Genomic DNA, 58,361 nt, shown 5'->3' on the forward strand with positions numbered 1-58,361 from the left:
AGCAGCAGTATTAAATCTGAGGGTTTGATGACATGGGAGAATCTATTGCCTTGAGTGTAAATCGAGGGGCGCTGTTTTTAACAGCCTTACTAAACACTAATTTCCAGCTCTATATTGTTATATCTGGATTCCATTAGAGAAGTAAAAAAAACAAAAAAAAATCCTGCCCTCCTGTGATTGGCTGCCCCTTCTCTGAATTCCTATAAGCAGGACCCAGTGCTCTAATGTGAGCATCTTCACTTCCAGATTAAGATTTTGAAAACAAGCTAAGCAATAGTTGCTTGTTTTGAAATGGCTCTTTCTCATATCCATCCATACATGTTTGCATCTGAATTACATGTGATGAGAGTGGATGGTTATCGACAACCAAGATTACAGCAGGGTGTCTGCTGAGTAGATCTTTAAATCTTCTAAGACGATAGTGAATTTTAGATAGTCCAACACTCTTCACTGCTCAGAAAATGTAACTCTTACATTTGCCAACCAACAGCTGAAATGTTCAGCAGCAGAAGTTGTAAATCCTCTTTCATTACAAATGATATTTAACTACACCATTGAAGCAATCCATCTGCCTGCCATATTCCTTGCCCTTAGTGTTGTAGTAACAACTGAATACCTCACCATCTGACACACAAACATAAATACAGACGATCTGACAGATGCATTAGCTGTGATAAGGTTTTTTTGTTTTGTTTTTTTGGAATGGTGGCATAATAATGATCATTGTGGGAATAAATAAATACATAACTGATCTGAGATTTGAAGGCAAATATCATGCGATGAATAGTCCCCCATGCTCCCATATTCAACCACATGTATCTATTGATTTCTTCTGAAACAGCCTAACTTCTTGTGGATGCTGAAGATAATATGGGGAATTAGGGCAAAAATTCCAGGTATGTTCTTATTGCTAAATCTATTTTCACAGCACAATATATTGACAGTATTGGTATTATCTGTGGTCTGAAGAAGCTGATCCAACCTTGGTCCAAATACATTTCCACCCAAATCATATGGGGCGGAGAAGCTTCCTTGATATATGATCCAGTGGAATCAGTGTGATGTGAGGTTGCTAGCAGCACATCTGCAAAATGCAAAAATGCTGCTTAAAATCTGCAACAAAACTTTCAAATCAACCTGGTATTTGTCCCTTTGGCTCTCTTACTGCTAGACTAGCCAGACAGGTAAACAAAATACCGTGTTTTGAAATTGCATATATTGCCTGGCACAACCTGGGGCCTCACTAGCTCAGCTGTCTTCTTGTATTCACACATGGTGTGACTGGTGACATGCAGCTGCCATCAGGATCCTGGTATGGCTGACAGACTGCTGCACTGGAGGGAGGAGGTTTTGGTTTGTGTTATTTTACAGACTTTCTCTGGCCTTACATGAGCCAGAGCCAGCCAGCCTTTATTTCTCCCTTAGCAGACAAGATTCAATAAAAAGCACTCAGAGCCTTGATGAAGGACTGGAATCCTGTTATATTCATTTTTGGCTTTATTTGTTATAATTCCAGATTTCCATGTTTTTCTTTCTTTCTTTTTTTTTGACGCGGGTTCTAGTTACACATGATGCATGGAAGTACTTCATTTCATTTCTAGAGCCTGCATAACATAGTAGCGTTAATACATGGTCTTCCATATGACTTTCTCAGTTTTGTGTCACAAGCTGCAACCTGTGTAATAAAGGCCCTTGGGTAGTACCTATATTGTATGGCGTTATGGTAATTTGCTGCCACTTCTACAAAGTCCATTTAATTTGTAAACAAAGTTATTCAAAGTTATTTCGACAATAAACTACAGTGAGTTTGGTTTAAACAATAAATGAAAAGAGGACAGGAATGTTACACTTGGGCAGATGTGAATTGCAGCTGAGCCATTTAACTAATCAAAGGAGCAGTCAACTGATGAGGGTTAGTCATCTCTCTCAAGGGCACTTCCGTTTGACACTTCATGGATATACTATAGTCTTGGCTGTTGAAGAGACTGTACAAATGCACTATTTTGCTTTCAAGACCTTCGATATTGTCCTGCTCCAGGGAGGTGCCTGCAAAGAAAGAGGTGTAATTATAAGTTATTTTTCAAGTGTGTGTGCGTGTGTGTGTGTGTGTGTGTGTGTGTGTGTGTGTGTGGTGGGAAATGCTCCTCTAAGTATAGGTGAATACACTACCGTTATCAGTGCTGGAAAATGCAGTCTGCAGTTATCCTGACTTTTTCATTATATTAACTTATGCTTTCTTTCTCCTTCGTGAACTTGAGAATTATTCCCTCTCCTCCAACACAGAGAATTTTTCAGTGCTTTAATTGCACCTGGAGGAGTGAGGTGCAGGCTTTAGGAGGAGCTAAGGGAGAGCAAACACTGCTGTAAGTCTCAAATCTCATAGCATGTAATTTAAATGCTGCAACTCCACATTACACTGCAAAATAAACAGATGTGACATAATGCACATCTGTTTAGTTTTGTGTACGTGCATATATGGATCAATAAAGTATTACCAAGATTTTAGTAATTAGTAATACTAAAATCAGTGATGATCATATCATTAATATTAGAAGGCACATGGTGCAATATGATGCAATGTAACCCTCCGTCGTGTGTGTGTGTGTGTGTGTGTGTGTGTGTGTGTGTGTGTGTGTGTAAGACAACAAATATCAGGTAATTAACTTATTTTGTTGTTTTTTGTTTTTTGCCCTTTATCCCCATCCCTCTTCCCTGCTGTTTTTCTTTCCCTCTTTCTTTCTCCCCTTTCTTTTCCCCAGTCAAATCGGTCCTGTATTTAGCAAGTGAAAATAAAATAAAATAAACAATAAAAGGTGAATCAAATAGAGCATTACAGCAAGGCTGGGATGGTCCATTTGGTAAAGTAAATCCGTTGGGCATCTTTCTTCGCCTTTAGACAATAATTCTGATGGCAAAAGAGCCAAAACGGGACAGGCAAAAAAACAAAACAAAAAAAACCAGTAGCATTACACAAATCTACAGCTGGTTTTCATTTGTGTGATGGTGTTCTGCTTAACAACAGTCTAGAAAATCCTAACAAATAACTAGGATGAATAATGTGCAAGTATAATCTTACAAGATAGCTTTCCAATCCCTCCAGATTTCACTATATTACAGTGTGCATGCTGTGAACATTCTTTAGCATACCTGTAGTGATCCCTGGGTTCTCTTGTTTGGTCTGTGCTGAATTCTTGTTTTTTGATTGTTAGCTTATATATTACAACCTTAGTTTATTTGTGGTGTTTTGTTGTTCTGGTGTTTGAGGTTCTAACTTTTTGTTTGAATTTTTAGATTTCCTATTAGTTTAGTTTTCTGTCAGTCTTATTCTTGCATTACAAGGTCTTTAGTTTTGTGTTTACTTATTGTGATGAGATTTGCTTTGTGTCTATTTTTATTATAATTTAGTAGAAGTAGCCTCCCCAGCTTTTCTCTTTGGCCTCGCTCTGTCTCATACTGTGTTTATACCTTGGTCCCTTTCATTTCTTTGTCTCATAAATCTTATTTAGTGTTAGTATTATTGTCTCCCTTGGTTATTTTCTGTTGTTTTTCTGTTAGTTTTGCTTCTTTAGTGTTTTCCAATGATCCCCAGATTGTTTTCACCTGTTGCTCACCTGTGTTCCTCTCCATCCTGTTTATCATTAATGAATAGTCCTCTATATGCATATATAATAGTGCAGTGTGTCCTTTTACCCTTGTCAAGTTGTCCTTGGATGTAGGCTGTTCATGTCCTTAGAATTATTCCTCATGCTTTGGTTTTTGGATGACTGCTTTCTTCCCTTTTGTTTCTATTTGCATTAGCCATTAAAGGCTCATTTTCAGTTCGTTCTTTGGTTTCACATTCACATTTAGATCCTCCACATTACAATCCACACTCTACTCATCACATTAACTGTTGGTAGTGTTTTCAGTAGTTTGCAAGCAGACAGAAGTGACAAGGATAGACTTTCTCACAATACAAACAATCAGTGGAACACCATGAATTGCTTTTCCCTTTGGTTTAAGGACTTGCTTAGAGGGTCACATGACATTACGAAACTTAAAGAAGTCCAGTTGTTTTCTTTTTAAGCTCCTTTGTGACCTCCAGAAGTATCTGAAATATCACTGTGGTTAGTAATTTACTACAGAATATCCACTGCTGGCACTACCCATGTGGCAAAATACTAAGGGGAGTATTTCAGGCACTCTTATCTCCAGCAACAATTTGCTGTTTGTTTTTCCTGAGGAATCTCAAGGCCAGATGAGATCCTTCCAGAGAGTTAAAGTAAGGCGCTCTGGAAGCATAAACCAACCAAGTGAGTCATCAGAGACTCAGACTCCAGCTCTTCACTCCATCTCTACAGCCACCTCACACAGATAACAGATTCATAGTGTTTGTATCTGCAGTCTCATTGTTTTGGTCAGAACTCACCATAGGTGAGGGCTGGATTATAGATAAATCAAAAACCTTGCCTCCTGGCTCAGGTCCTTTGTCATCACAACAATCTAGTACAATGCCCAGAATACTGCAGGTGCTTTCAAGACCTGATTTTCCATCTCACATTTTCTTCAAGCTTAATCTTCAATTTGATATCAGCTATGCAACTAATTTTTCAAGATTTTTCAAAAGTTAAATCACTGTCAGCTCTATTTTCTCAAACCTTTGATTTATATTACATATTCTGTATGAAGTTATGGTTCTTCAGATAAATCGCTTGCTATAGTAGCATTTGACCAGCTCTTCCTTTGTTCTCAAAAGAGAGTTTGATGATATGAATATGAGGCTCATTTGGGCACTTGTATTAAAAAAACTGAGCAGCAGAGTTCCATTTCCAAGCTGGGATGAAACAGTTGCAGGCCTGCCAGTTTGATTCAGGCTGGGCTGGTTTCTGTTTGAGGTGTTTTCAGACAAAAGCACTAAAGTCTTTGGTCTGTGAGATTCCAGGAGGATAAGAGCAGTTAAGCTAATTGATCGACAGTATGAAAACATTTGGTGTGCGCGTGTGTGGGTGCGCTTGTACGCCCAAACACAAGAAAATGCTAATCAATTTTTGAATAATAATAATAATAATTCATTCACAAAGCATGATTTATTTCCCAATCTCCCCTAAAGTGGTTGCTTCTGAACTCTATTTTCTGCATGTTTTGCCTCTCTGTTTTTGTCAGGAGGCAGCAACAGCAGAAGCTGGAAGCCACTGAGCTTCTTAGAATTCTCCAAAGACGCTTATGGGAAAACATGTTTTAACTGTGATAGTTAGCCGGATGATCGAGCTGCCTGCAAGCTGACAAACAGCTGAGGGAAAAACATATCAGAGGGTGCTGACAGTTCTTCAAGTGAGTCCCATATGTACACATATATTATATGCATATGCATACACAGAGCTGAAAAGAGCTGAAAGACACGCTCACGAAATAGTCATGCAAGCATAGAATATTGATTTGTTTTTATATTATTATTTTTTCTAATTCTGATGTCATGCTACACTTAGAAGAAAAATTATATTGGCACAGTACTGATATTCAGTTGCTATTAGCCTCTTTTAAGCCTCCAGTTAATGCACCCTTAACCGTCTCATGCTTATTCTTAATGCCCTGCTTAGTCATTTCTTTCCACGGACCACTGGTAGACTCCTGGGGAGAGCAGCTTCAATTCAATTAAAACTTGAAGTTCTGTGACTCTTGATCCAATCAAGGTCTTGGCTCTGGTCCATGAGCATGACGTGAATGATAATGACACTGAAGACAACTACCGAGAAAGACAGAAGCAAGACAGTACAGAATCTGGCATCGTGATGAAAACTTATAGAAATGAATTTTTAAAAACGCAAGCATATGCCTGTAAGTCACTGCTGTGTGATGAACAACTGTCTAAAAAGAGACTGTGTTTTACTTCAGTGCTGGAAGAAAAGTGTTTCATCCAAGGCTGTTTTGTGGTTATGCTGATGTAAGTCCATATTTATTTCCAGTGCTAATGATGTGGAACTATAATCAGAGAAGGAGAAACTCTAGAGTCTGTGAAGCATCTCAGTCATCCAGGTCATCGTAGTCTAAGGAGCTTGGAAAGAAAAGCGTCCAGACGAAAGAAGTCCAGACGCTTTTCTTTCCAAGCTCCTTAGAGAAACTCTTGAGAACATTTGCAGAAAACAATAACTGGTGGTTAATAAATTGAAAGAAAAAATGCTGACTTGCCAGTCACAGCTGGCTGATTGCTACAGTTACCTTAGTTTAAGTAAATCAGCGACAAAACTAAATCCCTAAAATTAGCATTAGGATAAGACTTGTACTAGTATTAGGACAAGTTATTTGTAACACTTACATATAACTTGTCTTTTAGGCTTCCGCTCGGAAAGAGAACGATTGTACACTTTGTGCAGGGGCACTCAGAGGGTAGAGCAGGTCATCTACTGTATTAATCAGCAGGTCGGTGGTTTGATCTTTTTAGTGTGCATTTTGAAGTGTTCTTAACTGATTCATCCTTTGGATTGTGAGTATGATATTAAGTGCTTAGAGGCATGAAGTGAAGTGTTACATGAATATAAGTGCGAATGGGGAATAAAACTGACTTAGTGGATTCCACTAGGAACATACTGTAGATATTCCAGCTATTGTTATATACGCCTGGTTTTTAAGACTTGAGAGAATGCATTCAAATCCTTCTTTTTTGTTTTTGTGATCTTGGGAAAATTCCATTTATATCCTATCTATTTTTGCTCATTAATATATCTAGAAGTTATCTATAGTGATTAGGTTATAGAAGCAATATTACAAGCCAAACAGAATGGATAAAAAAAAATGGAGAGAAAGATTGCTTAGAAAATTTTCAAATCTCGCTAACATAGCTCGATCGCGGGCAGGATTCAACTGCAAACACTAAAAATGTTTCTTGTCAAAAACAAATACACAAGGAAAAAATGAAACCAAACAATGAAGAGTAAAAAGAAATCTTGAATAGGACTAAATGTAGCGATCCAGCATCGGCAGTGAACGCTTCATCTGCTATCAGTGTTGACACTGATGGCATGAAATAGGTCTCCTAGATCCTCACTCACACAAGTAAACTGGCCTGGACCTTGGGGTCGACTTGATTGACATCTCTCCTTGGCAGGAAATGCAGCATTGTTTGATTTCCTGAAAGTCTTCTGATTGCTTTATCTCCTGAGCTGTGAACATGCTGGATGAGGCCGGAGGAGGGAGAAAGTGGCTGGCTTGGATGAAATTACATGTTGTTCCAGTGAAATCTAAGTGGAAGTTGGCTGAAGATGAGCAGCTTTCGTGTTTGTCTGTGTGAAATCCTATTATATAACTTCTTTGTTAATTTTCCGCTGTAGTTATTTTACTAAAAAGACCAGACTTATTTCTTGTGAAGATAATCTCCTTGTGTATCTTTTCTGGCTCCAATAATGTGCCATGCTAAAGTCTTTTTTCTTAATAACAAACAACTGCTGCATTTTGCACTCGACCCCACAGAAGAAGGGTTTCCGACATATTGTTTTCCCCTGTTTTCAACTTTTGTGCATTTAAAAAAATGTATAATATCAAGAAGTAAAATTCATTTACAACATATGTTAAAAAACAAATATTTCAAGCACTTTTTGCTTTAGTTTTGATTATTATGACTAAGAATCATCAAAATTAAAACTTCGTGGAGTATGCTGGCTTGACAGTTGTCCAGATGATGATTAATATTCTCCACAAGGAGGGTAAGCCACAGAAGGTCACTGCTGAAAAGGCTTGCTGTTTTACAGAGTGCTGCGTCGAACCATATTAATGAAAAGTTGATAACAAGGGAAAAGTGTGCTAGAAAATTATGCATGAGCAAAAGGCATGACTGCAGTTCCTACATTCCTAATATCAAGCATCTGAAGCTGACACAACATCAGAGACATCTTATGTGGGCTAAGGGGAAGAAGACCTGGACTGTTGCTCAGTCTTCCAAAGTCTTCTTTTCAAATGAAAGTAAATTCTGCATTTCATTTTGAAATTTTAAATTTATGATGTGATGTGCCATATCATATGCTGGTATTGGTGGTTGCTGGTAGATGACAGTGCAGTCATCCACAGGAGTGCTTCACGCTTCCATCTGCTGACAAGCTTTACAGATATGCCAATTTTCTTTTCCAGCAGGACTTAGCAGCTGCCAGTGGCGCCAAAACTACTGCCAACTGGTTTGCTGACCATGTTATTTCTGTGCTTGATTGCCCAGCTAACTTGTCTGATGTGAACCCCATAGAGAATCTGTGTGATAGTGTGAAGAGGAAGAAGAGAACCATCCAACCCAAAAATAGAGATAAGTTGAAGTCGTCTTTCAAAGCAATAAAACCTCAGCACTGACATAAGCCAATTGCTTGTGTGCCACGTGGCATTACTGAAGTAATTTGTGATAAAGGAGTGCTAATCAAGAATTGAATGAATAAATGAACACAGTTTACATAAGTTTGACATTTCTGTAGTGTAATTTTCTAATCATTTCAAATCATAGACTTTAGATTTTTAATTTGCTAAAAGCCATAATTATCAAAATGAAAACATGTGATGACTATCAACATGGTTATTATAGTTTAATATTTCTAATTAGTTTTTTATTTTATATCATTCTAACATTTTCATTAAATTCAATGTAATTTCACTTAGTTTCCATAATAGGTTTGCATATTTAAGTTTAGTTTTAATTTAGTATTTATTAGCTTCAGTGTGAGTTTTAGTGTTTTATTATATGATTTCAAACACAAAGACAGAAACTTAGACTCAAAAGCAGCTTTATTGCTAGACGCCTAACTAAACTTGAAAGTACAAAATAAACTAGGCAGGCGGGCAGACAGAACACACAGCTTGGTGAGGGTACAACACACCACAGCAAGGAAAACACAGAGCTAAAATACACAACAAGGGAATGGGAGACAGGAGGGAAACACAGCTGGGAGAAATCAGAGCTAACAAGACAAGGGGAAGCAATCCAGACATGCTGACATGAGACATGCACTTTCAAAGTAAAACAGGAAACACGACAGGCACAGACTTGACACTGAACTAAACCTACGCTAAACACAAGTACACAGGAACCAAAACCTAAGAACAAGAAATCACAAACCAAGAAGAACTTGAAAGCAAGAAATACAAAATCGAAACCAAAAACACTAGTAGTCAAAAAACCATGATCAAATCCAAGATCAATAATAATAATAATAATAATAATAATAATAATAATAATAATAATACAAAAAACTAAAACACTGGGTCACCGACCCAAGACCATTGCACCTACTGTCTGTTCAGAGAGGTGTCAGGGAGGACAGCATACTGATTTTATTTTCAATAAATATTTGATCTTGATCTTTGATCTGATTTTATTTTGTCTGTCAGAAAGCCTATTTGTTCCTAGACTTACGGATTTCTCAGACAGTTTTGAAGGAGGCAGGACTGCGGTGAGAGGTTTCGGGTGTGACTCGGTGGCACTGGCAGTTCACATACAAATTAAGAGACACACAACACATTATTTTTCTGTTTTTTAATTTATGTGTGATCAGTGGGGAATTAGGGGATGACTTTAAAATGAGTTCAAACTACTTTTATAGGACTTATAAATAAGCTTGAGCCTAAAGTAAATTGTGTTCTGCACACTGCAAATGTGTATTATAGTTCTGCCTTCTACACCTTTGTTTACTGTTGGCTGGTCTGGATTATTATGACTCAGATGAAGTATTTAATCATTTCTAATTCTGGTCTTACTAAAATATGGAAATAAAAAACCAAAGACTAATGAGCCTATCCAGGGTTTCATCTATGAAGGCTAAACAGGCTCATCAGTAATGGATGAGAAATGTCTCAATTTTTCTGCTGCTGTGAGAACCAGCGCTTTTAATCATTTGCACTCTGTGAGAAATATTGTGGCCTGATGTGACTGCTAATGTCCCTGTTAAAAACAACGTGATCAGATGTTGCAATATGCACTGATATAATTGACAACGCTGCAATTTCGCTGCACCAGTAATCTGTATGCTGTATGGGCAGTCCAGTTTTACAATGACTGGCAAACACTACAGAGAGTCCCCTGACAATGAATTTAGTTGGATAGTTTAAATGTGTTAAGCACAATATTGGGGAATGATAATGACCTGTTGTGTACTAAAGGGAGTAGGGTATTTGGAAGAATTGGCTGAAACAAGAATATCCACTTGAATTTAGTATCAAATTCAAATAAAAAGAGAACAACACTGTTTGACATCGTTTCCAGTGAAATATCAAAACAAACACACACACACAAACAATATGGCTCATAAATAGGGAATGTTCCTGCGGTTTCACTCATAGGAGATCCAGGGAACAATGTCAGTCTCATAAAATACAGGAGGTATGTTACAATGTCAAGAGACTGTCTCTGTAATATGTTGCTGATACTGATATGACACAGTCACCAAGGCAAGAGGTCGAATGTGAAGTGAAGCCATAACTAGAAACATTACATGGCTATTATTAACAAACACTATTTAAATGTGTGTTCCTCCAAACAAACCCTATTTAATAGTTTTGGGTTTTCAATTATCAGTCAATACCAGACTTCACCAGACTGACATGTTTTTATTTTCTTTTAACTGAAACAAGGGCAAAGTTTTTAAGCTTTCACAAGTTTGTGCCTCAGAGCAACAAAGACACTAGTGATATGCAGAACTTCAGTGAAATCCCCTTTTGGACTGATGCAATAAGAGCTTCTTTTTGCACTGCAGTTGAGCGATAATATTACCGTGAGTCACCAATCCCATAGTAAATCTGCGATAACTCTAGCTTTTCTCTTAAAGGGAAAAAAGTTGGGGGGTTTTAAACAACAAAGCTTCTAACTTTAGCACTGCACCTTCAAGTAGAAACTGAGGAGTGACTCTTCTTTTTCAACCATGATTTGTGGGTTCATGTGCAGCTTCATTTTCTGACCTCCACTGATCATTAGGTCACAATAATGGTTTGTTGCTCTTCCATTGGTTTGTACTAAGGACTATTTCTTTTCTGTGTCTCCAAGGTTTTTACGTAGCGCACAGAAAAGATGAATGTCATACCGGTTATTTCCTTTTGATTACCAGTGTTCACCTTGAGGCATTCGGAAACTGATTAATGTTGAGACAAAAGAAATGAAATACTTTCCGATTTCCTCCCCCTCTGGGATTGACAAACCTGTTACTCACTCGGGTAAGGGCTTACGCTGCTATTTGCTATCTAGTCGGGTTGTAAAAAATGTGGACACATTATAAAACAGTATAAACCTTATTAGTGGAAATGTAAGTCCACGATGAAGTGAAAAAGCACATATATTATTTTGTTTAATTGTGTCTGTAGAGATTTTTATATTTATTCCCCTTACCTACACATACATTTCTACATACAGGGGAAAAACATGTATATACAAGGATATTCTATTTCACTACTTATATTGCTGTATTTAATAATGTTGAGTATTTCTCAGTATTATTTAAAGTGGTAAGCTCTGTTACTTTTGTTTATCAATCATGATACTCCTTTCCTGTTCCAGGGGAATATGAGGCCAATGTCTTCACACATTATGTGTCCTTTATGTAATTTCATGAACACAACTGACATTTGAGAGTTTTTCATGCCAAAGACAGAAAAAAAAATCTGAATTTAGGAAACAAAGCCAATACATTGTTATTTAGACATGAGTTTATTTGAGTCTACTGACAAATACATCCAAGAATGGCTCTGCAGACTAGGTAGTTTGTTAAGGAGCCTATGTCTTCACCAACCTGAGCTTACAAATATCACTACAAGTATCACTTGTTTCTTCATAATCTGACAACCATCATACAGCACACAGAGTCATAAATAAAGAAAAAACAGTAGTCCTTCATTGTCATGTATTCCTTTTTATATACTGGGCTCCAGCACACTTTATTTTACAAAGAAAATGTTGGAATGGAGTGTCCATGTTCTTCCCTTATATTAGCAATCCTTCAAAGTATCCTACTCCTTATGCCTGTTGTCTTATTTAATTTAGTGTAGGTCGCTTGGTCAGTTTCAACAACAGACATGGATGTTTTTCCTTTTTTTTTTTAAGGCCATGATTTCAGACTGTTTCAGCTAGCTGCTACTAGCAACGTGGCTAATCTTAAAAGTGTTGCTACTGTACTAAGCAATAAAATATTTAAATTTAAAGAGAGACAAGTGAAAATAAAGCTCATAGCTAAGTCCATATGAAAGAAAGTGCTTGACTTTCCAAGTGTTTGTTAGCTTGCTTCATTTCTAACAGAAATGTTAGCACCAAGCGCCTCTTGAGTGTGTTTTTTTCTACACACTGTTTTTTGCAGTCATGCATTATCATTATAAACCACATAAATAGAGCAGTTTTCGAGAAGTGTGCATTGCTCTGCATATAATTTGCATGCTGCGTACGACTGTTGCAGGTGGTGAGAGCTTTCTGAAAGTTAAAACACATTACAACCTATTTGAGTTCCACAGACTCAGGAAAGAAAGGCATTTTACTTGGATATACTTTGTTTAAAAATTGATATCCACAGAATTAAGTTTTATTTGCCAGTACTTATTATTATAAATAAGTATACCATTTTATAGATGAGAATTTAAATGTACTTTGATTCAAAAAGCTAATGTATATTATATTTGTATTTGGTGTAAGGTAACAATCAGTGTAAAAAAAAAAAGTTCTTCCTCCAGTGAAGCGGCTTTTTTAAAATTTTGGATCTGCCATGCTGAAGATGTCCATCGGTAACTCTGAAACCCTAACTGCGAGCTGCTCCAGGCCAGTTTGCTCAATTCAGTTTATTTATTTTTATATAGTGCCAAATCACAACAACAGACTGCCTGAAGGTGCTTTATATTGTGAGGTAAAGACCCTACAATAATACAGAATTGTAAACATACTTCCCTTTTGCTGGAAATCCAATGCCATTTAGCATAAGAAAATGTCAGCCCTAGTGGCAGCAATGAAAGAAAGTTTTCTTGGCAATCAGTCTTAATGTTGATAGTGTCATTTTTAAACTGCTATCAAAAGCTGAAACAAAAAATACATACTAATGCATTTTAAAATTTTCACCATCCACAGGGTTTTTTGTCTTTTTGCAAAAACATAAACAGTAAGTCATGTGGTATTTGGATAGGTTTTGCATCTCAAGATGTCTTTGGAATTTAGCTACTTTACATTGTTGGCTACCTTACTTTACAGACAATTACTGACGTGTCAAAATGATTCAATTATATGACATACTGCCGTTTTAGTTATTCAAGACAGTCTTAGATAGAATTGTTTTAAGTCATACAGTAATAGTACTGTAAATTCTATTATGTGCATATAAGCCAGCAGGTTATAGTTAGTTACTGTTAGAAATAGTATCCTCTAGACTGCTTTAGATTAGGGCAGCCTGACTATAGCTCTTGGAAATATGAAATAGAAAAGGTCATTTTGTCGGGATAAATGTGACAGATGGGGCCAAAACACTCTAAGCCAAAGGGTGTTTCCAAATAGAATAAAGCAATCCATGGATTCAATACACCACAAAAAATCCATCATTTTCTGTGGATTTTAATCTGAAATGTCAGGATGTCGATCAATACCACTGAAACTGATCCACACCATGTCATAGAGTTATCCCGTGGTCTGTGATTGAGGATTTGACAAATCGAAAATGATTTCAGACACAATATAGACACAGTTGTTATATGGTTTATTCAGGTGAAACACTATTCCACAGACATAGAAGAACATCAGGTGGAGTCAATGAACAGATATCACATGTTCAATAAACATTTTTGCAAGATCCAAAGACAGGTATAAAGTACAGTGCAATGCAGAACATTCAGTAGACTACCAACATGTTTGTACAGTTTTTTTTCACCTGTTAAAAGAAAATAAATATTGGTTTGTACATTTTGCTCTGATAATAAATAATACATCCATGTCTGATGGATTTCTATGTTTGTGTACAATGCCAAAATGTCTGAGAATATGGCAACAAATCAAATTAATAACTTTATTCCCCAATGACAATGTTCCCTCACTGGTAATATAGGAAGTGAATGCGAGCATCTTTTGCCAGTCAGGTAATAATCTATTCATCACATTCTAGTAAAAAAAAAAAAAATAGATACATCTATGGTAAAGTGATTCTTTATGTCTAAATTATTTTTGGAAATGGATGAACAATCATGGCGGTGAGCTGTATTTGTGCGTTGCAGCACATGTTAAAGTGCAAAATGGAAACAAAGGTTTATCTGAATAAATGGACTTTTATTGTTTTTGTCTGTGTTCCCCTAAGAGCTGACACTTTTGACAAATTGCTGAGGTGCATGTGATAGTCCTTACCCTGCCTGGCTCTGTGAGATAGTTGTGTTTTTGATTCCTGTTTGTGGTTTTGGCTCCTTTTAGATCCAAGTTTGAGGAACAGCCAATCTCCTTGTTAAGTCTGATGTAATAGCCATTACTGGGTCCAAATACTCCCTCAGATCCCAAATGCAAGCAAACAGCGAGGTACCATTTCAGTGGTTATTGTAGCTGTTTTCCTGTGTAGTACAGGCACCCATGAAAAAGGAGGATGTATAAGGTTGAGAGGAGTTAGAAGTTGAGTATTTTTAAAACAAAGTTTTAAAAAAATATAGATCAGCACTGCTATAACTTTGGGTATTAACAAAAATCAAACTGGGATTGAAGTTAGGCTTTTGGACATACAATTTCATGAAAGTAGCTGCAACTCATTTGGCTAATTGTTGGTGAAATAATTCCTCTGCAAGTGCCCGAAAGCTTAGAAAACACCATCTATAACACAAGGTTAGTCATGATTTCCAAGTTATTGCAATGACGACGTCTCGTCTGCCAAAATAATTTATATAGACATTGTTGTTGAACAGTATTAGATCTTTTTGTGAACCATTTAAATAGTAGTGCAGGGTACAATGAGTTTATAAAAGCGTAACTTAAATGTATGCTAAAAATGAATTTTGCTAATAAGAAGCTGGCAGTGGCAGAATGATGATTTTTTCCCATTTGACTCAGATCTACTGAATGAGGGACACAGCACTGCAGCACTTAAAACACTCGCATCTCAGACAACACAGTAGAGGCTTGGGCAGAAAACAGTATCATCAAAAGGTCAATACATCACGACTTAAGAAGGGATATTCATAAGATCTGTCTTTATAGAGTCTTTTTTCAGGGTACTGTGGAGGGCTTTTTTTTATATCTTTGGCTGGTGTTAAATACAAGTTTATAAGAGACTGCAGCATTTCTGATTTCTGTTCAATAATTCAAAATGATCAGATTTCAGAAATTGTGCCCTTATGTGGCCCAGTTCTCCAGTCACAGATTCCTCCTTAGCTTTGGTAATGTTGGCTTATATGTACAATACACATTAATAACAAGAGACCGTACCTAATTGCATGCACAACAATCTAAACTACACACTTTGTGTGTTGTTTCACATGTTATTATTTTATTGCAATTCTTTGCCATCCAGCCCCTGTTAAACTTTAACTCAATGGGCAGCTTCAGACATACAGTCTTCTCGTGCTTGAGCTTTCCATCTCAATGAATAAGACAGTAGTTCCATTTTCCCTTGAACATCACCAAATATATCTGCTCTAGAAGTGCTATAGAAAACTAATGCAAAACAATTTCAAGGATTCATGTCTGTACTGAGTTTTGTGTAACGTCTTGTGTCTATTTCACATACAGTTATTGCTCTTTAGCAACATGTCCAGACATAAAAACACTTAAAAAGAACAAAATACATTGCTTCACATTTTTCCCTATTACCAACCAGATGCATATTCTTTAAATACTTGAGTGATGTATTTTTTACTCAGTTACTGCCCCGTGAGTGTGTGATGACTTCAGGCCTGCATGTCCATAGCTTAGCAATTCCAAAAAAAAGACTTTTTCTAGGAGCATACTGTATATTACCACAGCCCTTCTTTGTCATGCAGTTGTATGCTTTATATTTGTTGTGAATGCTGATACCCTGCACCACACACAATTGCTCACAGTTTTCATTAAGGAATCGAAAACAGCTCTAGTACACAGTCATAACAATTAATACATTAAGAAGAACTTTTACAAATGTGTCAAGACGACTGTTTAAATCCATGCATGTCATGCATAGATGATGATCATTGTCTCAAGCCTGCAAAGCAGACAGAGCCGAGTGTTTACTGCATGACCAGTTATTTTCAGCCAGTTGCCTGTCAGTTCAGCATCTTCCCCCCGAGAACAGTTAACCTACTTCACCCTGCACCATCCTGCTAAGACCAAAGCCCCGCAGCCTGTGAATGAATGGGAGCATCCACACAGTCACATCCACCGCCCTGCAAACCTATTAAACCCTATAAACTATTATCTCACTTTCTTACCAAGCTATTGTTATTCCCAAGTGGTTCTGAACAATGTTGCACCCCATACAATTTCTGCAGAGCACCGTGCACTCCAGACCTTGCACACATTGACACTTCCCACAATATTTCACAGATTCTTTCTATTTAATATTAACAAACCCCATAGTACACTGAACAAATACAAAACTGGACAGTCACTAAACTCTCTATAGCTGCCACCATACTGAATGCAACACTGCTCAAATGCACATAGCTAATGAATACTAAATGTTGTGTTACGAAGAGTGATATGTGTAGTTAGTTGTCCATTATAAGAGCGCCACTGTTTCTTGGTACGTAAGGTCCAGGTGTCCTTGGAACTGTAAGTTGTCGGCATGTATTTGCCACCAAGACAAATGTCTGTGTCCTTGGGGACTCCAGTTTTTGTATTCTACAGTCATGTTTTATTTTACACGCATGTGATTGTCTGTATTTGTTTTTGAGTTTCATCTTCACAGTCTTTTATGGTAGCCAGTAAATGCTGGTCAAGGCAGAAAACGCCTCAACTCTTATTTCATGCCACTTCGCAGCACCTGATTAGCTGCGATGAGCATGACGCTGATGATGAAAGCAATGGCAAAGGCGCATATCAGGCTTTTGCGCACACAAGTTTGCTTGACTTGCTGCGTCGGGCTGGAGCCTGGGGAAAAGGAAGTAGGAAGAGACACAAGGAAAAGCAAAATGAGCTGAAGGTCCACTGAATCTGGTATTATTTAATGGTTGAAAGACATTTGATTGTTATTTCCAAATGAAAAGCTCACCACAAAATCATACAACTACAAGAACACAAATGAAGGGGAGTGTGCACAGCCAAGAAAATTTGCTTTCACACCTGTATGCTACATAATTACATCTAGATTGAAATGTTAATTGGAGTTTTGGAACAATAAACCAATGAAAGGGCACCCGACTGGCATATTAAAGGACAAAACATCATCAAAACTATTGTGAATCAAAGGTGTAATTGTTTAGGTCCAACGCAGCTGCAGAATCATCTCCAGTAAAGTTAGAGTTCATATCTGTTGTACTTTTACATCTCCGCTTCCCCAATAAAAAATAAATAAATGAAAATTGATAAAATATTGTTTAAAAACAATTTACATAGGAGAAAACTTTTGAGAGAAAATCATCAGCAAATTTCATGTATCTAATAATAAAGAGGCATAATTTGTTTTTTTGTTTTGTTTTTTCTGTTTTGTTTTTTTCCCCCCACTGAGTGAGAAGAAAGACAGAGGGGAGTAGAAATAATGTCATATTTTTCATATTACAGAACAGCAGCCTATAAGAGCACAGCAGTTCACTTACTGCTGATAAGCACCTAGAGCACATTTTAATCGAGTGAGCTTGCTGATGGGAGAAACTGGTTGATGGGAGGGCTGAGTTTTGGTGTGGTTTTTTTTTTTTTTGTTTGTTTGTTTTTTGTTTTCAAATGCGATTGTGGGGAATTTTGAAGTATGAGAACTTAATCTGAAAGAAATAATAATGTATTCATACTGTTCGACAATGTAAATAGTTGTTACTGTATTATTATTATTATGATTTGGGACAATATAAGTACAAGCAAACTGAATTGGATGCTGGAAGGCGGAAGCTTAATTCAAAACAAGTTGATTAGTCCAAAAATACAAAGTCCAAAATTTCAGGGCCAACTCGGGAAGAAAGCCAGTGATCGAAAAGACAGACTCACAGGGAACCAAGCAAGGAGATACTCAGCAATGCAGAGAAGAGAGCTGAAAGATACAGCTATGAGGACATCACAGCAATGAACGAGACAAGATTACACACAGGTTCACAAGTGGAGAGCTAACAGGTGGGATACACAGCTGGAGACACAATGAGAGGCGGGGGGAAGTTAAGCTCAACACACGACACAGAGACCAACAGTTATAAAATAAAACAGGAAGTGTGACACAACAGAATAGGAGAATTGGATTAACTTGACACGTGAAGAAGACAAGAGGACCAGGTGAACACAGAAAGACAAACAAACATCAGACAAAGTGAAACACAATGGAAACACAAAGTGAACTAAATGAAGTTCACTAAATAAACAAGGCTAGAAAATAAGCAATAAAAACCTATACAAAGCAGGAGATGAACAAGACTTAGGACACAAAAGGGAATAACAACAACGGCATATATAGAAAAATAAACACTGACAACCAAGATACACAAAAAACCAGAGATAACCTAAAAAGTAGACCTTTAATACTAAGCAAAAATTTAGACAGAGGTTGCTGGAAAGATATAATAATTAACAATATATAGTAAAATACAAAAAATGTCAAGAGAAAACAAAAAAAGAAAAGAACTTGAACATACATTTCTTTACACAAAGCCAAAGGAATTAAACATTTAAGAAAAAAAAAGTACTCAAAGACCCAGAGACCATGATAGGTTTAGCAGATGGTATCGCATTACACAATCCTGGCTTACTTATTGTTGACTCCTTAATCATTCTAGAATTTATCTTAAGATTTTCCTCACTGAAGTACATGACAGAAATACTGACCCCATATAAGCCAGTTAGCAGCTTTGGATCCACAGGTGGAGGCCTCTTGGCTTTTTCAAAGTCAAAGTTTAAATCTAAAGGTGGCTGTGCTTTTTTAGCAGGGCCCCTTAGCTTTGGAGTGACCTGCCTGGGGAGGTAGGGCTCTCAGAATCGTGACTTCTTTTAAATCCCTTCTTAAAAGCCCCATTTTTTCCAGACTTGCTTTTATGTGTTGTTGTCTTTTCATCTTCTTTCTATGGTCCTTGTTATTGTTGCTTTTAGTGCTTTTACTATTTATACTGGCCTTTCCCTATAATTCGAAATCTCATACTTTAGACAAGTACATAATCATAGAAAAGGACAGAGCTTGCAAATGTGATGTAATTTACAAGTGAAGATCATTTGTGAAATTAATAACAGATATCATTTACAACAATTAACAACCATTTGTGTGTAGAGAGTGTCTGTGATTATCAGGGCCTGAACAGCCCAGGAAACCTTGTGCTTTGTTTACAAAGACATTGTTATTAGCATAAATAATACATTATTATATGTAAATGTCATATCTTTTAAATACACCATGAAGAGCTACACCATGTTTCATATAGCTTTAGGGACCTATAACCTATAAGCAATGCTAATTTCTACAAAGCAGTTAAAAGTTAAAAAAAAAAAAAAAAAGAAGAAGAAAAAAAACCCAGAATGTTATTTTTTATTCAATATTCATATTTTATTCATTTATTTGTTTATTTTATTTATTTACTTATTTTGTCTCTAGAAAATCTTGATTACGTTCTAGACTTTCGCTTTAACTTCAGGGTACAAAACACACAGCAGTATGCTGAAATATAGGAGGTTCCTTACTGTCTATGTCCACCTGGCAGTCCTCGGGGTTCTCTATGTGATTCTCCTCAGTCATTATGATGTTTTCGATGTCTTTCATGGAAAGATGATCACAGAAGGTGTCATACAGTAGCCTCTTCAGCTCCTCCACTGTAAGCTTCTGCATGTCACACTGGGGATAGACACACCAAACATTAACGTGGACACAGGCTGGAAGGCACAGTAAAAACATTCAAATGCAAAGACAGAAATCTATAAACACACACAGGCATAAAATATAAAGAGAATGTAAGTGCATAAATAGCACTGCTGTCTTGTAATTTAAAGAAAATGTTTTCTGCAGTGTAGGCTTTACCAGAAGATGGAAAATATGAGTGATATCAATGTGCATTTTAGATTTCTAAATGAATGACATTTAGATCAAAGGAAAATTTGAGTGAGAGATTCCCCAGGTGGATCTGTTACTCAACAAATCCTATTTCTGATTTGAGTGCAAGCTCCTCATTTTAGGTGAAACATGTGCCCCAGATCTAAAATTTTAACCTTGGGATTTTGTGTTTTTTTCAGTAAATAATAAATATTAGATTATCTTAAATATTTCATAAAATGGAAAACAAATGCAACATAATCGCTGAAGTCAATCTAATAAAGGTGAATAAGGCAGCAAAAAAAGTATTTACTAGCCTTTACCACATCCCTTACATTCCCCTTTAGTTGGTGTAATCTAAAGTACTTTCCCTGAACACTGTTTTAGATACACTTCTTCAACTGTTTAATACAAATATCTGATCAGCTAATTACATGGCAGTAACTCAATTTCAAACTGAGCATTAGAACAGGGAAGAAAGGTGATTTAAATCACTTTGAATGAGCAATGGTTGTTGGTGCCATATTAGGCTGAGTATTTCAGAAAATGCTGATCTACTGGGATTTTTCCACACCACCATTTTTTATGGTATACAGGGACTGGTCAGAAAAAAAGAAACTATCCAGAGAGGAGCGGATCTCGAAGCAATGTTTCTAGCACCTTGTTGAATCCATGCCACAAAGAATTAAGGCAACCCAGTGCTTGCAAGGTCTACCTAATTAAATGTCTGGTGAGTGTAATTACTTTCTAAACTACTATTAATTTCTCATTTCTCATTTTTATGTGAACAGAATTGTTAAAGAGAAATTTGTTCACAGAACAATAAAACCATTCTGCATTATGTATTCTTAATTTGACTATCAATGTTTTATTTCTTAATTAGTGATCACTGGTCAGTCTCGTCAGCACCCTGGCATCTCAGACACATAAATGACCCTTTGGTGTCAATATTGTGCATCACTGCACAGACACCAGTCTCACTCCCAGCTTGTCACATATGAATTGAGCTCAGCCTAAGCTCATCTCGCTGTTGTGACTGAAGGCACTGTGTGATCAATCCAGCAGCACATGCTTCATACTAGTATTCTGTTATATAATGTTACACGATGCTATGCAACACTCTCTTGGGCTTCTCGACTCCCTCAGCAGGTGTGATTCTTCTTTTGTGCACTGAGCATATGAAAAACTCACATTAATTCCCTTTCTTTCAGACTCAGTTTGGAACCTCATTTTTTTTGACAGGCATTTCAATGCTATTATCACACAGCTACAACAAAAACAACCCTGACATGAGCTACATCCCCACTAATTTCTATCACACTGTCAAAATGAACAGCTGATTGTCTAATGAGGTGTCTGTAAATAAATTAATATCTATTTTGCATGAAAAATTGACTTGACTAAGTGATAAGACTGCCGCCACATGCAAACAAAGATCCAGGATTCCATTAACAAATCAGTGGATGTAACAATTTAAACAGCTATTCCTTTAAAGAACCTAAATGTTTAATAGCTTTGAAGTTTACCACATTAATGATGTCTTTGTCTCCTTTTAATAACAAGAAATAATGTTTTATAATGAGCACCTTCCAAAAAACTGAGTCAAAGTCAGTGCCACTGAATTTGTCTGGTAACCCAGCTGCTGTGAGCTTTGGACCCAGAAGAGTAACAAACTCCTCAAAATCCACCTGGCCGTCACCTGCAGAAAAGAGGAACAGTTAGTGTTCATTATAGCTGATTTTTTCTTTTCTGCAGTAAAGCCTAGTTTTGTGGGCAAAAGCAGAACAAAGCATCTGCGCTTTTGTGATTTAAAATAGTAAAATCCAATCTGTTTGCTGGCCTCACCATCCATGTCCAGTCTCTGGATGATGACTTCCAACTCCACCTCATTTGGCATGTAGCCAAGGGAACGCATGGCCATGCCCAGCTCCTGCTTTGAGATGAACCCATTCCCATCGCGGTCAAAGACTTTGAAGGCCTCACGGATCTCTGCAGAAAAAGACACACACACAAACACACACACAGACACAAGCTGAAGTCTTACGGCAAACGAGGATATGAAAGTGGGAAATTTTCCACACACCAAAGACACATTTGTTATGCTGCATCACTGCTTGAGTCATAGTTATATGGGGGTTGGCAGCTCAGGAGAACACAAGTTAACTGCCAAAAAAAGAGTCAAAAAAAAAAAAAAAACCTTGAACACAACGCAATGAGATCAAGACAAACTGTAAGGGCAGTAGTCTCTGCCTTGTATTTTGATAGGGATGATTTAAACTTATTAAATAACAGAAGGTTGTTGTTTTTTTACTATCTAAAAATAGTGTGTAATTCTGCCACACTGAGAGGGAAAACAGAGACATTCTGGTAAATGCTTTCTGCCAATTCTTTAATAAATGACAGTCAGGTTGAAATGAGATTGGAAACTACCAATGGACCAGCAACTCAAAAATACTGTAAAACTTCTCTGTGTAAGGAATGGCATCATCAGATGAAATAAAATCACTCACTGTAATGTGAAGGAATTGCTACAGTAAAAGTGATGAGCTGATTTTAAACTAGCTCCACAGCACAAACACATACTTATCATTTTGTTAGAAATCTAATTATTGTGGGGTCCAAAGAGACTTGAGATGTTTGTGTCAAAACATTTGGCAGTCCAAATTGAAAACATCTGTTGGATGTGTGGCTTTTTTGTATTTGAGTCTGTTTTGTTATTAAGTATCTTAACAAATGATCAGTTACAGTTTGTATCCAAATGTATGCACTCTCTGTCATCAGTTGAAGAAAAACTACAAACTCAAGTCACATTAAAACCAAACCTCAATTGTAGTATGTTTGGAGCCGTTTCTGTGGAGGAGGAGCTTACCGATGAGACAAAAAAAAAAAATCTTATAAATTCAATACCTTGGATCATGAGACTACAAATTGTTAAGAGCCAGTCTGCATTTCAGGCTGTAGCCATGGAGTTTGAACAGCATGGGCCTTTATGAGGCAGGGATGGTCTGACAATGAGATCTTATCAAGATACATCACGGGAATAAGCATTGCTTAAAATACTTTCCCTTCCTCTTTTTGTACATAGAGCTTCGAGTCCCCAAGCTGTCTAGTTATTTTTTCAGTATTACTAAGAATATTTAGTTGTCACTATAGCTCAGAGTTTCTTGTTCTAAAATCAGTGTTCATTGGTTTATTTTCTCTTTTGACAATTTAAATCTTTTCATTGAAGGAGAGCTGCATTTCAGTTTATGTTTTCACTGTGTATGAACCTGAAACTAGAACAGAGGTCTTTTATTTTTCATTTATCATTGAAGGGTGACTTATTGTAAATCCCAATTCTATATTTCTGTTTGGGTTTCTTGCAGCCTTGCATTATCGCAGTTCCGAATAATCCTTAATCTTATACCATCCCTTGGTATATTCAATTCATCCACTGTCTGAAATGACCTGTTTTAGCTAACCTCGCTTTACTACCCCTTTGAGCCGGTTATCGTCTCACTGGCTGGCCCTCACATACAGAAGGTTTGAACTACATGTTGGCTGGTATGACTAGAGTAAGGATATCCCCTCCCCACATAGCAAAATTGGTATGGCCCGGATCTGGCCCACACAATGTGCTTACACATGGCCCACGTACGGCAAAGAATGACGGCCCTTTGGTGGCCCAGATCTGGTTTGCCAGATGTGAAATGCAGACTGGAGGAGCCAGGGATCGAACCACTAACCTTGCGATCAGTAGGGGATCTGCTCTACCGCATGAGCTACAGCCACCCAGTGGTAAACATGAGTAAACCTCACTAGGTTTTGGATAAAGTGTACACTCACAAACCTGTCAAACCTGCATTTGAAACGTTGGCTACCATAGCAGTACAGTATTGCAACATGGCATGTGGATCTTCTAACTAAAATAGGAAAATAGGAACATAAATAGCGCCATCATTGCCAGACCTGGCATACATCTGGTTGACATACAGTTTGCCATGACACCAGTCAGTCAGAAGTGCCAGCTTGATGGCAGATCCAGGCCAGACCTGTTTTCTATGAGCCTGGGCCACATAACCCAAACCACAATTGAGTCAGATATTGCATGGCATCACATAAACAGTGCTATCATTGCCAGACATGGCGCACATCTGGTTGACATACACTCTGCCATGATACCAGTCAGTCCGAAGTGCCAGCTTGATGCCAGATCCGGGCCAGACCTGTTTTCTATGGGCCTAGGCCACATTAACGAAACCACAATCGAGCCAGATATGGCATGCCATCACATAGACAGTGCCATTTATACCAGGCCTGGCCTATATCTGGATGACATATCGTGCCAGAAGTCAGCCAGCAGTGCCGGCTTGATACCAGATCCGGGCCAGACCTCCTTGCTATGTGGGTCTCAAGGATATCCCGTCCCCTCTTACATGAATCACATGCAGATTCATGTAATCCAAAGCTTGAGTATTTGGCTCATAGAAATGATGTGTACACAAAATGACCTTATCATGCAATATTTTTAATATATTTGCCATTTCAAATGTAATTATAAATTAATTTTAATATAATATTATGATTTTAACATGAGCATCCACCACTTTAACACTGTACAAATACAAATACATGATCAAAAAGCTACCGTTTCTTCTGATTTTTATGATTTTGGCGTACAAAATCTCTGCCTTTTCCTGGTTAATGAAACCATCCCAGTCTGTTGGATCCTCCACTGTGAGTGTTTGGGTTTTAGTGTTTAGAGTAGCAGACGACATACAAGTAGGAGCTGATGAGTCCCTTAGTTTTTAATCATTTCTTTTGATGTTTTTATAATGTTAACATATCAAATCTCACATCCACTGACCAGTATTAACAACAACAACAATGATAATAATTATAAAAATAACAATAATAATAATTATTAGTTTGATGGTGTCATGATCCTGGGCCATGTTGACCCAGCATTCTTAGTTTTCGCGCGTTTTGTATTTTGTTCCTTATTTATGCCTCGGTTCCTAGGTTGTTCTGTTAAGATGTTCCTTATTTGATTTCCCCTTGTGACTTTACCCCCTGTGTGCCCCTCTGTGTATCGGTGAGTCCTCCCCTCCTTGTGTTTTATTCCATGTTTCCCCAGCCCGGTATGTCTGTGCTCTCCCCGTGCTTTCTCTCTCCTCCTGTCTGCACCTCTGTGCCCTTCCTGTTTTACTTTGACAGTCTCCCGCCAGTGTTGTGTTTACTCCTGCCGTGTCTCGTTATGATTATCAGTGTCACCTGTGTTCCCCCACTTCCCTCGTTAACCCTCTGTGTATTTATGTCCGCGTCTCTCTCAGTTCTGTGTCGTGTTCTCCCTTATTCATGGCTGTGTGTTATAGTTTCCCAGTTTAGTTTGCATGGTTTTGCTCTCCAGCAATAAAGCTGTGAATTTTGAGTTCATTCCTGCCTCCGTGAGTTTGCGATTGGGTCCCCATCCTGCCTGCACACTGCCGCATTATGACAGATAGTGTTCAAATTAAGTGCAGCTGAGGCTGAGGTACTCTAAGTGTTTTTTTCCCCCCATCACAGACAACTAGAAATCCACACTACAACAGTAAGAAATCAGAGTAATGTGTGTGTGTTTTTTTTTTTCTTTTGTTTTTAGTATTATTTTTACAGCACTTACTTTAAACATAAACTAACAAACTCGACAGCAAAGGGCATTAAGTGTTGCAACTACTCTGTGTCAGCAGAAAGCTTCTTCTAAACTTTGAAACCTTGAGTTCAATCACTATGGGAAATCTTTCAGCAGTTAATTGCTCCTCTTTGCCCCACTGCATATTTCCCTTCATTCTCCACTTGTTTACCTTTCACGAGGGACTGAATCCCTTAATTTATGCAACAACATCCATGACCGAGTCACCTACAATTTGAAACTTGTCACATCCTCGTCTTACAAGCCTGATTAGCACACAAGAGCAGAGCTGGGGATGAATCTTAAAGAGACAATACATAGTGCTCAGGAAATCACATGTCAGATTGGCAGTATTTGTAATTCGTTTGTTGAGATGAAATGTATCACTAAAGACCGATGTGATGGCATCAGCTACACAGGGGTAAGTCAGTCCATTTTTTCACTTTATTAGTTTGCTTTTCTTCATTAATCATTTGGTTAAACCTAACACTGATATTATGAGGCGCGCACATAGTAGCATTGTGTGGTTTTTCTAAAATGTTTTGTTATATTAATTATGTTTCTCTTTCTTTGAGTTACCTGGGTTTGGGCGGTGGCTGTTTCCTGTCTGGGCAAAAGGCGTGGCTGAGGACTCTGGGAACAACATGCCTGCTCAGCAGGACCAACCATGGGCTTACCAGGAGCAGGGGTGTTTTAGGTTTAGTTAGGTTATTCTGTGCTTAGTTAATATTAGTGTGTTTTTGTTTCCCCCCTTTATTGTGTTCAAATGGTTTGGCCAAATCATTATAAAAGCTACCCTCATGTGTCTTTGTAATTAGGTCAGTTTGTGAGTTAAGTTGTGTCTCACTTTGTTTTGTTTAAGTTTCTGGAAATTACTTTTTGTAGAGTTATATTTAGTTGACCTGTTTTATGGGCCTGCTAAGTATGTTTTTGAATTTTGTTAATTTTGGACTTTTTGAGGGTTAAAATAAAGAAAACCCTTTTTGAAGATACTTTTTTGCCTGTTTCCTCTTTGCTTTGGCTGCTTGGTCCCTCACAACTGATGATAAATCTCATGCGGACTTTGTAATAAGATTCAGGAACATTTAAATTCCCCACACTTCTGAGGAAGTTTTAGATCAGGTCAGAGTAAAGACAAAGATAATTTAGGTGTGTAAATAAGAAAAATGTTGAGTAGGTTTGGAATGAATAATGGAAACAATAAGTGAATGCTGCTACTAAATAATACATAACCTGTCTCTATTATAGGATTTAGTTCCAATAAAAGCTTTCTGGGTAAGGAAAATAAAATTGTTTTTTTAAAATACTTTTCAGCTTGCAGCCAGTAGCTGCCGTTAAATTACTGAACTCTAATGCTAAACGAGTGTACATCATTTGAAGCAGGGTAATGAATAGACAAGCCTAAGGTAATATCGACAGTGTGACAGTACAACAAATTTCTCAGCAGAAAAAAAACCCATAAAATGTCAGTGATGGTAGAAAAGAGCATATAATTGTGCTGTACTGTATAGTAGTAAATCCAGGAAATAGTCTGTTACAATCAAGTAAATGCATAGGATAGAAAAGAAACTGCACGAAGGGGACAAGGCTACTTAAAAATCATGTTTTTCAACAGATTACGTCTGGATATGCAATTTATAAAGCCAAGTCTGGTGACATTCACAGCAGCTGTTTTGACATCAATTTCCACTGCAAAATGTCTAACTGAAGATATATTCTGACTCACCGAGAGCCTCCAGCTGTGTTTTTTCCTTCACTGGGTATGATGTTATTGTTTATAGAAAAAATAATAGCTCAGTATCCACCTGAGGACCCTGCTCCATCTGTTTACTTTAGAAAGAGGGGCTTTCCAGCAGACGCTGCTAAAACATGTTGGTGCCTCGCAGGAAGCAAGCACATTCTCAAATGAGGTGCCAAAACTGTTTTTGCAAATGATCTCCTTCATGAAAGCCTTTTCATGGATCAAAGGCCAAAGTAGCAGTGTTACTATTAGTAGTTATAGTGTATCATTATATTTGTTATTTAAAAATAACCTGTTGGAGGATGATTTTATGTGGTGACAAACATCATTTACAGAATACTGAAACTGTTGTGTTGTACAGGCTTGAAATATAATGAATGGATTATCGTGTCCTGTGAGATACATGAGCATAATGCTGGAAAATTTAGAGTTAGTTCAAATATTTTATCAAAACCACTTGGTTCCACATGAAACTAGGCCAGAGTGCTACTTGAATGAAGTAACAAATCTCTGAAGTAAAGAAGACCATGTGTAATCTCCATAGGCTGACTAGGCTGACTAATCAGTCTCTAAAATAATTAATTTTTCTATTCTTGACCACATTCTATCCAGATAAATAAATTCTCAAAGAGATAGCACTATATCTTAATTTTACCCAGAAGATACAGCTTTATTCTTTCCTTTTAATTTTATTCTTTTGCCCAAAATGGACTGGACTCATATGTATTATGTACTAACTGTACTGTAAAGAAGACACTCTCTCTATAACAATAATTAAAAAAAAGAAAAATCAATTAATTAAATTGCACTGCACACTAATCAAAGAGACAAATACTTGTTTAAGTTGAGTATAACAGGTTTTAAATGCTCAGCCTAGCTAGCCTTTAAAATGGCATCATTGTCTCTGGGCACCAGTGCCAGAGGGCATTTTTAATGGGAAGATGCAGAAGATCGTGAAAGCTTCCGAGCCAGAAGCTTGTCCTTACATTCACTCACTTGTACCTAGTCATGTTTTCACTTTTTTCCTTTGTTTAACTTGTTAACAAAATTCATAAGGAAGCAGCTTTCTGAAATCAGCATATCCTCCTGAGAATTGAGAAAAAAGAACCTTCCCAATGAACTTTTTTGAGATTTCCTGCCTCTTTGGAGGCCACCCGAACACATGAAATATCAATTGAAAGCCCAGGATGTCCTCTATTTAGTACATCAGGATTTTGTAAGGTCACTCATATAAGTCAAAAGATATAGACCAAAAACAGAGGACATAAATGAATAGGCTGGTTCTCAGGATATGCATAATAAATTTTAAAAATTTAAAAATGAGAAAAAGTTGTTTGTAAATGTCAAATTTGACTTGTTCAAAAATCAACCAGAGGCCGTACAAGTGACAAGCAGTTCCCTTTAAAATGCCATGTTTTTTCAATCCCTGCTCAGAAAAACTTGGGAAACTGCATAAAATGTAAATAAATGAAGAGAACATATCAAATTTATGAACTGAGAAACTGTTCTGTATTAAGAAATTTTGAATTTGATGGCAGTAACAAATCTCAAAATGCTGGGATGGGACAATAAAAGGCTTGTACACAGGTCTAAATAAAAGCAGCTGTAGGAACTTTTTGCAACTCATTAGATTCTGAATCGCAACAAGTCAGTAACATGACAGGATACGAAAAGGAGCATCTTAGAGGCAGAGTTTCTCAGAAAATGGGCAGATGTTCACCTATCTGCAAAATATATATCTATATTTCTACAAAGTGTGAAACATTGTTCCTCAACATAAACTGTTAATATCTCATCATTAACAGTTTAAAGTATCATCAAAGACTATTAGAATCTAGAAATTTCTGTTCACAAGAGACAAAGCCTAAAATTAATATTGGATGCCTGTGATCTTCAGGGCCTCAGGTGGCACTGCAGGAATGATTTTGTCATGGACTCAGGGACATGTATGTGAACACAGTTCACCATGCTATCCACAAATGTAGGTTAAATGCTATGATGCAAAGAAATGGGTGTATATGAATATGATCCAGAAACACCACAGTCTTTTCTGGGCTGATCTCATTTAAAATTGGAGGCAAAGTGGAAACCTGTTCTTTGGTCAGACAAATCTAAATTTAAAATTCTATTTGGAAAATATGGACATCACATTTTCTTCACTAAAGAGGAAAGAGACCACCTGACATGTTATCAGGTCCCTGCATATCTGATGGTATGGGTTGTGTATTATTGCTTATGGAAGATGCTCACACACATTGAAAAGCACAATAAATGTTGAATGGTTTTAGAGCAACACATACCCCCGTAAAATATTAGGGTCTGGGTGATGAACCGGCTTGCAAGCGCTCGAGACCTTTCACCAGCTGAAAACATTTGGCACATCATAAAATGAAAAACACTACAAAGGAGACCCAGGACTGCGGAGCAGCTAAATTCACAACATTCCTCTCCTAGAAGTCCAACAACTATCCTGCAGACTGTTGTTAAAACAAGATGGGATGCTATACATGGATAAATACGCTGCTGTCCCAACTTTTTTGAACCATTCAAGTGTGCCAGTTTAAAAATGTGATGTTTTCTACATTCTTTTGTGAATAAAATATGGGTTTACCATTGAATTGTGTTTATTTATATTTTACACTGCATCCCAAAAGTTTTTATTTTTGCTTCCAGCCTTTTAAATTCCGACTAATGTAATTTTCAGCTTCTGCCTTATTAATATACATCATTTAATCGATTTTTTTCTTTTTAAAGCTGCTTCTTCAGCTCTGTTTCTGGGACCATAGCTTCACCAGGGAAGTGGGAATATTTTCGCTGAAAGCATGTGATATTTGCTTTGATGTACAGAGGTGCTTGTTGGCCTTCAGATGCAATGCCACATAGTCCCCTGTGGTGTGATCTGACATAGGATGAAACCTCAAGTTAAGCTCAGCGGCTGAAAGAGCCAAGCTTCTAAAGCAGAACACCCACAAGAGAAAGGTGCAGTGCACTCCCTTTTGCACTACGCTCCCTGTATACTGCTGTTTATCAGTGAATTGAGCTGCATCCTTGCAGCAGCACGGAGTTGCTAAACAGTCTGTACACAGCTCTAAACAAAGTGAGGAACCACTTAGAAGTGGAGCTTATTCATGCATATAAATGGAAAAGGCTCGACAAGGCTCGCAAGTTCCACTTTCTCTGCAGTGTTTTCCTTTAAGCAACACTGGGACTTTTTCTTTGACAGGTAAAAGTTAATTAAGTAACATTAATGTCTAATTTATTTTAGTACTAACAAGTTAAGAAATTGATATTAACAGTTGCTATTCTACAGATCTAATATGAGATAAATGGGTCAAAAATAAAGATTAGTTTCCCCCCTTTGTTTTTTGCTTTTATCCTGTCACACATATTATAGTTTAATACTAACCAAATACACAGCATATTAACATATTAAAGTGCTAAGACAGAAAAAAAATCAGAAAATAGATTAAACAATGAAAATATTTACTTGAGAGTTTTGAGTGTTTTGGTTTTTAACCATTTTCAGGATAAATTTAGCTTCACTTAAAACTTTTGCCAATTACACATGGTGTTTTTTTGAGCAGACTAATGCCAGGGCTTTTGTAACAGCAACGCATCCGTGAACCTAATCCAGGGCTTGTTTTTCAGAGCCAGGGATCCTCTTTGCCTCATTCAGACCTGCATCTGCTTAGGGCTGCTTTGGATCGGTAATTGAAGCACACCCACTCTTTATGTGAGACCTTATCACTGTGAGAAAAACACTGCTCTGCTCTGTGTGTGCAAACCTTGGGTGACTATTTTTAAACACTCATAGCAACCTTAATCCATCTTTAGCTGGATATGGGCTGACTTGGACATCCAAAAGATTTAAATATTACCATAACAGGCTTCTAATAAGGCTCTTGGGGATTTGAAAGGAGTATATGGTGAAGTGTGTGTGTGTGTGTGTGGGGGGGGAGCTCGTCTTTGGGTTTGAAATGAAATTCCACCCTTCGTTAGAAAATTTAAAGTGCCTTAACTTTGCCAATGCAGCACTGAAGTGACCACAGGGAAAAACTTTATTTGAATGACTGTAGCCAGTGACAGGCAGTGAAATTTTAGTCTGATGTTCAGTTTTTCTTTTCTGAAAAGGAAAAAAAAACATGGAGATCTTTCCATCTTTCTTCTCTCACTCTTATTCTTTGCAAGGCATAAAGTTTTCATTATCACAGATGATGCCAAGCTGAGATGGGCCCGATAGCCACAAGACAAAAACCCGTCAGAAGCACTTCAAGCACAGGTCAGTCAGGAAGAATCAAAAGCCTCCACTACACAGTACATTCCCCCCATCAGTTCCACCAGGCTAACAGTGCACACTCACTTATGGATGTTGTTTTTCTACCACTATTATTGCGTGATAAAGACTTTTGGTGTATTGTTCATCAAAGGAAAGGAATATTACCCTGGAGAAAAAGCACTTCACCTCCCAGAACTCATCACAGTTCATTTCACAGGTAATAAAGTCTGCGGGATTCACTTCTTTGTGGCAATCAATCAAGATGGAAATAAATGACTTAACTTGAAGCCACCAGGCAGCCATAATCAAAGCATTTCATGATATTCCCCGTTAGTCTGCAGCACATGTTTTTCATCAAAACCCATTTTGGCGTGATAGAATGCCATACCAGATTACACTGACTGATTAACTCAGAATTTATATGAGTATATAGATATCGATGGGATCGAAATGTCAAATAACTAAACTATAACAAGGGTCAGGAAAATAATAAATGTCAGTGTCAAGACTTTAACTTTTTCTTTTCCTCATTATGAAGAAAAGATGTATGCAAAGAAATGAAGACTTGTCTTCTGCTTAGGTAATAAATTGGGGGAAATGCTTTGTTTGTCATATCACCACAAATATTGCATAGAGGAGGTTTTGTTCAGAGAAAAAATATATATCTGAATACCTCAAAATCTCCCCTTATTTTGTTGATTTATTCAAAAAAGTGTGAAAACAATACATCAGAGTTTTGAATGGAGATGTGATCCAGTCACCTCCAGATAAAGTCAGGCCCATTCCCACCCTGCTTTATGCTTGCTGTTTATGGTACTGAAAAAAAATTGCTTTTCAACTCCATAACCTCAAAATTAAAATTCTCTTAATCAAATTAACCGTCATATATTTTTCTGGTAGACAATTTTCAAACCCTTTAAGATTTTTTTGTGTGTGTCTGTGACCTTGTGGTGACACCTGTGGTGCTGGGGCACTTTGCCCTCTAAGAAGAGGCTCATTTGAGGCTCAGTTAACATCTTTTTCACCATCTATGTCAAGCAGAGCTTTTCCATCCAGGCAGGTGATACATTTATGAAATCCATTTTCAAATCCAGTCCTGTCTGCCTGCCTGTTTGTCTTACAGGCTGTGTAAGATGACCCTGCATCTACGCAGAACTGAGAAGAGATGGGAAGAAAAACAAAGTGAGATTTATTATCCTCAGCCTGATTACATACAAGGACGGCGCTTTAATGGCCGTCCCAAGTGACACGCACCTGTCACTTGGGTTTCTCTTCTAAAATTAATTATTTTAATGTTTTTGTCTTGCTTGTGTTTTTTATATATCCTTTTTTATCATTTTTTATAGTAGGCAGGAAAGAGTTTTCCGTAAGATTTTTCTGCAGGTTTTTGATCTTTCTTCTAACCTTACGCAACATTATCTCACCGTCCTTCACTGGTACTCACAAATCCATGTGCATAAAAAGTCAAATTCATAATGAATATGCTGGCTTTATTGGCTTTTTTAAAAAAAAAATTGGAGCAATTGAAAAATTACAGCAGTCTGTGCTGCTGTGCGTCCTTCTTCTTTGTTAATCAACAAAAGCCCTTTTGAGCTTGAGCTTGATGTTTGGCAGACTTGTATCAATGTGAAAAGGACTTGATTTGTGAGTACAAGAGCGATGGTTTCAGCAGTAGAAAGGCACTTCATTTATTAGCTTGATTCACTTTATTGTTAATTTTTTTTTTCAATATATTTTTTTAAGAGAAAGTGTTTAGATAAAAACAAACTCTTCTGCAGGAGGGTATGAAAGCATTCAAGGATTCAAGTATGCAAGCCATGTTTTTTGGGGGGATCCAATTTAAGGGTAGAACATGGTGTTTTTTTCTGAACGAGAACAATAATTGAGCTAATTTTGGCTTCCTAGGAGAGAGCATGCAAATAGCAGTCGATAGCTGATGTGAATAGGAGAGAAAAATAAGTGTTTGGTTTTGGTAAACACTTCTGGATCGTTTGCACACTCCACACTCCTGAAAATGAGCCAGCGTATCTTCATCTATCAGCACTGGTCATTTATGTCCAAATCTTCTTAGCAATATATATGCTTTAAAATGGTCTCAGTTGACCCCTTAGAAGTACACCCCCGCAACGCCTACGGATTCTGCACCAGCAATACGTTATACGCATAATTTCTGTCTTTCCGAGCAGATGCCGGTGTCTTTAAATATCTTCATTTGTATTCATGTAAGTATTTCCAAAGGAATGGAAGTCAACCCTCCACCTCAGGGCAAAGAAATGAGTCAATGTTGCTGCTGCAGCTACAGTAGGAGTCGAGCAGAAACATCAACAACGCCTCACAGGCAGTTTATGCCATTAGAAACACAGTGGTGTCGGTGGTTTTTTTTTGAGTAGCTGTCAGTCAAAACGATTTGCAGTCACAAAAGCTCTGCCAAGGGAATGACTAAAAAAACTGAAAAAGAAGCCCCAGTAAATGTTAAATGCCTGGTACTGAGAGGAAAACTCATTGAATAAACTAAATCTGAATATTCAATATTCTAAATGCATTTTGATGAAGTAAACAAGCTCTGCAGTCAGTCCTGTACACTACCACAAAAACGCTGACTTCAGTAGTTTCATCATCCAAATAATCAAACTCTGCTGGTTGTTTGAGGAAGGTTTTACATTCACATCCTCTCTCTCCCACCAGAGTGTCTTTTTCTCTGGCACAAAGCAACATATAAAGCTCCATTTAGTGATATTGTTGTAACCACAAATATATGAAGGAAGTGGTAAATTCTCACCATCATTTGTTTGATATTTCATAAAATAATACTAAAAATGCAGTATCTCTAAATCCAGCTTTCAGTCTCACTGATTTCAGTCTCATTGTTCCAGTCACTTCCCGTTTGCACCATCTCGGCGGCTCTGTGCCACGGGAGGGGTGCAGATGACAGTCGAATCTGTGTTTGATCTTGAGACGAGGAAAGCCCCCTCACTCTGCCACAAGTGTGCACAAATGGAGAGATAACTTTGTAGGCTGCACTGATTTCAATTGCTGTGTAGATGGTTAATTGGTGAGTTTAAAATGCTCCGTGAGAGATTTGTCCCTGCTGGTGCTCTGTGACAGGTTGGGGTCGGGATATGCTTGCATCTTTCCGTAATGATGATTAAGAGAATCTTTTTTAATACTAATACCAACACAGTGAAAGTAGAAATAAAGACAGGTTTTATTAAAATCTTCGAATACAATGTCTATTCACTGTAAATTCTATGCAAATTATGTCAAATACTGACTGCTTACATGTTTATTTTGCTGCATGTGCTGAGTAATAATACCTGCAAGCATGTGAAATAGCTGAAACTAATATGCACTAACATTTTCCTTCTGGTAGCTAGACATGTAGAATATAATGCTAATGTGATATTTACTTATTTTTGTTATGAATTCATTTACTCCTTCCATAAATAGCCATTATAATGGTCTTGCTTTTAGGCAGAAAATTATGTTATTAGAAAACTGGTGAGTTATCCTTTTGTTTGGCTTTTTGAGCAGTTTGCATAAGTATGTCAAATGGATTAATTTGCCTTAATGCCCGAATTTATTTACTACTGATGAATACATGATGAATACAGAGTGTTTTTTCGGGGCGAAGCTTCCAAGAGTCTGTCAGCAACAGAGGAAATTTGGGGCTGATTTAAAAAACGATACAAAAGCACATTTCCTTCCAAAGATGTCCTCACGGTCATAAAACAGAGGGAATGAAGAAAAGATGGAACTAAAAGTTGTGTCAGCAGATGTTTCCTTCAATGTTCTTGTGTATTTCAACAGTGCAGGGGAAAAGGCGGAGGAGATTTCAACTGCAACAATAAACAAACTGTATTATCGCAAGTTTGCTAAGAAAATGCAAACATTTTGCTTCTCTCTTATCGTTTGCGTGTGTACCAGCATCTCCTGGCATCTATTTCCATGAGCCTTTCTCTGGGACCTGATACAAATGCTTAAAGCTCAGCCTTGGGACTATTTTGAAGCTACTTCCAATAGTGCTGTTGTTAGGCTGTGTGGAAATGGGCTACCCACTTAATTCCACCTGCAGTGATATTGACACTGAGCTGTGTGTATATATAAGTGTGTGTGTGTGTGTGTGTGTGTGTGTGTGTGTGTGTGTGTGTGTGTGTGTGTGTGTGTGTGTGTGTGTGTGTGTGTGTGTAGTGGTGGAGGAGGTCTAAACTATATTGAGCACCTGTAATATGACCAACTGGTTTTTTTTTCCTCTTGTGTAGGAGGGGAAATGGACAATCTGGAGTCCAATTCAAATTATGGTCACATTACTGTACATTAAAGTAGTTGTTACCACCTCTAAGTTTCTCTCATGCACACACACACACACACACACACACACATGCACACACACACAAAGCATTAGAAAAAAATCTAGTTGCTTTTTCTTTTTTTTTTCAATTATAGCTTTGACAGCCTTCTTGGTCAAGATGTTTGGTGCCACTGGTCCATTCCCTTGGGTGTCCAAGCCAGTAATTGAAAATCAAGTACTTGGTTATGTGTGCCAATAGGGCTTTAGCCTCCTATGCCTCTACATGCGCTCACATACACATATTCACTAATGTGCTATTTCATTTTCTGACAAATCTCTGACGGCCAAGCTGATGATTGTGACACCTCACACTTCCAGCCAATTCTCGTCCCTCTCTAGAGAAGAGCCACAGGGTCGCTCGGGTAATGCGTTCCTCATTTACAAGTCATTTCTGAAACGTCACTGCTGTCAAAATTTTATCAAAATATGTTTAATGATGTTACTATATATTTTAAATTTTTATGTTTTCAATATTTGCAGTGTCTCCAATCTAGGAAATACTTTATCACTGGAAGTTCAGTTTGTTAAAATTGCCTTTAAGTACTAGTAGCCATATTATTCCAGATATCCATATTTAGGGTTTGGGCATTATTTTTGATCATAATTTGTCAGTTAAGATCCAGAATGAAAATCTTGTCTCCTCGTCTTTCACTTAAAATTTGTCGTTACATAAAGAAGAAAAACATTTTTTCTGTTATTCGTTATATAAGCTGCACATTTAAAAAATAAATAAATCACCCAAATGTGATTTTGTGTTAAAATATGTCACACATAAAAAAATCATGTTTGGCATCTGGAGCGTACCACTCACCAATACTGCAGTGGCATCTTTATACAATATGTATGTCTGTTTTTAATGCAAGAGGTCCTAGGACTTTTATTCTTCCTCATCACTTTCTTGCTACTTTTGACAGCAACATCTAGAAAATAAGGGCAAGTCTGTGCAGTTGTCAGCTGCTCCAACAGTCGTAATAAATTCCACCTTTGGAATAAGACTGAGTGCAAAATGCACAAGCCTTTACGTCACATAGAAACCTCCATCTGAGATGTTTTACATAGGTTTTCTGGCTGTGTGGAAGACGAAGGTGCTCAGCAGATTTGGATTAAGAATATAAACAGAAACAATTTATGTTCCTACTAACAACAGGACAGAAGTTGTTTCTTAATAACAGACAATCTCATAGTGACTAATATGAGTAATGAACAAAATGAGCATTAAGTTATATTCACAGAAAACTGAAACTGGCTTCACTTCTTAGACTCAGAGGCTGTTTCAAGCTTTACTGTTCAATTTATGGGTGAAAGAGGACTCAGAAGCTATGCCCATCTTTTATATACTGTCTACAGCTTAAATAGGAAATGAAGCTATGGTAATACTGGCTAATACACTTTCTAAGAGCTGCAGTGGTTGCACAGAATAAATTAACTCCAGCTTGCGTTACTGTCTTCCATCTCTGCGACACTGAAAACAATAATGAGAGTAATATCAATATTGTTTCCATAGATTTAAAATTTAGTTAACTAAAAGTAAGCACCAATACTGGCACATAACATTTCATTTTCTTTTTCTGCTATTATTCAACAAACCATTCAGCCCTGTCATGTTCTATATTATTCTCATTTTGTGCTTTCTAGTGGGAAAAGCTGTGAAGCTGTCACTTGACAACGACAACAACAACAATGTTCAAATCCCTTCATTGACGCTGGCTTAAAAGTCTGCCTCTTTCGCTTTCTCTAAGGCATCCCTCACACAGCATCACAACAGCTGCAAAAGGCTCTGTCACTGCTGTTAACTGTGCATTACCACAGCCTTCTCCAATCAAACTGCCACTATAAGTTGAGCTGTAAAACCCAAATGGCTCACTTTGTCTCCTGACACATGTGGCAGATAAGTGGATTTGACTAATTGCAGCTAAAATGAAGTGTTGTTTGTTTATTGCATCCAGAGCTGACAGTAAAGTGGTTGGGTGGGGTGAAAAGAAAACTGAGATTTGTCAGTCTCAACAGTCAAGAGCTACTTCTGAAACCTGAAGTACACATGTTTGACAATAAAGCACTGTGATGCAATGCTGAAATTAAGAGCATAACATCATGCAAGGATCACTTTTGGCATTGACATGTATCTCTTTGATCTTTATTTTATTTTATTTATTTTTTGGATTTCAAAGCAAAAAAAAAAGAAAGAAAAGAAAAAGGCAAAAAGCATTAAATGAACAAGGGAGATGTGTATTGCGTATCTTAGCTTTTCTGGATATTTCTGGTGTTTTCTGAAACAGAATGTTCAAAATGCACTGGGGATGTTCTGCCTTTGAATACCCTCTGGGAGTCAAAACCAATATATATTTGGCCTCTTCCACTCAGCTTTTATAATTAACATCAACCTCAGTGTGAAGATGCCAACCGTATTATGTGTTTACAAGTGGTTCTTTGCAAGTATTGCAAATGCAAACCTGTTTATGTGAGACAAAATTTGTGCACCTGCAGGTAACATTAGCAGTTTGCTTCTTGGTGTCTGTGCTCCAGCACTCACAGACAGAAATTTTTCACAAGACCAGGCTTGTCTGTACTTCACACATATACATGAAATGCAGCTGTCAAGAAAAGGTTTTAAAGGTTTGTGTGCCCACTCATCTCTCTGAATCTGTCCAGCGAAGGAGTCGAATTTGTCAGAAATGTGTTTGTCCTTTGTTTTTCAAAGAAAGTGCGTTTAATCATTATGGGGGGAAAAGGATCAGAGGTGCAGGGGACGAATCATTTAGCATTAATATGTCAGCTTACAGCATAAACACACTTGCAGCAAAACAAGAACTTCCTCTAATCACATCCACTTGGGGACTTCAGTCATGTCTCAGGGGCTGCTGTATGATAATGTGCAGATGTCACAGGTTCATATTGCAAGCACTCCTGGCATAAACGCTCTCATGATCCTGAAATACACATTGTCCTGTGTAGCTGTCATTTTTCAGCATGCTTCTTGGTGTTGATATTTAGTGCTGTGATGTTTCAGATGTATTCAACTTTTTTAAAAATGATGGGATTTACCCTTAATTTAATAATCTTGCAGATGTGGGACAAATGCTTCACATTCTTCAGGAAAGATGGGGATAAGATGCATAAAATATCTCTAAACCATTCAGTGTCAGTGTGGCCAGGCTTAACAGGCCAGTGAATTCCAGCCCTAGCTTCTGGTACTAGATCGAGCCAATGCATCACTAACCTCACAGAGCAACGTTTTATAACAAAATTCCTTTCTTAAGAAATCCTGCTTTGAACTTATGGAAAATAATGATGTGATAATGTGAATAGACAGAAAACAATTTTTTTTATTCAATCAGTGAAAAAAAATCGAAAATGAGGATTATTGTAGCACATTCTGTTTTATATAACAAGATAAAGAAAGGGAACTGTGAAAATAAAAACTGCCCTTAAAATCCAAATCACTTCTAGTCTCGATACTTGTGTATTAAATCAAAGCTCTCCGAGCGCTGTCCAAGGTCCTGACCGCGCGTCAGTTTAAAGGAACTCCACCGCAGGAGCTGACCGCGGCCACATACACTGCCGCTGCACAAAGTAACACCTCCCGTATACTCACAAGTCCTGATAACATTCAGTTCTATGTGAGCAGGTATCATTATTCTCACCTTCTACTTCGTCTTCAGGCAGGTTCACCGGCGCGCTGTAGGAGAGGATGTCAGGGATGGTGCAGATCCCCCGGTACATCAGCGTGGAGGTGACTGGATGCATCGGCATGGCTGCGACCTCTGGATACCACCTGCGCCCTCGTCATACAGAAATGTCTACAGAGAGGATCCTAACTTCCCCGCTCAGTCACCGACGGAAAAGCAAATCCATGGATGAGGGGCTGGGGGTGCGAAGGGAAAACGTGGATTCCGCAGCGTGTCCGCCTCAATATGCCTTTTGGTCAATGAATGAAGAGCAAGAAAATGTGTGTGGGGGGGCTCTTACCTCTCTGCAGTTGTTATATGTTTAGAAGGAATAACACACAAAGTCAGTAAAAGGAGCAGTGCAGAACACCGACAAAATGCGCACATAGAAACATCACCATCAGCTCAGACAACCTCCACATCTGAGCTAATTAGCACGTTTTCCGTCTCTGCTGTAAACAACAATTGTGATAAAATTGCGGGTTATGAATCCATCGATTTCTTGTGTTTTTTTTAGTCCCGATGATTGCCTGCCGTGATGAAACACATGCATCCACTTGTTGGATACATGCGCTAACTTGACGCACTCCGTCCTCAGGCTCCAGCCAGCTTCATCCACAGAAACGACGTGTTAAAAATCTTTTTTTTAATGATGAGTGAATAGCATAAAAGATCTAAATGTGTGTCTTAAAAGCCCGATATGATGGCAGGTAAAGTAGGGCGCATCCGGATCCTTACAGACAATAATTACTCGCTGGCTCTTAATTGGTCGTGAGCACTGGGCGCAGTGCAATCCAGTTGTTCAGTCTTCAGTGTTTTTGTGAAAGGAAGCTCTCTGTGTGGATCAGATATGTAGTCTCTCCCTTCTCTGTATCGCCCCCGTCACTCTGTCTCTCACATACATACATACATGCGCACTTACACACACACTTATACGCTCAGCGTGTGGACGCAGGCAATCCCACAACACAGCACATAAACGCAATACACCCTCCCTGCCCTGTCGGTTTCTCTGATCTTTGTTTTCTTCTTTTTTCCCTTTTAATTACTCTCACCCTGAGCATTCCGGTTGCTCGCCGACATTACACTAAAATCATAAGTGTGATTGATTACCGTATGAATGGTGGGTGTATGGTTGATTTCCTTCTACCGCTGGAAAGCCGGGGGGATGAATGGCTTGCAACCCCAAATGCCTAAATTATAATCCATGAGGCTGAAGGCATAGCACTTATTATGCACTAGAACCTTTGTAATGACGCAAAGCTGCATACACAATACTGCCAATTTAGCTGCTCAGACTGCGGTCAGTGTGTAAATTGACTCCTGGGAAAACAAGAGTAGGAAGTGATTTATAGTTTTTAAAAGAGAAAGGGAGTTAAAAGACACTGCAGCTTTCTTGTGTCATCTTCTCCAGTTGGATACTCAGCTGCATAACAGTGCAGAGTGACCCTCTGAAATGAACAGCTGTAGCTTAGCAGTTCTGTGGTGGTAAAATGACGCAACAGTCTAGATAGACATGTTTGGCATTTGGCAGGGCAGTGCTGCCTTTAAGGTGCTGTCAACACCAGCAGCAAGCAAAGAGCAAATAAACACGTACAGTAGTTAACCTAGAGATGTGGTCTTAGACACTGTAATACTTCCAAGTTACCAATATTTCCAAGTGGCAACTGACAAAGAGTGACAAATGTGTTACTGAACTCCACTTTATTAAGTTTATTTCTTTGTGTATCTGCTACGTTCAACCTCACTCGTCTTATCTTTTTGTGTTAAAGTTATAAATACTGTCTGCACCCTTTAACAGGCAATTAAAAAAACCATTAAAATGGCGGTGAATGCATATTGTAGCAGTTGAAGAAGCACCTATTTTGGGTCAAAAGAGACCTGATCAATTGTAATCTCCAAAGTCTAAAATGTTTCATAAAAGTTGGGACTCCTCCAAACTCAGTCACTCCAAGTGCGCATATAAAAATATCCAAAGTGCTGGCTGGCATTTTCAAATGTTTAACAGACCATTGGTCAGTCTGACAGAGTCAGCAGTGTCCACGAACCACTGGCTGCACACAAAAGGGCACCGCCAACTTTGTATCCTCAGGTGACATGTGGCACCTTTTATTTCTGCAAAAACAGTCCACCTAAAGCTCTCTTGACAGGGGGAAACTTAACTCTTAACAGTCCTCTTTTTTTCCTGTGATTTCAGTAGCTTGTAGAACCACCTTTAGCAGCAATAACTTGAAGTAATCATTTTCTGTGTGGCTTTATCAGTCTCTCACATCTCATTAGATAAATTCTTGCACATTCTTCTTTAAGACATTATTGCAGGCATTGGCTTATGCACAGATCCCTTCAAGTCTTGGTAGAGCATTTCAGTGAGGTTGGGGACTAGGCTATGACTGGGCCTTTGCAACATTGTGATTCTTTTTGTTTTCAGCCATTCTATACTAGATTTGCTAGCGTGCTTGATCATTGTCCTGTTGCATGACCCAATTTGGGCAAAGCTCCATCTTTCAGACAGATGGCCCTAAATTTGGCTTCTGCAATACTTTAGTAGAAGAGCTCATACTCAACTTTAAACAAGCCCCTAAATCATCACCCCTCTATTACCACGGTTGGTAACTGAAATAGGGTGTTTGGTTTTGGCCAAACATAGTATTGTGAGTTATGACCAAACATCTCTATTTTGTTTTCATTTGTCCAAATGACATTCCAGGTTCCTGGTGGAAACGCTTGCATACATATTCAATCTTTTTATAATTGTACTGCCATGAACTTTAACATTTAACATGCTGAGTCCTGTAGAGTCTGTGATGTCGTTCTCAGTACAGCATAGTGTCCTGTGAAAAAAAATCTTTTTTTCATGACTGTATATCATTTTTGTCAACTAGAACTTTTTGTTCAGGTACTAGGCCTGTAACAGATGGTATGGTTTCCTCTGAATCCCAATCTCAACATTAATGTCTCAGTCTATGATAACAAGATCAAATCCGAAGAGATTCATGCTTGTTCCATGCTTTGAAAATTTCTTGGACCACAATACTTTCTAATTACCTTGAGAAACAAAAACAGAGGAGAGCTGGTGCTGCACTGAGACCTAGTCTTGAAAGCAAATATCAGTCACCCCACGTAATGATTTTTGTGGTGGTGTTTTTGGCACATTATACTCTTAACAACCAAAGTCCCCGTTTGAATCAGCTGAACATGTTCTTTCTGAGTTCCAAAAGTGTATAAAATGGCAAACAAATGAACCTAAACAGTTTGGCATAATTATCCAAGTCTTCTGAAGCCAAATGATTGTCCAATATTTTCTTCATTAAACCCCTGAATTCTCTCATTCACCATGCTTTACCCTACAGCAGTCTGCCCCTGCTGCCTTCATCTGCTGATAAGCAAGACTGAGAGTTGCAAAACACAAGCCTAAACCTTAATGTGCATTCAAGCACATTTGGTTTCTATAGAAAGATTTTCAGTGTCATTCATTATTCAATGTAAAGTTTATAACTTGCACTTGAGTTAATCATTTGAAACAATAAAATTCTGCATCCCGTTGCTTAAGGAACGCTGTAGGACCAAGAGTGCCTGAGAATTTCTCATCTTTGATAAAGAGGAAAATTGAACAAAAAGAGGAATAAATTAGTCATTGTTTTCACAAATATAGAGTAGATTAAAGATCTTTATCAAAATGGCCTGAAAATATAGTCAGTAGCATTAAACAGGATTTAATTTCCAGATTAGTAGTAACTGATTCTGAATGCATGTTGGTAACACAGTAAGAAATAGGCTACTAAGATTGCAACTGCCTAAAGTCAGCAAGAATCTGGCGCCTTTGCTACATTTATCCATCTGGTCAGAGACATAAAGTTGTTTTTTTTTAAAGAAGAAGAAATAAGTAATTAAAGACAAAAATAGTTAAACCACAAGACAAAAAAAATCAGATTTTAGATGCAAATTACATTTGTCCATGCCCCATGGTAGCTGTTGGTCATGCTTTTGAAATATACAGTATTAATATGGGATTTCAGTTTTTGCAGGCTGCTCTGCCTTCTGTTTTTTCTATAACTACATAATCATCCAGCAGACTTTGACGCAAATAGATGAGACAGTAGTCATAACAGTACAGAAGGCTAATACAGATTATAGTCATTTGCCTTAATCATGCAAAATCAGAGGTATAAGATCTATTTAAAGCTTTGCTACCACACACAAATGTGGTATGGCTTACATTTTATTATCTGCTACACAAATGGTGTAATGTTACCCTGAGTAAAATCAGGTATATCTTACCTTGACTGTACACCTCTCTGATTTCGTTATTCTCGTTATTCCCAGCTCACCTGACTGCAATGGGGCCAAATTGAAATCCTCACGCTCCTTTTCCACACATCTCATCCTCAAATGAGCAAAAAGAAAGGCATATAACAAGGATAAAGCACAAGGAAGAACCCGGGTGCACACACAAGCTGCCTGATTGAATTGTTGCAGATTAAAAGTAAATGAAGTGAAAGACTGCAATTCCATGTCAGGCTACCTGCCACAAGTTGTTACGTCTGAGGATTTACCTTATTTCCTAATAAATATCAAATAAATAAATGTCTTAAATCACCTGAGTGACAGGGAAAAGGGACAAATAAACAAACCAAGATGCATGGGTAAAATGTGAGCATCCTCGGGCACCATTTTTCTATAAAAACTGTGGAGTACATAAGTTGAGGGCTTGTTGTGATGCTGCCCCTGTGGTCAGATCCATCTGCTCTCGTGAAAGAAATAAACTTTTCAATTCCGACTACGTCCTTTGCTATTGACCGGCACAGAGAAAATGTATTGGAGTGAATAATGGCCCATATTGCAAGCCATTGAGCTGGTCTAGGATTATATGCATGGAGCCAGAGACGGCTAGAGACTAAAGGGAATAGATGGAGAGAAAAGCTTTTCCTGTCTGTTTGGGAGAAACAGGAAAGACGAATCTGGTCATTTCTGAAACCCTCTTAACAGGCTTATGTCAATAAAGCTCTGCATTAAAGCCAGTTTATGTAATTAGGTGAAGCATTTTCAAGATGTATGAATGACAAAAAAGTTCTTTTGGTTGCCTTAAATGCTGACAAAAGTCTGACATTAGTGACTAAGCATTATCATGGATTTCTCCTCCACACTATTCATTCACACTGAGATCTTGCATCAGCCTTCTTTGGAGATTATGTGTCTCCTCACGACCAACGTGGTTGGCCTGGTGTTGCCATTCTTAAAAGTTTCTGTGGGAAGAGGAGTTCCAATCTGCGAGGGAATTACGGCTCTCTCTGTAGGCGCCTGCACTGAATCCGCCTCTGAATGAAGCTACAGGATCAACATAAGCTGCACTGCAGGCCCAAACATGTATTCCCAAGGTGTTTTGGCTTGTATCTATCATTGCGTCACACCCTCTTCTCTTTCCTTCCCTAACTGGACAGCCCCAAGCTGGACCCTGTCAACAGTTTTTTGGATGTTGGCGTCTGTTTGAAGTGCTGCTTTGCTATTTGGGGAGCTTCCGCCGGGAGGAGGTGTAGGAGGGGAAAAAAGATTGGATTTAGAAGAAAAGAAAACCTCTTTATTTGTGGAAGAAAGAAATAGCAACCCCTGGTGGCAAACAGATGCAGGCTGGTTCTTCCCTGAAGTAACAGGCTCTTGATGATCCAACTAAAAATCGTGCATTTGAGATGCTGTCATAAAAGACAGGAAATAAAATGAATGGCATTATTCAAAATATTTCACATCTTGTACTATGCTTTGACATTTATGTTTACCTGTCCTGTATTATCTTGTTATTCATAAAGCCTGTGTATGCAAGGAGAAAATATTTACTGATGAATTGGTTTTATAAACATAACTTTATAAATAAAGGCAAATAAAAGTCACCAGAGGAGTTCAGAGAACATTTGCAAACCTGTAAAAATGAGCAACCCTAATGTTATTATTATTGTAATCAGATTACATGTTTTTTCTGTTAAAAATTACTGTAAAATACAATAACTAAACATACCTTTTCCCTTCATTATTGCTCAAAAACTGCCAACTTCAGGCAATCATGTTGTGAAATAGAGATTTCACATTTCACATGCTACAAAGTAATACAAAAGACATCCTCAATACTGATTTCGTATTGGATGCTTCTATAAGTTTGTTAAGTTAACATCTCGATTTTGTGTTCTCTCATTAGCCTTCAGCTGAAGTTTAGTTCATAATGTGTATAAAACACTCAGTTTTTAAGTTTAGTTTAGTTGCCTGCAGCGTCTTGGCCTAAAAGCACAAATTTTGTGTAATATTAATCAAAGCGTAACAATATTTTTTCTAAACTTGTCATTATTGTCCTAGAACCTTAACTACAAAATAGTGTTCATGCACAGATATTTTTTAAATGAACTTACTTGCTTTAGGGTTTGAAGAATCAAACACTACTGTGTGTAATTTTGTGGAAAAGTAATTTCACCATTCAATTTCTGTTGAATCATTTTTCAGTACATTCCAGTACTTAATTAGTCTTTTTAATCACTGGTTTCTGAACTATGATACCTCAGGGCTTACAGTATTGACACCAGCTGACTCCAAGCTAAGCGCAAGAGGCCAGAGTGACCAGTTTTAAATGCATAACTAATACTCTGCATGCATTTTATTACCCAGGCCACTATTCGTAAAAATCAGGAAACCTGTGCTGCCAGTCATGGAAGGGTTATCCCCCAGGCGTTTTATGAAATTTAATGTTCCATTAAGAGTACATCAATCATATTTTAAATAGTTTGGATGCCCATTAGTCCTTATAAAGCCCCAGAACTGAGAGTAATGCAGGTGTTATGATATCGGAGAGATATCATCTTTTGAAAGGGCAGCACATATTTGCCCTCCAGTTTCTCAAAAATGTTGTCTGATGTCAGATTGACTGTTACCAGCAGCCAGAGGCAACTAAACAGCAAGAGAATAATCAGAAAAGGACTTAAGAGCACAAAAATTTGTGATGGACTGCTTTAAGCTCCTAGGTTAAGGGAAATCAGATAAACACGGCACGAAGCTCACCCTCCCTCCAGAATGTTAATGCCATCTCCCAAACATCAAAGTTGTGGAAACTAGGGTAATAAAGCCTTGTCATGTTTACCTCCTGAGTGAGATGCTGAGTGTTTACACACCTTTTCTACAGGAAACGTTTCGACACATCAAAAACGCCCCAGTCTGTTTTCCCTCTCATGACCCAGAAATGAAAGACAACACTGAAGGCGGTGGAAAGAGAAACCACAGGGGAATGTAGCCTTTTGAAAAAAGTTAAGCAAACTCCAAGTTCAGTAAGAGTGAGGTGAAATCTGATTAGATAACCGTGACACCAGTGAAAATGTTCTTTGTTGTCTTTTTTGGGGGGTTATGTTTTTGCTTATTTATTTCTTTTTGCACCAGTTATCCTGAGGGCATAAAATGTTCCAGCAAAAGTCCTTAAACATGGCAATATTCTGATTTCTTAAACATTTCTGGTGCATATCATCTACTTAGTATATTGCAAGCCTTGCTTTAGTACCGTGTTACTTTAAATGTTGACATCTAAGTGAACGCGATAAAATTTCATTCAGATTTCTCACGGAAACTTGATATTATTTCGCAAATTCCTCGGGGGGAAAATCCTAGGCCTACAAAATGTACTTTCTCAAACTTTGGTGAAGTGTTGCAAGTATCAGTCAACTATTGAATCACCTCCTCGAAACTCTCCTCTATATGGAAATGGGGGGTGGGGCGCAAACGTCTCCCTGGTTAAAATCAATTATTCACAGTCATCTCAAGGGATGTGGAGGCCCCGGTAGTCTCCTAAGATGATTCAAAGTGTGTAAGTGTTTGAGTACGTGAAAGGTTCGAGCTTGGCTTTATTATAATGTGAGTAACATTTGAGATGAAGAGTGTATTTGGGAAAACCCTCTCTGCCACTACCATCTCCTCCATGACTGAACCCCGCTGAGGAAATGGGCCTCTCAGACAGGTCTGCAAGAGCAGATAGGAAAAGGTTACAGTGTCTCTTTAGTGTGGAGTCTTCCCACTGCTGACAAGTTGTGAATCTTTCATAGAGAACGGTGGTGCACTGTTTTTTCTGTGTGCTTTATGACTGGAAGTGTTTCCTCTAAAGCTTCCTCTTTCTCTGTTATACCATATGCCCCCATCTGGAATTATTAGCACACATCTAATGTTATGTCAGCTGACAAGAACAAAATTTTACTATAGTTATTGCTAAATGGTGACAAATTTAAGAGAGAACCTAAATCCTGAGCCTCTACAATAATGGGATCCACTGGCTCTGTTGTTTTGTGGGGAGTTTTTGGCTTCGTCCAGAGAAAAAGATACACTTAAATTGTTCTGGTCTCAAATGTTGCCCTTAAAAAAGACATGTATACTACTAAAACACCTAAATCTGAACTGTATGCACTGAATATATCTTCAATTCTGTTTGAAGATATATTCAATTCTGGGATAGGCTCCAGCGCCCCCCACGACCCTGGAAAGGATGAGCAGACGGACGGATGGATGGATAGCTTCCACATACATTAGGGCTTGAAAATGTACTATAGTGAAAAAATCATCTCAGATAGAATTTTACAGTGTACTTAACAGACACTGATTTACCCAGTGTCCCCAATTCAGCTTTTTGTTTCAAGTATAGTAGTATTTTACATCCATTTGTAGGCATCACTTTAAGACAGAGAAAAAAAATGTTTTTATTCAAAGCTGTTCTGTCACTTTCCAGTATGAGTCAGTCAAATACCCTTCCTATAGTTATCTTGTCCATTTTCCTCCTCCAAATTTATTAACCACTCCAATGAGCAGTCTGTCCCAACACAGCCTGTAACCAAAGTCTGAGGTAACTGCCTATTATATAAAGACACCCCACAAATTGGATAAGATGAATTTAGCCAAAAGAATAAACAGAAATTAAATTGTTAGAGGACATAGAGAAGTAGTAGCAGTGCTGTCTCCAAGCAAGAATATTCTATATTCAGCAGAGGCCTCTCTGTGAAGAGTTTTAATGCCTTTACTGCAGGTAAAGAACTTCCAGGTTCTCCCTGTGCCTGCACGGGTTTGCTCTGCATGCGTTGGCTTCCTCTGCAAGAATGTTGGGTTAATTGGCTAGTCTAAATTTACCACAGGTATAATGTGAGCATGAATGGCTGTCTGTCTTCGTTAGCTGTTGGCTGGGTCTCACACAATGTCAGCCATGTTGTTTTGTGCATATCCCACAGAAAAACTCACTGTATATATGACTTCAGAATGTGAAGTTCAATAAATGACCATACACAGATGGTAAATTGTTGTGAAGTGCCACATAATATGTCTGAGGGTACTTCTGCACTTGCTACTCCATACATAAGTACATTTAACCCTTAAGTTCAGGATGCTTAATAAGCTTGAACTACATGTCTACTGACTGTACTACATTTTCAAACACTCCCCCAACGAACTCTTCTTGCTTGAAAATCCCTCACTTAGAAGTAATACAGTCCAGGGTTCTTTTTGACTATGTAATAAAGTTAGCTCTAGAAACTACATAAACTGGAAATTACCCTAAGTTTGCTTACACATGGGATATTTGTAGTGGTGGTTAAAACCAAAAATTTAGTATTGCATGAAAACCTGGTGGAATCTTGGGCTACTTCAAAAGGAAAAGGAAGGCATTTGGTGTTTAAATGAAACCAGATGAGATATTTTCTTTGAGCTCACTTTTGTCATTTTCTAATAATTCTTCAATTAAGCTCCCAGGAAACAGTCTTTCACTCATCTCAGTCTGATAACAGTTTAAGATCTTAAAATGCTTTTTGATTTTCATCTTACCTCACCAATCTTTATTTGTCTGAACTAATCAGTGATATTCAAAATAAAACTTTATTGGCTTATAAATGAGACTCCACAATATCTAATATTTTTTTTGCTCAGTTATCAAATTCATGGCTTAATACTTTATCTCCTGTTTTTCCCTTCTTTCACTTGTTATTCTCAAACTGTACAGTATAATTTGTTTTAAATTGATTTATTCATTGCTCACTATTTCTCCTAAGGGAAATTATAGGAAAAACAGGTCAGGAAATCCCCCAAAAAGAGATGATTTATTACTGACTATGAGTGAACAAGAAGACTGTTGTGTGCAGCAATATTTTTCCTCTAGGTGCAGACATCAAATGAGGTTGAGTTTCTCCATAGACTCTAAATAAGATTTATGTTAATTTCTATGCAGCAAACCAACAAATATTGGCTCCTTAGAGTAAGATAAGTTGTGATTTTCAGTTCCATTCCATATTATGTAAGAGCTTAAAGTTTTTATGGTTTCTATGCATTATGCTAACAAGTATGGGTTTACTGGGTTTCTCATTTACAAATGCAAATTTCAAATACAGCTGGAATGCTGTGTAAGATGTAAGTAAAGACACAATGTAACCACTTTAAATCTCATAAGCCTACTGTTTATTTTCTTCACAGTAAAACACAGAAAACTTATCAAAACTAGTTTACACAGAGAAAATGTATCACTTTAAGTTGGTACAGGGCATGTTTACCACTGTGTAATCTGCTCACGTCTTTTAACAACACTTTGTACACATCTGTGAGATCAATGTTGTCAAGTTCTTGTCCGATACAGGAGTCTATTCGCTCAACAGTCCTTGATCATCTTTGTTGTAGTTTTCTTTTCATGACCAGAGATGGGCAGTAACTGTAATCCCATTACTTTTTTCAAGTAACGAGTAAAGTAAGGGATTACTATTTTTTAAAGTAATTAGATTACTGTTACTTCCCGGAAGCATACTGCATTACTGAACAGTGATTTCGTTTGTGAGAGTGTCTCATGACAATGACGTCAGACGTATGCAGATCAACAATGGATGGAGTGCGGGAAAGAGTACGACCGTGCAGCTTTTAAAGCTTGGAAGTACTGACATTACGGTACTCTGACATAAAGATTAGCGTCCTCTGTACACTCTGCGTGGGAAGAAAATGTCTTTCTACAGTGAAAAATTAAACTTCAAATCTGAGCAAGCACCTAGCACGCCACCCCGGGAATGTGATCCTCCCACTGACATGACCGCTGCAGCACCGGGCAAACCTCCAGCAGCCTCACTCAAACTAAACAGGTGAAAATAGATTTAAGAGCAACAGGACTCAGTGCCACTGAATATTTTATTTTATTTATTTATTGCTGTGTTTTACTTGCATCTATTTGAAAGAGTGAGTGTAAACACAAAAAAAAACTATTTTATTTTGTATGCTGGAAAATGCAGAAAATAGGTTTAAATGTTCAACAGATTTCAAGTCAAAGTTGCATATAATTAAGTTTTTGCTTGATGCAATGTGCATAAAGTTACAAGATTAAAAGTAATAAAACAAGTTTTAAAAAGAGACTTTTTCATTTGATTCAATTTTATCTGATGGATTATGCAGAAAAAAATAGAGCTCGGCTGAAAGGTCTATTGCTTTATTACGTATTCAGGATGTGTATCATGTTTTTAAAAAGTAAAAAAGTAATAAGGTAAAAAAATACTTTTGGATATAAGTAATCAGTAAAGTAATGGGATTACTTTCTTGGAGAAGTAGTCAGTAATTAGTAACTCATTACTATTTTCAAGTAACTTGACCAACACTGTTCGTGACACACTAAAAAAAATGTTAATTAGCGACAGCTCTCTACTTTAGGCCACTCTGTTCAGGAAGTCTGCCTTGTGTTTAAGATGTAGTATGTGGTTTACCTTAGTTCTGGGTCCAGTATGCGAGGCCTTCCCTGAAAAAAGACGTCACCTGAATGGGACCGTAAAATGTGTATTTACCTTTCAGCACAGATGGTGCCTTTCTAAATGCGCAAGCTACCAATTCCATAGACTCAAAGAAACCCCCATGCCATCAGAGATGCAGGCTTTTAAAATGTGTGCTGATAAAAAGAGTTGATGGTCTCACTGCTCTTTAGCCCTGAGGATGTGGTGTCCATGTCTTCCAGAATTTCTCTGCTTTGCATAAAAAAGCTTTGACCTGCATTTGTGAACGGCACCGTAAACTCTCTTCACAGAGAATGATTGGAGGAACATGCAGTGGCCCATTGCAGAATTCACATCTGCTCGTTGTGACGACGCCATCGAATTCACGATGAGCTAATCTTTTTCGTGAAATAGAAAAAATGTTTGAGTTTAAACACTTGCTATGTTTTCTATGTTCCACTGTGAATAAACTATTATAAGATTTAAAAATCATTGCATTTATTTACATTTTACAGTGTTTGACTGCTTTTGGAATAGGGATTGTAAAAGCCATACAAAAAAACTACATAAGCCCCCGGGTAACATTAGTAATTGGCTTGCAGCATAACTTTCTCATTAAAACACTATAATACAACTATATTCAGAAATAAATGAAGAAAATCTTCTTGCCATATTAATTTATAGATCAGAACAATGACCTACAAAAGTCATTTATAAGTGAAGGTGGATGTAGTATAATAATATTCAGTATTATTTTTTGTTGTAGACACTGAAAAATGGAAGGAACTGCTTATTGCTTTTGCTACTGTGGTTATGTATGAACGCTTTTAACAGAGAAATCTGTCAGTTTCTTGTACTTCGCTCTTAATTGGCTTAGCCTCTCTGCTTTACTCTTATTTAGAAGCAAAGCATGTTTTATTTACAGTGTAACCCTGAGGTTGATCACAGAAGTCAATAAAGCCTGACAGACACATACTTTCACTTGTTTGCTTGCTGTCAGTCCTCTCCACTTCACCGCACAGGATACCAAACCTCCTGAATACCAAACCAGTGATGCTCTTCTGCTTCTTGCGTCAGTATCTTAATGGTACATTATTGCATTGCTGCATGACCAATAAAGCTAAAGAAAAGTGGATCTGAATGCTAACCTGCCATGGAATCTTTTTTTTACGGCCTTTCTTAAGATTTCCCGACCCCCCTTCCTGCTCTGTGAGGTAGAACCAATAGACCGTGACAAAAGAAATGGAAGAGAGAAATGGTAGCTGATGGTTCTGGTTCGTGCCAAACATAATGGTATGCAGTTCACCTGTCAGTTTATTTTAATGGACATGCAGGAAGATAATTGTGTGACTTAATTGCAACATTTATTTTTGAATTCCGTATTTTTTCTTCTTATTAAATGTCATTTTCTACTCATTTGTTGGTGAATGATAGTCATCATTAAAATAATAAATTCATATTGTAAGTAATAAGGCTGTCACATTTATCTTGCTCTTATGAATTCATTGTTTTACCTGTGGTTGTAAGGTGATGGTTGGAATAAATTAAGCGCAATGAGGATATTTTTTATATAACTCTCTTTATTTGTCTTATTTTCTGTTAGAGATACACCCATAATATCTACTTTGTAATTCTGCTACACATAGTGAAATCTCCGGTTAGATTACTCCAGAGTCCTGCATTACTGCATGCATACATTATGAAAATTTAGCTGTAAAATGTAAATGAGCCACATAACTCATTTAACTCATTTCTTTAATGTCTTTCACATTCAGAAAAGTATGAGTAATATTCCTTTCCTCTGACTGCCATGAGAAGACTTTCACTGCAGTGATTCTATTTTTACCTCCTTGAATTAGCTTTGTTGAATCATACTTGGTGATTTCATGACGGAGAGGTACATATGTGAAATCACTCCGCACTCAAAGGTTTGTGAGGTTCCTGTCAGAAGTGCAGTCAGAGAAAAGAAACTCTGCTTTTCCCCACACTGATGAAGGGCATCCTGGTGTCCTTGGCGTGGCTGGATGTGTTGCCAGTAACCAAACTGGAGGCAATAAAGGCAGGTATGACAGACAGGTGGGAGTGCCACCCTTAATTCCTGCTTGATTTTACAGATGCCATGACACACCATATGCAATCACACCTCTGATGCAAACACTTCTAAAAGAGCAGTAGTTCAAAGGAGGCATTCAATAGGTCCTGTCTATCAATCTGCCCATCCTCCCGCCCCAAGTCTCTCCTCACAAAAGCATTTCTTCCAAGTAACAGCTTGTGGTCGATATCTCCCTGCTGTGAAACACTCTATTTGCCTGTGACACTACGAATATATGCTCACACTCAAGTATCGACACAGATGGACCCGGCGTTATCTTTTTTTTCCACTACTTGTAAATTGTTCTTTGCTGGATAGTAACATGTTGTGTAACTGTGATACATTTGGCCCTGCAATCATTCATTACATCACTGTCATGACTTCATGCTGCCTGTAGTCTCCAAAGAGTGTTTTGTATTTTTTTTTTTTTTTTTTTACGCTGGTGAATTTGTTAATCAAATTAGAAGTGAAACGTACAAGTTAAGTACACATTAGAAAAAACTGCTTTGTTCTCCCTCTTTTCAAAATGGTTTTAGAATCATGGCAATCATAAAACAAACTCAAACTGCAGAAACAGTGAAAGAATCCAAAGTGTTTCTACGGAATGAAAAGAATACCCGTTAATTTCCCCAGAGAAACTTCCAAAGGATCAAAGGCTGCATTCACACAAAGACAGCAGGGTGTGTCAGAGTCTTGCCCCATTTATAAAATTCCAGGTCAACGTCTTTGCTTTGTTTTCTAACTTCTTTTTATTCCACCCTAGAGGTCACGGGTACCATCGTTTCTTGCACTGCTATAGCAGCAGTCAGTTTTTTACTGACCATAGTTTTTGAAGAGGAAATAAATCTTAGCAAATGCTTGCACAAACATGAACACCTGTAAAAAGGCAAATACCTGTTGCGTAGATCCTTTTTCTTGAACGAATGAATTTGTCACAAGGGAGCCAGCAAACCTCAGATAAGAGCTCAAGAGCCTTTCATTTGTCTTCTATACAGATGGATGACAAATGAAAAACCTTTTACAAGGTTTCTTTACAGGGTGATGGTGAACCACAGATTCTGTGGGCTGCAAATGGAAATTAGCTGGTTGCTAAATCTGGCACAAGGCAGCTTTTGAGTTTTTCTGTGTGGTGCCTGCAAAAAAAGAATAAAACCAAACCTACAATGTAAGCACTGTAAAGTTATTGGATGCAATCATAGATCCTGAATGTTGAATGTAAACATATTCTAGTGACACGATGCTCAAATTCTGATGGATGACATAGAGAAAACACCATTTTCTGTGTCTGCTGTATATCTTTAAGAACAAAAAATGTCTTTACTCCTGTCACTGTCAGTGATGGCGAGGACAAGACCAAAGCAAAAACTACAAAAACAAAAACACTTAAATACGCTGAGCTTCAATTTATCCTTTGATTGAGCTATTTGTTGTGGACACATCCATACACTTCTACTAAAGACTTTTGACACTAGACAGCTCTGATGTTTCTTGTCTATGAATGGTAACAGCAGCAGAAATATAGTATGATATATCAGTCTTTGTGACTTCTGTTGGAAAGGTGAGAATATGTTTGCATGCATTGTGAATATACACTACATCATAAGCTTGTCATTTCAAGAGATGGATTAAGGGACTGTAGAGGGATTGAAGAGTCCACATGACCCGAGAACCTTATCAAGATTGGCTTTACAGCAGTCATGATGAGCGAGGAAGATAAGAGAGCAGGAACAGTGCCAGAGTCACCAAGGTCAACAGCAGACTAACGGTCACATCTTCAAAGACAAGCTGAACATCAGACAAACACAAACCTGCCTTTGGGAGACATGATAAAATTGTCCTACGTGTTGGCTATAGTAGATTTTTTTTTAAAATTTAGCATTATTGCTCTGAAATAATAATACAGAAACAGAATAATTAACTGGGAAAGAAAAGATTACACATAAATTCGTGCCAGCTCGAATGCACACAGTAAAACAAATTTACAGTGAATACTTGATGTAATACCCTGTTTCTCTTATTACTCTCTCTCTCTCTCTGTGTCAGGTCCTGTTTGTGGTGCTGCCCTGCTATTATAACCCAGCGCTGATTGTAACCAGTGAACCACAAACATTACTCAGGCCGCATACAAATATGTTATGCTAGCTGTTGAAAGGTGGCCAGAAAATGAATCATAAATCTTCCCTTATCTACTGCTGTTCAAATAAATCACTGAGTTAGGAGACGAAAAAGGGTAATTTTTTTCATATTATGGCCCTTTATGGATTTTTAATGCCTGGCGTTTATTACCATGTGATGTACTATTTGCATTACTGAAAGGGGTAACTTCAGATGTCAATAAGAGGTTCACAATAAAGGAAAAGTGTGGGATTCTCATTCAATCCTGATCCCACTATGCTCCCTCCACGACTCCACGTCTGGCTGTGTTATGGTGTCAAATGGGAAATGGACAGACAGAGGCTAATGTAGTACTGCCTGTTGAGAAATATCAAACTGTGTCCACTGCGGGAGGGTAAAGAGCCTTCTTTAGACTATTTAAAAAAAACTATCCCTCATCTTTCCCAGCAACACCATCTGAAATTGGCAGTCCTCTCCATGCTTGAGAAGAGATTAGGGATTCCACGGCTGGAGGATTCAGGTATCTGATAATCCTTAATATTTTAGGCAGGCACCTCTAAAGTTAGATATACAGGTTTGTATCAGCAAAGGTTCTTATTAAAGATGAGCAAGGGATGTGTTTGCATATAAATACATCAGGGAACTGCCCCAAATATGTCATATCTTTGCCTAAGTAGTATATCAAAAAGAACGAGAAATATAGAAATGTTTATTAAGTTAGCTACCGATAAAGACAAAGGCAATTAGACCTCATCAGTGTGAGGCATCCTCATAAAGCACATAGACTCATGATGATAAGAGAGAAGACTTGATCCCACAGAGTCTAGAAATCTGTTGGTGGTCAAGTTAGTAAAGAGGAAGGATAAATTCTTGAAGGTACCAACAAAGCAGTTTTGTATTCATCATTAAATACATATTGATGGTTTAACAACCACAAGTTTTCCATAATTAATGTCAACTTTAATCATTCATTACCAATTAATGTTAAATTATTGTAGTGTGCTATTATTGTAATGTCTTTACCTTACTAACAACTGTTGTTGTGATTTGGCACTATATAAATAAAATTTTATTTAATTCATTTCAATACAAATACCTTCTAGAAGTCCTAATAAAGTGTTATGTCTTTATATGAAAGTATCATGTGTTTTGGAATTGCTTTTCAACAAATGTAAGACTTCCCTTGCTATTCAAGGTTTTGATAGTCATCTCTGGCCACTGTAACACCTCAACAATAAATCCTGTATTCAACAATTCATACCAAAGAATGGAATAGAAGCAGAATGTTCTTCAGACACCTAAATTGCTTGTTCTTCAGAAAGATAGTTGTAACTCCTGAAAAGTTAAGTTCTTTTGTCAAAAAGAATTGGGTGATGGGTCCTTAAAAATCTGAGCAATCTTACTCTTTTGGGTAAAGGATGAAATGCATTAAAAGGGTTAAGAAGGCTACACTCATGCATTAAATTTATGAATCAAATCATGGTGTGAAAATTACAACTAACTAGAAATAACTGGAAATGGCAAAAAGTGTAGAAAAGTAGGATAAAGCACAATGTTTCTCTCCCAAAGGTAGAGGAGATTAGGTTAAAAAAGACAACATTAATAAAACTGTTTGCCTACTTCCCACCATTGGTTTTACCAGCCCCAAGCATCGATTAGCTTACAGACAGGGCTGAACTGGTAATCTGGAAAACCAGGTATTTACCCGGTGGGCTGATCCACTTTTGGGCAGATGGGCAGACCTTTGCTGTGCACTCATGCACCATGTAGAGCAGAGTAGTGTGGAAGAAGTGATGAAAAGATGGCGCTGAAAAGCTAAAGGATTTGAAGAAAAATAAGCTAAAAAGGCTTAAAACTTTCCTTTTTTGATAAAGCATATCGTTAGGGTTGGATCCTGAGTCCTGCCTTAGTGAGTGAAAATGCTGATTAAAAAAGAAACACTCAATGCATCATGGATTTCCCCAGTAGCCTGCACTTGACTATATCTTTATACACCTCCACATTTAATTGTTAGTTTTTATTCATCTCTGCAAACTTTTGGCAAACTTTTGTTATTATAAGCCAAGTCCTCCCACGACAATATTAATGCATTAATGCAATCCCTTGTATTTATCCTTTGTGTCTCTACCGTATATCTTTGCCACAGTACATTGATATTACTGCAATGGAAACATTCTGCAAACCTATCACTGTTCACAAATAATTGCAGTGTTGCACCCAGATGAACGTAGCTAGTTTCTAATCTTCTTATCTCAAACAACAAACACTGATCAATTTTAAAAGCAATACAACTATATATCATGCTACTGCTGTTGTTCATGGTTCCTTCATGGGTGGGAAACATAGTTTAGAAGTTCTGGTAAATTCTCTAGCTAGCAAGATATTAGCTGCTTTTAATATTATTAGAATGAAGTCATGTCAATAACTTAGTTCTAGTGCGGAAAATGCATTGGATCCCAACAATGTTTACACAGGCCTTTCATCCCGCAGTCAAGTCAATTCTCCATCTGACAAGTCACCTGACAGCCATGGTTATGGAGCGATGGCCTGAGCTGGTCATGCCTAAGTGATCTTGATTGATTTGATTCTGCCTACAGTCAATGTTTCAGTTCCGGCGTCAGAGCCCGCATGCGGCAGCACTGTCAATCACAGCTTGAGACAAGGCCTTTGCTAAGTTTGCTGCTGCAAATC

At 37.8% G+C, this 58,361-nt stretch overlaps 1 protein-coding gene across 1 annotated transcript; it reads right to left on the minus strand.

Moving 5' to 3' along the window:
- Positions 1–13,641: 13,641 nt before the first annotated feature.
- On the minus strand, positions 13,642–40,666 carry cabp7a (calcium binding protein 7a). The gene is made up of 5 exons (XM_085476174.1): positions 39,714–40,666; positions 21,903–22,046; positions 21,644–21,756; positions 19,712–19,862; positions 13,642–16,996 (listed from the first exon to the last, which is right to left on the minus strand). Exons 1-5 carry the CDS (start codon positions 39,820–39,822, stop codon positions 16,866–16,868), a joined length of 648 nt encoding a protein of 215 aa, XP_085332300.1. The 5' UTR covers positions 39,823–40,666; the 3' UTR covers positions 13,642–16,865.
- Between the last annotated feature and the right edge of the window lie 17,695 nt (positions 40,667–58,361).

This window comes from Copadichromis virginalis, linkage group LG12, assembly GCF_057382275.1.
Source record: "Copadichromis virginalis isolate Kocher_CV1m ecotype Utaka linkage group LG12, C_Virginalis_male_GT1.1, whole genome shotgun sequence".
Lineage (NCBI taxonomy): Eukaryota > Metazoa > Chordata > Actinopteri > Cichliformes > Cichlidae > Copadichromis > Copadichromis virginalis.

Excerpts from the sequence above, each read along its gene's own strand:
- cabp7a (XM_085476174.1), bottom strand. The coding sequence starts at position 39,822 with ATGCCGATGCATCCAGTCACCTCCACGCTGATGTACCGGGGGATCTGC. Across the intron at positions 22,047-39,713 it reads GCCTGAAGACGAAGTAGAAG|AGATCCGTGAGGCCTTCAAA; the intron begins GTGAGAATAATG and ends CTTTTTCTGCAG. Across the intron at positions 19,863-21,643 it reads TTGACTCAGTTTTTTGGAAG|TGTGACATGCAGAAGCTTAC; the intron begins GTGCTCATTATA and ends GTCTATCCCCAG.